At 46.1% G+C, this 72,089-nt stretch overlaps 1 protein-coding gene across 1 annotated transcript; it reads right to left on the bottom strand.

Annotated features, from left to right (window-relative positions):
- Nucleotides 1-19,225: 19,225 nt before the first annotated feature.
- CLBA1 (clathrin binding box of aftiphilin containing 1) lies at nucleotides 19,226-42,233 on the bottom strand. Its single transcript, XM_090034157.1, has 6 exons — nucleotides 42,079-42,233; nucleotides 39,863-40,571; nucleotides 27,845-27,993; nucleotides 25,033-25,162; nucleotides 23,179-23,295; nucleotides 19,226-21,064 (listed from the first exon to the last, which is right to left on the bottom strand). Exons 2-6 carry the CDS (start codon nucleotides 40,334-40,336, stop codon nucleotides 20,897-20,899), a joined length of 1,038 nt encoding a protein of 345 aa, XP_089890283.1. The 5' UTR covers nucleotides 40,337-40,571; nucleotides 42,079-42,233; the 3' UTR covers nucleotides 19,226-20,896.
- Between the last annotated feature and the right edge of the window lie 29,856 nt (nucleotides 42,234-72,089).

Here is a 72,089-nt window from a genome sequence, read left to right as displayed (position 1 = left end):
GGGAATTAGCTGAGGTCATTACGGGACACCTGGCACGGCTGTACGAGCACTCGTGGTGCTCTAGTGTGGTGCCAGAGGACTGGAAGAGGGCCAGTGTGGTTCCCATGTTCAAAAAAGGGAGAAAGGAGGACCGGGGAAACTATAAGCCAGTTAGTTTTACCTCGATCCTGGGTAAGCTTTTTGAGAGAATTATCCTGGCGCGTGTCCGCGAGGGGCCAGCACGGGAGATTATGCTTAGGGGCAACCAACACGGGTTCATTAGAGGCAGGTCCTGTCAGACCAACCTGGTGGTCTTCTACGACCAGGTCACCAAATCCATAGACGCAGGGGTAGCAGTGGACGTAGTCTTTCTGGACTTACGGAAGGCCTTCGACACCGTCTCTCACCCTGTTCTCATTAAAAAACCTAGAAGACTGTGGTGTCGACACCTACGCAGTCATGTGGTTCACCTACTGGCTGGAGGGCCGTACCCAGAGAGTGGTGGTGGACGGGTCATTTTCAACCTGGAGGGATGTGGGCAGTGGGGTCCCCCAGGGCTCGGTCCTCGGGCCCGCACTGTTCAACATCTTCATCAGTGACTTGGACGAGGGGGTAAAAAGCACCCTGTTCAAATTTGCTGATGACACCAAGATGTGGGGAGATGTGGGCATGCTAGAAGGGAGCAATAGGCTACAGTTGGACCTAGACAGGTTACAGGGGTGGGGGGGATGAGAATAGGATGGGATTCAACACTGACAAGTGCAAGGTGATGCACCTCGGGAGGAACAACCGGCACCATACCTACAGGTTAGGGAACTCCCCTCTTGTCAGCACGGAGGCAGAAAAGGATCTTGGAGTCATCACTGATGCCAAGATGAACATGGGCCGGCAGTGTGGGGAGGCAGTCAGGAAGGCCAACCGCACCTTGGCATGCATCCACAGGTGCATCTCGAGCAGGTCCAAAGAGGTGATCCTCCCCCTCTATGCGGCACTGGTCAGGCCGCAGCTGGAGTACTGCGTCCAGTTCTGGGCGCCGCACTTCAGGAGGGATGTGGACAACATGGAGAGGGTCCAGAGGAGGTCACTCGCATGATCAGGGGACAACAGGGCAGGCCCTACGAGGGGAGGCGACGGGACCTGAACCTGTTCAGCCTCCACAAGAGAAGGCTGAGGGGGGATCTGGTGGCCTGGTACAAACTAGTCAGGGGGGATCAGCGGGCACTGGGGGAGTCCCTGTTCCCCAAGCACTGCCAGGAGTGACCAGGAATAACGGTCACAAGCTGGCAGAGGGTAGATTCAGACTAGACATCAGGAGGTGCGACTTCACGGTCAGGGCGGCTAGGGTCTGGAAGCAACTTCCAAGAGAAGTGGTGCTGGCTCCCACCCTGGGGGTCTTTAAGACAAGGCTCGACAATCACCTTGCTGGGGTTGTTTGACCCCAGTACTCTTTCCTGCCACGGCAGGGGGTCAGACTTGATGATCTGCTCAGGTCCCTTCCGACCCTGCTACTAACTATGAAACTATTTGAATTACTTGGAAATTGAAAGATATGTATGTACATGAACACAATGTAATGGTTCTGTTAATACGGAATTTCTGATGCTATCAAATATTCCAAATCACTGGATAAAGGGATTAATTTTAAAAGTGTATAAATACTTATGGAAAAGGTACAACTTCAGAATGTACACAGACTGTGCATTGTGTATAGACTACTCTGGCTTTTTCTCAGTCTCTACTTTTGTATTAATACAAGATATGCCTGAATAAATCTTTGAAATACTAAGGCCTTCTGCACTGTGATGAATTGGAATTGTCGTTAAACATATGTTTAATTTCATGACAGGAATAAAAATGTTGCATCTAATTTCTTGTTTGCATTGCAGATACAGAGTTCTACATGCAGTAAATGTTTTCGCTCAATCTGAGCCTTCAAGAGGCCGAGAAGCGATTACATCCTTTGTTAAGTATTACATCCATGCCAGTAGAAAATAAAATGTTCATTTAATGACACATTTGCATCATATTCACCACCTGGTTGTATAGACATGTAAAGCACTGGGGAATTAAGGTATAGCATAATGTGTCAATGCTATTTTTATACATTTAAGAAACAGGTAAATTGTTGAATATAGTGGATGGTACTTCACTCCTCCTTGTTGGTTATAAAGCTCTTGTCACTGAAAACTCATTCTTAATGGATTCCTTAACATCCCATTGCCAAGAGCTTAACCTGTTGTATTATACAGTTACGGTGGTACACGGTCTGGTATGCAGTGTTATTTTCAATATTTTATTTGTACCTGTGGCACTCAACCTCTGTAGTCCTGGGGTCCAGATGAATGGCTCAGGGCTGGTGCACAGACCAGATCCTGCACATGGGATCGGTCGGTCTGTGCGCTTGATCCAGCATGGAATTGGTCCGTTGATTGGGCATCCTGGGTAGAGCTGAGGCTCTGAGAGCAATTTACACTGCAGCTGCTCCTTGGCCACCAAATTGCTGTACTTGTGGGAAGACCCACAGACCAGATGGCATGGCTTTGTAACCTAAGGCTGAGCATCAGTTGCAAAGTTGGATATGTGTCTTTAAACAGTCAGCCAGGTCTGACTGCTCACGTAGGTTCTTGGCCAGAGTGCAAGACCTCCATCTAACCCAGGAGGTGCACAGCCCCACCAAGGGAGACGCCTTGTTGGACCTAGTGCTGGCCATGGGTGATGACCTGGTGAGGGGGCTGCGAGTGCTCGACCACCTGGGCGACAGCGATCATTGCCTGCTGGAATTCACCATCCAGCGCAGGGTGGCAAAGGCCTGCAGTAAGGCAGCGGCCCTAGATTTTAGAAGGGCATACTTCAATGAGCTAGGGAGGATAGTTGGAGAAGCGCTGAGGTCCCAGAGGGGAGGGGAGCCAGGTGTCCAAGAAGAGTGGTCACTCCTTAAGGAGATGATCCTCCAAGCCCAAAGGAAGGTAATCCCAACGAGGATCAAAGGGAGCAGGAGAGCACACAAGCCTCCATGGCTCACCAAAAGCATCCGGGAATGTCTCCTTGCTAAAAAGGAGGCTTACACCCAATGGAAAGAAGGGGACATCACCAGGGAGGACTATTCTGTAGTTGCTCGGAGATGTAGGGGGGTAGTTAGGAAGCCCTAGGTGGAGATGGAACTGGGACTAGCTTCCCAGATTAAGGACAATAAGAAGTCCTTTTTTAAATACATCGGGGTAAAAAGAAGGTCCCGGGTAATGTGGGGCTCTTGCAGGATGCATTGGGAAACTTGGTTGTCACACTGGATGGCAAAGCTAACATGTTTAATGATTTCTTTGCCTCCATCTTCCTAAGTAGGGATCAGAACAGCCACCTCCCTGCTGGGCCCCCCTCGGGCCCCGGGGGAGACACACCTGGGCCACGGGTTAGCGAGGATTTAGTTAGGGAGCTTCTGGAGGGGTTGGACATATTCAAGTCAGCCGGTCTGGATGATCTCCACCCTAGAGTTCTAAAGGAACTGGCCGAGGTCATTGCAAGTCCCCTGGCACGGCTTTACGAGCACTCATGGCGCTCTGGTGAGGTACCGGAGGACTGGAAGAGGGCCAACATGGTCCCCATCTTCAAAAAAGGCAGGAAGGAGGACCCGGGAAACTATAGGCCGGTTAAGTTAGTCTTACCTCGATCCTAGGCAAGCTGTTCGAGAAAATTATGCTGGCACACATCCAGGAGGGGCCAGCAGGGGACTGCATGCTTAGGGACAACCAACATGGGTTCATCAGTGGCAGGTCCTGTCAGACCAACCTGGTGGCGTTTTACGATCTGATCACCAGATCATTAGATGCAGGGGTAGCAGTGGATATAGTCTTCCTGGACTTCCGGAAGGCTTTTGACACTGTCTTTCACCCAGTTCTCATTAAGAAACTGGGGGGCTGTGGTGTAGGCACCCACACAGTCCAATGGGTCACCAACTGGCTGGAGGGCCGCACCCAGAGGGTGGTGGTGGATGGGTCATTTTCGACTTGGAGGGATGTGGGCAGTGGGGTCCTGCAGGGCTCGGTCCTCGGGCCCGCACTGCTCAACATCTTCATCAGTGATTTGGATGAGGGGGTAAAAAGCACCCTGTTCAAATTTGCTGATGACACTAAGATGTGGGGGGACATGGGCACACTGGAAGGATGCAACAGGCTACAATCAGACCTAGACAGGTTACAAGGGTGGGCAGACGAGAATAGGATGGGATTCAACACTGACAAGTGCAAGGTGCTGCACCTCGGGAGGAACAACCGGCACCATACCTACAGGTTAGGGAACTCCCCTCTTGTCAGCACGGAGGCGGAAAAGGATCTGGGGGTCATCACTGACTCCAAGATGAACATGGGCCGGCAGTGTGGGGAGGCAGTCAGGAAGGCCAACCGCACCTTGGCATGCATCCACAGATGCATCTCGAGCAGGTCCAAAGAGGTGATCCTCCCCCTCTATGCGGCACTGGTCAGGCTGCAGTTGGAGTACTACGTCCAATTCTGGCCGCCGCACTTCAAGAGGGATGTGGACAACATGGAGAGGGTCCAGAGGAGGCCACTCGCGTGATTGGGGGACAACAGGGCAGGCCCTACAAGGAGAGGCTATGGGCCCTGAACCTGTTCAGCTTCCACAAGAGAAGGCTGAGGGGGGATCTAGTGGCCTGTTACAAACTAGTCAGGGGGGACAAGCAGGCACTGGGGGAGTCCCTGTTCCCCGAGCACTGCCAGGAGTGACCAGGAATAACGGTCACAAGCTGGCAGAGGGTAGGTTTAGGCTAGATATCAGGAGGTGCGACTTCACGGTCAGGGCGGCTAGGATCTGGAACCAACTTCCAAGAGAAGTGGTGCTGGCTCCCACCCTGGGGGTGTTTAAGAGGAGGCTGGATGAACACCTTGCTGGGGTCATTTGACCCCAGTGCTCTTTCCTGCCATGGCAGGGGGTTGGACTGAATGATCTGCTCAGGTCCCTTCTGACCCTAGAAACTATGAAACTATAAATACCACCCCAGTCAGGCCTTGCCTTTCCAAAGTTGTATCTTCACCATGTCTGAAACTACCTTTCTGCTGATTCCCTGCCCAATATCCTGGGAAATACTTTCCCACTGGTCTTGCAGGTAGCTGTGTTCAATACCCACTGATCGGCACAGGGGACACAACGGTGGGAGTCTACTACAGACCTCCCACTCAAAGTCCTGAGCTTGACCAGGAGTTCGCCCGGGAACTGACTGAGGCCGCTTGCTCCAGGACCTTGGTTGTCATGGGTGACTTCAATTACCCGGACATCTCGTGGGAAGATCACTCAGCTAAAGCTGAGCGGGCGCAAAGCTTTCTCTCGTGCGTGGATGACCTCTACCTGACTCAAGAAGTCTATGGGCCAACGAGAGGCAAAGCGCTGCTCAACCTGGTACTGGCTACGGGGGACGACCTAATCGGCGACCTAGTGATTGATGGGAAGTTGGGTGACAGCGACCACGAGCTGATCACCTTCACCATCCGCCGTAAAGCTGGCAAGTCAGTCAGCAACACAGAAGTCCTTGACTTCAGAAAAGCCGACTTTGACAAGCTCAAGAGGCTTGTCAGTCAGGCCCTCAGGGACCATGACCCCAGGGAGATGGGAGTTCAAGAAGAGTGGTTGCTTCTCAAGGAAGCGATCCTCAGTGCACAAGCTAAATCTATTCCAACACGGAGGAAAGGCAGCAAGAAGGCACAGCAGCCCCCCTGGCTCTCCAGAGACCTAGCGGACCTCCTATGGCTAAAAAGGAAAGCCTACAAAGGATGGAGGACAGGATTCACCTCCAAGGAGGATTACTCCACCCTGGTCCGGTCCTGCAGGGAGCAAACCAGGAAAGCCAAGGCTGCAACTGAACTCCAACTAGCTTCAGGCATCAAGGACAACAAAAAGTCCTTTTTCAGATATGTGGGGAGCCGGAGGAAAAGCAAGGGCAATGTTGGACCCCTGCTAAACCAGATGGGGCAACTGACAACTGACGCCCAGGAAAAAGCCAACCTATTAAATAGGTACTTTTTGCGTCAGTCTTTCATCAGTCCCATGGGACGCCCATGCCTGCTATGGGACAGGGAAATCTGGGTGAGGGGGATCCCCTACCCTCCAGCAATGCTGACCTCGTGAAGGAACACCTTGAGAAGCTGGATACCTTCAAGTCAGCCGGCCCTGACAACCTGCACCCCAGGGTACTCAAGGAGCTGGCGAGCGTCATAGCCCAGCCCCTAGCACGGGTCTTTGAAAACTCCTGGCGCTCTGGTGTAGTGCCCGAAGACTGGAAGAAGGCCAATGTGGTGCCGATCTTCAAGAAAGGGAGGAGAGTGGATCCGGCTAACTACAGGCCCATTAGCCTGACTTCTATCCTGGGGAAGATCTTAGAAAAGTTTATTAAGGAGGCCATCCTTGATGGACTGGCCCAGGCTAACATCCTAAGGGATAGCCAGCACGGGTTTGTTGCGGGTAGGTCTTGTTTGACCAATCTTATTTCCTTCTATGACCAGGTGACCTATCACCTGGACAAGGGAGAAGAGATTGATGTCATATATCTTGACTTCAAAAAAGCTTTTGATCTGGTATCCCGTGATCACCTCTTGGCCAAACTGCCCAGTTGTGGCCTTGGCTCCACCACGATCCGCTGGCTGGGAAATTGGCTTCGCGGTCGGACCCAGAGGGTTGTGATTGATGGCAGTCACTCATCGTGGTGCCCTGTGACCAGGGGGGTCCCTCAAGGCTCTGTCCTGGGACCCATACTGTTCAACATCTTCATTAACGATGTGGACATTGGAGTCAGGAGTGGACTGGCCAAGTTCGCCGATGACACCAAACTTTGGGGCAAAGCATCCACGCCAGAAGATAGGCGGGTGATCCAGGCTGACCTGGACAAGCTCAGCAAATGGGCAGACGAGAACCTCATGGTGTTTAACACCGAAAAATGCAAGGTTCTCCACCTTGGGAGGAAAAACCTGCAGCACCCATATAGGCTCGGCAGTGCTACGTTGGTTAGCACTACAGAAGAAAGAGACTTGGGGGTCATCATTGACCACAAGATGAACATGAGCGTGCAATGCGATGCTGCGGCTAGTAAAGCGACCAAAATGCTGGCTTGCATCCATAGATGCTTCTCGAGCAAATCCCGGGACGTCATTCTCCCCTTGTACTCGGCCTTGGTGAGGCCACAGCTGGAGTACTGCGTCCAGTTTTGGGCTCCACAATTCAAAAAGGATGTGGAGAAGCTTGAGAGAGTCCAGAGGAGAGCCACGCGCATGATCAGAGGTCAAGAAAACAGATCTTACAATGACAGGCTGAGAGCCATGGGGCTCTTTAGCCTGGAAAAGCGCAGGCTCAGGGGTGATCTGGTGGCCACCTATAAGTTTATCAGGGGTGACCACCAGGATCTGGGGGAACGTCTGTTCACCAGAGCGCCCCAAGGGATGACGAGGTCGAACGGTCACAAACTTCTGCAAGACCGTTTCAGGCTGGACATAAGGAAGAATTTCTTTACTGTCCGAGCCCCCAAGGTCTGGAACAGTCTGCCATCGGAGGTGGTTCAAGCACCTACATTGAACACCTTCAAGAGTAAATTGGATGCTTATCTTGCTGGGATCCTATGACCCCAGCTGACTTCCCGCCCTTTGGGCAGGGGGCTGGACTCGATGATCTCCCAAGGTCCCTTCCAGCCCTAATGTCTATGAAATCTATGAAATCTGCATAATCACAATTGGTATTTAACATTAGTGTTCCATGTCTACACTAAAGAGAGAACAATTTCAGTCTGGCTTGTGAGAAAATAATGAAGTAGGACTGAGACCTGACATGCTTGAAGCACGGTGCGAAAAACTTTCTTTGGTGTACATATAGCTGAAGAGTTGAATCTGTCCTACACCTATCAGCCCCTCAAACTGCTCTGAACTCCAGTGTTAGTGGAAAGTATCCGTGTATCTAATGGGAGAATAGACCACACTGATGATGAAATACAGATGTCTGAATGCACTCAATGTCTAAAAGCATAATCAAAGACATTTTTACCTGGGGAGCTGAGCTTATAGTTGTGTCTTGTGCTGCTTTTCATTGTTGTTTTGTACTCAAAAATCTTATTCACTTTTAAGTTTACTGAGCTGGAATATAATCCTTGTGACAGCAGGGCTTGGAGTACAGCTAGAATTGCTTTCATATAAAACCCAGGCTCCAAATCTCAAGTTTATAGCTGAAACCAGACCATGGAAGAACTACCTACCCAGTGGAATTTAGCTATTTTCCAGCAGCCTTTGCTGTTGTACTAAGACCAGTGCTGTTCTCTATGCTAAGTGTGCTAATTATAGGTTAAAAGAAAGTCTTCGCTGCCAGTGTCACTGCAGATATTTCTTGATCTACATGGTATGTCTACCTTGGCAGGGCAGTTCGTGAGCGTACACTGCCTATTCACGCAAAATCCAGAAATGTGCTGTGATGTTGTGTCAAGGCCATCCCCAGCAGCTGTATGCAGGTCAGCCAAAGACTTGAATCTCAAGAGTGATTGTGGGGGCATCCCCAGAGTGGCTTCTGCAGTGTATTTCCCGGTTTGGTGAGAGTAGATGGACAAGGGAGGGGGATATCGTGGGGTGCCCGCCACTGTTGCGATGTCTGCGTACGCTAAGGGTCAGGCTCTCTGCTCTTTTGAAATCAATAGCTTTTGTCCACTTGGTGTTGGGGCAAGTCTAAGGAATCAAGGCCACAGTGTGAATCTCCTCTTGTGAATCACCAGCACTAACTAGACATGATTATATGAACATGACTCGCCACCAACATTAACACACCAGGCTTTGAGTGCAGCCAGGGACTCAGTAAATGGGTTAAATCTACCTCATTTTTAGCCATATTGCCTCTGCTGTGCTTACTGAAATAAAAATGTTCCAGGAAATACTTAGTACCCACTAATAAAAAAGGTCAGTGCTTGCCAACAGATACCTCATAGTTACTACAGCCTGCTTTTAGTTTTGGATATCTCAGAGGTCAACAGGTGAAGCTTATACCCCAGTGATCTCAAAAACCTGGAAAAACAGGACAACGCTGTTTTAAATGCCAACTGAAAACTATGGTGATGTACGACATCACTTTAAATGCCACTTTTTATGTTTGAGATACTGTTGATTTTTTTTTTTTTTTGTGCATAAAACTTCAAATACAGGCTGAGTTGGGCTCCATGCTATGAAATCAGTGTGGTACTGATTGAAAGGTAACTTTCTATGGCCTATATTTTGCTGGGGGATTCCACCCAAAATCCCACCAGAGGAAGCATGTGGGGACAGTAAGTTAGCACAGGGTTACTTGTGGGATATCACAAAAAATTATTTAGGGAAGGGATATGTGTGTGTGTGTGTGTGTGTGTGTGTGTGTGTGTGTGTGGGGGGTGTTGGGGGGGAGGGGGAGTTATAATATTTTAAAGGAATAATGGCTTTTTGTGCCAGCAAAGATTGTATTACACAGCTTCTGCTCAGTACTCTGAGGCTGATGTTGACTTTTAGAGAAACTGGGAAATCAGATTTTCTACTTGTATCAATAAACTGTGGAGTGTGGAATCTGGGGCCTCAAATATTAATAACAACTTTAAAAGCAGTGAAAATGTACTGTTGCTGATAGATGGGCATTTTAGCATGGCTCAGAGTTGAGGCTTGATCATGTTTGATGGCATGTTTCCTCCCTAAGACGTTTATCAGAAAATATTGTATGCACAGAAACACTTAAGTGTCATGTAATAAATAGTTTCTTGAACCAAAGACAGTACTAGAATTGTTGCTTATTTGTGGACATTAGGGTCAGAAAGAACGTCAAATGCATTGGGCTCGACTCCTTGATTCTCTGGCCCAGGAGCATCAAACTCCTTGGGTTCCCTACGCTGAATCCAGACCATGAGGCTGCTTGCGGGCCAGATCCAGATCTGCTTCCGGTCGTGGGGTGAGAGGCATCAAGGAGCTCTGGAGGTTAACCAGCATCGCTCGCCCTGTCCCTGACCCCAGACTCCAAGAGTCGCATGGGCCAGGTGAAACATCTCTGCAGGCCGTATCTCCTCTAATGTCATACCTTGTGTAGATAGTTCAGTGAAATGGCAGCCAATCGTTTTGACGTCACCGCGTCTGCTATGTTGCCGTAAGAGTTTGACGAGATCTAATTAGAATACAGAATTTTAGTGTTAAAATCAAAGATCCATAAATGACATTATTAAGAATATTGCATTTTCATCAGCCGCTGTCTAAAACTGATGCGTTCAGTGTTAATGAGATGAAATTGTTCGTCCCCCCAGTTCTTTTTTTTCAAAAGGGAACTTTGAAGTCTTTGGGTTTTATTCCTATTTGCAGCTGAGCCAGTTGTCGGTCTCCTGCGAAACAGTATTCCTGTGCACCCTGCAGTTTTGAGTATAATGTTCCAGCAATGTTAGTGAAATATTTTAATTGCCTTGAATCTTTTTTTTTAAACAACTTTTGTTGGGGAAAAATTTTGGAACTCAAATTTCAAAATGTTGTGATTTCTCTCCACAGCTAATTCCACTTTGACCTGTTCAACTGATGATGGACGTAACCAGCTTCATTGTGTTTCCACTTTTTTCCCAGTCGTATGTAAGTTCCAAGAGGCTATGGCATTAATTTTATTTCTATAGACAGAACTTCAGGTTGTAATCTTTGTTGCTATCTGAAACTTCAGATAGCCATGAAATGCTTATATTTCACAGGATGTTTGCAAAGCATCACTTCTCCTGGGAAAAAATTGTGCTTTGGGTGCCAGTTTTGCTGGTGTTAATGACCTGATGTCAGGGAAGGGGAGCAGAAAGCAGATGGCTAAAGGAAACCAATGGCAAGTATTCATGAAAAAGGCTGTCTGAGGGTTTCTTATCTCTATTCCCTGTACCAATGCCTAACACGTGGCTTTTACCTCTAGCCCTACTATTCTATAGAAACTGCATCAGGTTAGGGTAGAGATTCTCCCCTGATACTCTCTACCGTTCAAGTTAAAATGCAGTTTGCCCCTACAGAAGACTCAAAATCCATGGTGTTTGTTCCAAGGCTTTGGAAATTCCTCAACGTGAAAATAGCTAGCTTTGAAATTGTAGTTTTCCTGAAGCTTCTTTTTAAAAGAGGCAGACTGGATCTTCTGCTTCACTCCTATGTACCTTGGCTCAAAACCCTCTATAATGAATTGTCTTCTGGATCTTACGGCTTAGCTGAGGGGACTGAATGCTCTGATCCCCCCCAAGTCAACCAACAGGTTGCATCCTGTTAGCCAAGTTGTGCACACCTCACCACAAAGGCATGGTAGTTGGGACTGCTGCTCTCCCCATTATCCTTAATCCTGGGCAAAGGGTATTAAGCCCCTTGCCACCAGGATAGAGGCTCTATATATTCAGTGCTCCTCTGGGGTTTGTATATTCAGTGCTTCTCTGGGGTGTGAAGCCACACAGCAACTTTACAGGCCATGGTAGAGAGCTGCTCAAATATAGATGTGCAAAGCATGTTGTAGAAAGTGTGGGAAGCTAAAAGCAAGATGGAAGTGTCTGCACTCAAGTGTTGACAGTACTCTGTAGTCATTGTGTCCTTGAACCTATTTGCTGTATATCAGATACCATTTGTAAAGAGGCCCTGGCCCTGACTGCAAATTATCGAGACATATGGTGGAACCTGATGCTGTAAATGCTACAAGCTTCAGACTTGAACCTCCAGCAAAGCACTTAGGGCATTTCTGCATGTGCTCCAACATGTTCTCACCAGCGCAGGCTCAATTAAGCAGGTCTGCTGGACTTGATTAATCAAATCTAGCATGCTGCAGTGTCTCGTGTATTCAGCATCCCTGTGATTCAAAATGGCGATGGGGTGCTTTAACTAAAGTTTGTCAAATGAGCTTTAGTTGAAGCACCCCCACTGCCATTTTGAAACATGCAGTCGCTGAATACATGAGATGCTATGGGTATTTTAATTAGAGCCACACTAATTAAAATCCCTGCCCCCCTGCGGAGTACATGCATAGGTGGCCATAGTTACCATGCAAACAAAGGGGCTGGTTAGATGGAAGATGGGGATTCACAAAAGAGCTGGACGCTGCTTTCCTGAAGATTGTTTGGAATATAAGCACTATGTTTGACCTTGGGGAGTCGCCGCCTGTTCCTACAACAGCCGTTGGGCTTTGATTGGATGAGAGAAACCTCAGTACCACACAATCTGCCCTGATAGTACTGGCATCTTCTTCATGCTCCACTACCAACTCGGCCTTCCTGCCTGGTCTGGTGAGAGGAAGACGATTCTTTGTGCGCTGCCATGAGTTTCACTCTGACATCACAGGTTAGATGGCCAGGGGTTAGCTACAGGGGGCAATGGCGACTACAGTGAAAAATCCATTGCAGCCCACAGCCTGGCAGTACATGATCATGTAGCCATACAGCACTGTTGCAGGCAATCAGTCACCGCTGTTGGAAAAGGCTTTGCTCCAGCCACATTCTAGTTGCCACATCACTCCCTTGTGTCGCCCTTGCACAGTCAGCAGGTGTTCATGATAAATCATATGCAATGGTCCATCTCAGCATCTCCAACAGGCGTGAAAAAGTAATGCAGAAAAAAGCAGAACCCCTGCTGCAGCAGGGCAATGACCATCAAAACAAGACTTCCCCAGGATCCTCATTACTAAATAGTTTGAGGTAAGTGAAGGAAGTTTTTCAGATTAGAAATGCCTTCCAATTCCCTGGTGTCCTTTAAATCTGCCTCAACCTACGACCTACACTCAAAATGACCATTGTTTTTTCATTCCAAGGTCAAGCCAATAGCTGCCTTCAGCTTTTACAGCTCAAACCTTTCTCTCAAATGCATTATGACTAACTCCTTGTCCTTGGAAGGAGGTAAAAGCAAGGTCTCCTTTTTATTCCTTTGCAGACTATTTCCACTCCATCTGACCTACCAGATGGAAGGTATACTAACAACAAAGAATCCTGCTTTCCTAGCAAGAAGACTAACACTTACTATCAATTAAAAATATCTCAAGGCATTTCAATTGAGCCTCCTGCAGGCCTTAAGTAGAAAGACCCAATAGTCCTTTGCCCACTGTCAGCCAACACTCACTAATATGTGGGCAGCTCTAGCTCCTCCACATAAGTGTTTGCTCCCCAGCCTTTGGCTAAGTAGTGAGATCTTTGCTGCAATAGCAAAACTGCTGGTCCTTTGTCTTGTCTTAAGAAGTGTTTGACCTCTTCCTGTTGCAGTTCTTCCTCCTGACCCCTAGGAGGACTGTTGTCTTAAGCTACTCTTGCAAAGAGAGCTGATTGTCTGTACCTAGCTCTTGTGTTCAGTCAAAAAGCCCAAGGCTGAATCGATTCAGTCTTTGCACTTTACTCTAAAATACACAGATTAAATTGAAACAGAAGTGAACAGGCATTTACCTTTGATTCAGGAAATGGAGTGACATGCTTGCAGTGGCTCAAGCCAGGAGGCACTAGAGCACAGTCCTCTGGCTGTGTGTTCACTTCCTCTTCCTGCTGCCCTGGAGGTCTCTGGGATTTGCAGTCCAGAATTACAGCAGCAGGACTCTGCAGCGTTGCTTCTCTTTCTGCTTCCAGGTGCCTCTGGGATTTGTAGCCTACAGTTGCAGCCAGCAGTAAATTTGAGTGGGGCAAGGGGTGTTTAACCTCCCCTCCCTGACCCCAGATCCCAGCCAGGATTTGCCATGGGGGGGGTGCAGTCTCCCCCATAGACTGGGCTGCATCCCCAGCTGGGCTTGCCCCTCCCCCCTTGTCAGCCAGCCCTGCTCTCTAGAGCAGACAGCACAGCACAGCACAGAGCTGGAAAACATGCTGGGATGCTGGGGGACTGCAATTTAACTTGAACCAGGAAGGGGTCTGAGAGAGAAGTTTCATAAACTAGTTTGACCCAAATCAGTTAAGTCTGATGCTACATTCAACCAGGATTATCTTAAACCAGTTTCACCCATTTTGAAACTGGTTTATGTGCACTGAGCTTCTGTTCTGTTACAGGTTTAAAGCAGTTTCTGATCACTTAAACCAGTTTATGTGTAACTTCTGTCTTTAGCCAAGGTCTTACACATTTTTTCATGAGATCTGCCTTATTGTTGTGCCACATGCTTTCAGACTTGCTCCTATTCTGTATACAGATTTTGGCCTGGTTTATCTTTGTCAGCTGAGAGTTTGGGCTTTTAATGAAATTGGTTGCCCCTGTGAAAAAAGAAGGTCCAAGGAGGTGACCCTACTGAATGGGAGCAAGGGTTCAAAATAAGAGTGTTACACTAGTATAAGTTGTTACATCAATGTAAGTAAGTCCAGCCTATCTTCTTCCCACATGTGGCCAGGCCATTGTTAGCAGGACATCATGGAGTTTGTGCATGTGTACTCATGCTGGCCTAAATAAAATAGCCCATTATTTGTGTGTAGATGAGCCCTCAGTAGCCCTAACTGTTGCAGTTAGGGACTGATCATCAGCTTGCACTGTAGCTTTCTTAACAATGCCTGTATTAAAAGGTGGGCAGCCAGTTGTTTTTGTGTTAATGTAACACATTATAAACAACTCTTTCGCTCTTCATTAGTCTCACCTCATCTTCTTGATACAGATATAGTTGTTACTAGCAAGGGCCAAGCCTCTATTCAGCACAGTTGTGTCCATGATGATGATATGCATTATAGGTAGAGGTCTAGGTAATTTGCGGTTTTGCAGTCTTCATAGAAACCATGAAAAATGGCATTGTCCACCATCACCAGGAAATATTGCATTGGCCACAATTTCCCACAAAATCAACCTACCTCTTGCCCAGTGGGAGGGATCTAATACTAACATAGAACATCCCAATACTTGCTGCAATACAAAGACAATGCGACAAGCACGGCAGCCATAGATCACGTGATTGAAAGTTATTGTCTGCTAGTACCATAGACTAAGTGAAGGCGCCAGTCAGTAAAATGAAAATGTTTCAGCACCATCTTTTAAGAAGTTAAATGCAATGCCATAGTCTGAAGATGGGTGAAAATAAATTTAAAAAAAGGAAATATGTTTCAGCTCAGGCTTGTGTAATGCAGTTCCCTGTAGGAACCTTACATTCAGGAGGTGGTAAATTGTTTTGTTCATCTTGCAACAGGACTAGATGTATCGAGGAGAAACGGCATTGATCATTTAGAGGCTGAATTGCATATAAAGCGAAAAAGTTTCTGCAGAGGCTGAAGGTCAGAACAAAAAATAAATGACAGTGTCCTCTATGTTTAATAGACGCACTGAAAGCAGTTTAACAAGCAGAGAAGCTACATTCAAGTTGGTGGAGGCATCCCTGCTGCCAACATACCTTTAGAAAAAATTGATAACCCGGAACTAGGTGAGGAGACTACAGTGAGGATGTATCAGATACTGGCAGTTTCCCATGTGCAAACAACCTTTGCCAAGATTATATACGAGGAGTAATTGCTTTGCGTGTTCAGTCTACAAATTCTGCACTGGCAGAATATGAATCAATTTTGATTGTAGCAGACAAAGCAAGAGATGCACAGGATAACTATGTACTCCACATCTTATTTGTACCTGGGAGCTGGAAAGACCACAACGTGCCTGTTTTTCAAACAAAGCTGGTTCACCTCGTGTCTGTACATTTTTTTTCAAGTGTAGCCCAAACAGCGCAGGTTGTTGTAAACCATGGCTTAGAATTTAGCAGGATCTCAGCATTTCTGTCTGGTAATGCAATGTGCATGTGCAAAGCTTGTGATGTGTGTGCTCCATGGAATAATGCCCAATGCAATTCATGTTACCTGCAACGCACACATCCTTTGTTCAGTAAGTGATATCAAGCACGCACACTTTCCACGCTATGCGGATAGACTGGTTTCCTCTTCAAAAAAAAAAAATTCAAACATTGTCTTAGGCCATAAGCTTCAATACAGGAAGTTGCCAATCAAAGTGGGGATCAAAATGCAACTGTGTCACTTCCACCAGAGCCAGTGCTTAAAAGTGGAATTTGTCGTTTAACACAGTTCATTACTATGCAAAGAATATTAAGTAATATTAAGCTTGAAATCACAGCCAGCACACAGTGCATGCTTAAACTATATGATCTCTTAAAACAGGGCAGCGTTGAAGATCAAGTTAAGTGTGTGGCTGGAAATGTGATCTGGTTCTTGGAGCATCTAATGTGGTTTGAAAGGTGGCAGGTTTTGATTCAATAAGCACACAACAAACGGGTGGGTCGAAGATACGGCATCACAACAACTTTCAGACTGAAAACCAGCACAGGCAAGAACTGTACCAGGCAGTAGGTGCTAAATTAAATCAGTACTACAAGTGCAATCAGTCACTACCACCTCTATTTAAACAACTGGCTGCCTGCTTTTTCTAGTGCTGTTCACTTATTTTGACTCAGATCAGATGCCTTCTCTGAGTTTTGACACGCAGCTAATTAAATCAATCCCTGGATGGCAGAAAGAGCGTATCAACTAATATGCTGCTTATGTGAACTTTGTCTAAGAATGCCAGATGCCTTTGAATGCACCTGAGTTTTGGGGATCTGTTTCTGATCCGTTTCCACATCTCTACAACTTGGCAAAATGCTGCTTACAATTCCAACCAATTCAGTGGACACAGAACGTGCGATCTCAGTTTATGGACGAGTCTTCAAGCCACAGAGAGGGAAGATGTCAGCTGCAACTGCGGATGGCTACTGCATGCTAGGGTTTAACAATTAAAATGAATTGTTTCTATTAAGTTTAGCACTAACCGGTATTTCTACAATTTTGTAGAATGCTACATATATTAATAACAAATGATGATGCAAGTTATAATTAATATTGTATGTTTATATTTTACTAGATTTAAATTTGGATTTAAATGTAATAGATTTATGATATAATTTACTTCCCACAGCATTTGCTATTAAATTATACAGTATATGCCTCTCTAGCAATTGGCAGTGAGGGGCGGGGCTGCCAAGATATGCATGCGAAATCGCCTCTTCGTATCACAACCAAGCCACAAAAATTGCTTTGTCTCACCACGACTTAAGTAGACCCCTAGTTATAGGTTATGCTGCTGCTCTCAGTATAAGCTGCATACTCCAGCATGGTACTATCAGGACCCCAAGTTTGCTTGGCCAAAATACACAGGAGGTTATTCATGGTTGTTGCTCCTGAGCTCTGGACTCCTTTCCACTTGAATCTGAGCCTAGCCATCTTTCAGAGGCAGTGTAAGACCTTTTTATTTGGGCCACCTTTTGGTTGCTGGGCGTTAAACTTTGGATATTCTTTGAAGAATTGTTTAATATTTGTCTTATTGTATTAGCTGTTGTTATGACTTTGTTACCTTAAGCTGTCCTGAGCCTGTTTGGGGAGGGTGGGATAGAAATCAAATAAGCAAACTAAAAAAAATAAGTGGTGATATGTAATAGTTACATTTAGGACCCCCATTATACTAGATACTGCTTAGGTGCATAAAAATCTCTGTCTTCAGTTTGCTCCTTATTTTTAATTAGCACGTGTATGTATCTGAAAAAAGGAGGAAGATGGTAAGCCAGCCTGGTTGAAAAACCCTTTTAAGGCATGGCTTCTCAAACTTTGTGATACCACAACTGTGCTGGATGGGAGTGGCAGGAGATGGGGAGCTCGCACATGGCAGCAGCCACTGCCATTCACCGCTCCAGGGTGCTGCCACGTGTACCCCCTGGGAAGTTTGCAGCCCCCTTTTAAGTTGCTCACAACCCCCCTGGGGGATCACAACCAACAGTTTGAGAACCTGTTTTAAGGGTTTGAACTTTAGGGCTTGGGGCTACTGACAAGACTGTTGTGGCTTCTGCAGAGAGAGGGTCTAAGACCTGGCTTTTCCCCACCATGTCCACTCCCCACTTCTCGTTGTCCACAGCCAAGTGGTTTTAATAGTTTTGCCCTCTCTTGTTAGTCCTTCCCAATACAGCAGCATGTTTTTTTTTTTTTTGCAAGCTCCTGCTACCAAGCCTTGACCGTCCACTTAGGAATTTATTTCCTGCAAATGATTGTCTCACAGGAGGAGTTCAGGCAGGCAGCCAACATTTGTAGTTACCTTAGCTCCCTGGTTTTAAACTTGCATGGCTGGCAGGGGGACTCTGGTAGCTACCTGGCACAGAGCCACTTTCTAAGCAAAGAGTAGAAAATAGCCTCCCTGAAGTTTCAGACAAGTCTGTGGTGTGGTCTTTCCTTCACACTCCCAGGCATTAGTGTTTAAAAGTGTGTATATGTGCAGATGAACGGATGGTCCCCAGCAGCAGCATGTTAGCATCTTGTTGAAGTAGGGTGTTTGTACCTGAAAGCTTACAAAGAATTTTTCCAACTATTTGAGTTGATCTAAGAAAAGATATCAGATTTACCCAAAGAACCTCGTCTCACAAGAGGTAATGTATTTATCTTCAACCCTGAGCAACGTGCCCATGAGGTGTACACTCAATGGAGAGATGGAAATGGTCTCCTGGATCCCACCCTGTTCCCCCTAAGACTAGATCAAGCTTCTTTTTCAGAATGCCAGAGATATTACTGTGTTTTACAACCTGTTTTTGATGTATAGAAAGATTTCTGATTCTTCCCTCCCTCTTCCCTCCAAAATGCATCCTGACCTCTTCCCAGCAATTATTCTCAATGTACTTTTCTTCTGAATGTTCCTGATATGGTGAGACTGGGAATATAAGCTTTCTTCCTCTTTGTTACCTTCTTTAAATAGATTTTAGAAAAGCTACAAATTGTCTCTCTGCATCTCTAAATCACCTTTGCCTTCCCCTCCTCTCTGATCTTTTTTTAATCTCAAATTACTCAATAGGGTTTCAACCTGATAACTTTTTGATTGTATAAGCTTGTAGTGATAGATACCATCTCTCATAATAAAAATCCAGGAGTTTTTCATAAATTCTCTGCTTGTAAGTTTATGATCAATGCCTCTACTTTTAAAGCACTCCTTCTACTGATTAATGCGGTGGGAGAATCAGTCCGGGGAAATTCAAAAGGTAGTCCTACTGTAAATCTTCAGTCAGAAACAGTTGTTTGGATACGACTGATATTTCTGTCTCTCCTGTGGCAGAACCCCGCTGTTTCACTCTGATAAACGAGTATATTTTAAAACAAATTTGAATAGACAAACAAAATAATAACAAAGTCAGGCCACAAATCAGGAAGGTCCTTGAGGACCCCTGTCTATCTTTAATTATTGGTTTAATATGTTCAAGTACCCTGCTCAATCAGCATTTTAATGCTGTTCCCAGGTAGGTGAAAAATAAATCGAAAACTGGCTGCATGTGGAACATTTTATTAAACAGAACATTACAAAAATCAGTGCAGACTTGTTAGCTCTTGCCAACTTTTTACTACGAGAACATTCTTGAAGATAGGAAATTCAGTGTTTCTTTAAATATATAAGTGTTTAGGCCCTGATCAGACACCCATTCACATGGAACTTTGGGTTTAACCCTGTGGAGTTCAGAGAAGGATTGAAGCCCAAGACTGCTGAGCCACTTTAAACTGGCACGTATTCAAACAGAAGGCTAAAGGTTGTTTGTTAGATTGCTGCTGTTAACTGAGCAATCAGCTCACAAACAGCTCCTCCTCAATGAATAAGACATAGGCATTGCGAAAGCTACTACTGTTTGTAAATGTATAACTCAGCTCTGATTTTACTGCTGATCAGAGTTTACATCACATCTTGAACCACAAGTGCCAGCCCTTATGGACTTTCTTAGTTTTCAGCACAGAGTGCTCACATCCTCAAATTAAGCAACTAACTGCTAGCAACGGCTTAGAGGCATTCTCAGTTACATATAGGTCCTAAAGTAGTAAGTGAATTATTGTAGCGCTTACAGTGGTTAAAAGTTTAAATGGTTTAATTTCAGGGTATTCAGTTTTGTCACAACTTTAACTCAACTATGTACAACATACGTTAACATGTACAAAATTGTGTTGTCACGCTGTAAACTTAGTGTCATAAAGCCACTGGAAAAGCTCATCTATGCCTTTTCAGAATAAAAACAATCATACAAAGATTTCACATTCAGAAGGGACAAAATAGAAAAGAGGTTGCTATATCTTGCATATAAGTTTCTTGCTAATGAATAATGTCATTTGTGCAGTAGTGAAGTTAAGCCATGGATTCTGTGGCTGGTAGGAGATTGCCTGATTTGGTACTTGAGTGTGTGGGCACACCAATCAGCTGTTAATATGAATGTTAAAGGTCTTAAAACAGCAACCTACAGCACTGCACAGTATAAGACCTTGACTGACTACACAACTGGCTCTATGCATGGTTTCATATGATTGGCAGCTAACGGAATAAACCTCTCTTTTATAACTAGGTTCAAAAGGTGCAATTTATTCCAAGTAGAGAAACAATGTTTCAGCGCTGGTAACAGTGACTCCCAAGCTATGTCAGAAAACAACCCCCTTGAATGCCACTGAGTCAGAGAGTTCAGAGGCTTGGTCATGAATGGAAAGTGGGTGACCCAGAGCAGGAAGCAAGGAAGTACCAGACTGATGGGTGGCTTGGGAAACCTGCTAAGGAAAAATGAGACTGTGACAAGGCACATGTCACACAACACCTAGAAAGGGTGTAGATTTTTGTGGGGGAGGGACTGTTGGGATCAAAAAGGGTAATTTGGTCCTGAAGTAGCCAGGAGTTTAAAAAGTCACAAACTGTCCATCAAAAATACCTGTAAATATAAAGCTTAGTTGAATTACTATAGTAGATATGACTTTGTAATTTGCCACCCAGACTTACTAGGACAAAACTATTTCCTCACCTCTAAAACTAAGTGGTATTAAGTACCCTTAATATGAAAATTGCTTTACGTGCCACATCTATAGAAAAAGTAATTTTCTTCCACAAAAGCCATTTCTAGTTCAGTACCAGTCTAGTAATAAAATGAAGGTACACTGCACTTTAAGAGAAGGAAAGGTAAAAGTGCTTGTGCATTAGCAAATATCACTATTGAAAATTTTCATTTTTAGACTATGTGTTGTGAAAATTCTCCTCTTCTTCGGGACTGTTATGTATTGCATATTTCCACTTGATGGTGTCCTCTTCAAAAACAGATTGTAGGTAAAGAGCTGACCACGCCTGGAATCTGGTGACACAGAGAGCTGTGTCAAGAGGGAAAAACATTAGTTTTTAAAAAAATATTGATTAACACCTCAATTTAAATCTTTACACAGGTTTTGTGAAAAGTATTAATCTTACTTACATATCAAAAGAATTAAAATCAGGGAGATAAAAAGAAAAGATCCTATGATATCCTTTATACCATGCTCAAATTAAGGATGGATTATTCACAAGTCATTTCCTAATACACGTTCCTGAAATACCTAGCAATGGGACTTCCTCTATTTCCCCTAACAGAATCCTCCAGGCTAAGTACAGTCAAAAAGGTTAAATTGATTCAGTCTTTGCAGGTTGTCTACACTGCACAGAATGAACTGAAAAGCAAGTGAATGGACATTCGCTTTTGCTTCTGAAAATGCAGCTGCATGCCTGCAGTTGGCGGGTCCAGAACCTGGGGACTTGCTAGAGCATGACTCCCTGCTTGGCTGGAGCAGACAGCTGGGGCAAAAGCTAGTCCATCCACCCCGGGGGGGTGGGGGGGATTGCTGAGGGAAGTACAAAGCATCCTGGGATGCTGGGGAACTGTGAGTTATTTGAATCTGAAGGGGATCTGGGACAGAAGTTCAATAAACCAATTTAACCTAAATCAGTTAAGTCTCATGCCACATCCATCCAGGATCTTAAACTAGTTTTGTACATTTTGAAAATGGTTTATGTGCACTGAACTTCTGTTGTGTTACATATTTGAACTGGTTTCTAATTGCTTATACCAATTTATGTGTCATTTCTGTCCCTAGCCCCAAAGTCCATTTGAGTTCGACAAGACTGTTTTTTCAGTTGGTTTTTCTTTAATTTCATTCTGTCTCCCCAGTTTTTACCTCTTGATTCATCCTAACTAAAAGAAATACGCTTCCTTAGGATTTTACAAAAGCTCAAATTATGAGGCCAGCTAAGATCTCCCAACCTTTACTGATTAATTGAATAGCTAGTTTAATCCTTTCTAAGTCAGTCCTTCCAGTTTATCTACTGGTACCAAGGTACCCAGAATTAAATGCAGTTCAACATTCAGTGTGACAAGTGGACTAAAACCTGGCATGCATGCGCACACATCTGCATTACCACAGCAACAAAATGGTTTATTCTCCACTCCAGAAAAGGAGACTCTTGTTTGGGACATCAGCTGAAATACTGGCATGCTTCATTTCAGAATGGGTTCCTTTTTTCCAAAAGCAATTTTGAACTGAACAGTTTAGCTATATTTATTTCTAAACGTTAATTTTCCCTTCACAATGAAGGAACTCTTTATCGGGAACCTGACCGACTCAAAGCTCACTAGCTCTTGGCCTCTGGCACATGGAAGTGCTGATGTGAATTAGAATTTACATTCTAGGGTAAAGTATGTTGACATGAAAAAACAGGGGATTTAAATTAGTAAGGAAAGGAAGTGTGTGATTAAAGCAGCTCAGACTCTCTAACCTTGAAGAATTTCCAAATGCATTCCTCAGCACTCTTCATGCAATGCACTAAACCCCAGCAAAATCCTCATGTTATGCTTCAAAATCCCTATCATTTTAATGTCAGTCCTCTTCTCCGTTTCAAACAGGTCCCCACTGAGTCCCCTCTTCTGAGGAATTCTCATTGTACTTTGTTTTCTCGTTTCTTTTCCTGGGCTAAGCAAGTTTAATCTCTGATTCATTCTGAATACCAGAAATACCAGTTGGAGCACAACTAGAAACTCTTTGCTTCTACTGTCTTCCCTGACTGTATTTTTTAAGAGTTAGTCATTGTCCCTATCTGTTCACATGTGCCTTCAACACACTAAGCCTGCTGTATGGTAACTAATCCTTCTCAGTCATCAAGTGTCACTGAAGAGTCTCACGTGTTCACTGCTCTCACAGGACAGAACCCATGCTAATTGTGCAACTCAAATGCCTTAAATAACAAACGACTTGAAGTTCTTTACCCCCAGTCTCAAATCAGTTTGCACTTGTTACATTTGAAAAAGCAAACTAGAGTTGAAGAACTGCCTGGCCACACTATAAGTCTGTCTAGAAAGATGGAAAGAGAGATTTCTTTCTACTCTGTATTGTCACACGTACTGATATGCAAAATTAACTGTATGTTTTGAATGTGTTTGCCTAAGCCCTCCTCTTACCTTGGTTTGAATTAATGCTTTACAGTTACTTAAACTGAATCCATCTACTTTTAAGTCTTCATTTTCTTTAACATTTGAATCTTCAAAAACATCATCCTTACTGCCTTCTGAATGGTCCTAAGAAATAGAAAGTCATTTAAACATGTGCTCAGTGTTTATTTAATGTTAGAAATGTTTTATTCATGAATGGGTACTTGCCCCCCAAAAAGGTTCTCCTTTCAGAATAACTAAGCAAGAACTATTTATTTTAGGAAGTTGCGGTCCATAATATGAGGTTTGTAATGTGGATTCCGTGTATCCATATACTTCCACTAAACTCAGGGCAGCAATATATTGAGCCAAAAGACTACATGCTTTGATCAGACTGCTGAACTGGGAACTGAAAGTTCACTAGATTACTTGCACTGTCTCCCTGGGGGTTTTGGTCAGACCTCGTCTACACTAGAGTTGAAACTCTTTAACAATATCAGTATATTCAAAACAGCACCACCACCCTACCTCTCTTATCGTGATGTAACTGTATCCATGGTAAATTACTGCTCAACATTTGTATATGGTAACAGAATTACCTATGCCAACATAAGCTGCCTTTATACTGGAATAGGGGCAGCCACACTTTTGAGGGGAAGGAGGGTTGTAATAGTATAGTTATAAAAAAAAAGTCCACTCCCCTCCCATAAAAACAATTACAACTTTAAAGTGTTGGCATAATTAATTATCCAAATAAAGGTATAGTGATAAACTTGTACAAAAGGTTGATCAGTCCAGGTAACACTGAGCTTTCCAGCTGCTGGTCTATTTGCAATCTGAACAGAAGGAATCATTAAGAAAGACTCTGTTGCTCCTGAAAAGCAGGGTGAAACATTTTAGGGCATGGGCATATGAACCAAGTTGCTTACTGTAAGGTAAAAGCAGGGGCAAGGATTTACCATCCATCAGCTGCTCCATGGTAACCATCTCTATGCACATTCTTTCCTCATGGTAACAGATATTATTCTGTGGTAGATTAACCCTACTTTACTGCATGCAAAGTTGCAATAGTTTAGCTTCCATTTACTGGTGGGGAATGCAGTTACCAGAGGACTCTTAATCCCTGCCTGTCCCCTTGCCTCCCAGTAATTTGTTTGTGTTCCCATGGCCTACATTTATGCCACCTAAAAACTGATTATTATCATGATAACACTTTGGGGAGTTTTTAAAATCTAAAATCTTGATCTTTCAACTTAGTTAAAAAGATGCTTTCTTATTTTTTTCATCTGGAATGAGGACACGATTCAAGGGGAGACAAACTGAACATCATTCTAACTTGTAAAGTTAAGTCTTACACAAGGTACTTAAGTCAGCCCAACTGATTCCACTTTTTCCAGGGACCAAATTCATTTCTATATAAGTCAGTGGAAAGATCCTCACCAATACAAGGGGAATTGGACTGAACTTGTATAAATTGTTAACTACAAATTTTCAAGGAGGACAAAAAGTACCCAACTAGTTTGTATTTGAGAAACTTTAGTTGGCAAAGTATATCTGGGGTTGACCCAATCATCTGGCAAATGTCATGTACTGCTGTTATAATGTAGGCTATAACACAATCTCTGTTACGGACTGGGAAGGTGAAAATTTGATCCCAGCATCATTTTAGTAGCTAGTTTGAACATCTTAATTGAGAACCTTCAAAGCTATCATAATTATAAGTGCCTTAGTTGAAAAAAACTTTTGTTTGTCACCCAACAAACTATAGTTCCAAATGCTCATGAATAACTGGGATGCGATTCGCTCAGCCTTGATGATGTAAATGAATAGGAGTTTAAAAAGAGAGTTACACAGGTATTCTAGCAAGCTTTTATTTCAAATTACCTTTTCAGATGCATCTATTCCAAGAACAGACAAGAAAATTTCTTGGCAGTGGGATGTATTCCAGGAATATCTTAAACTGGGAGTGTTATCGGTGCTTCTAAAAGTTCTCCATATGTTCCCAGAGTCAATACTAGAAAAAAAAATGCAACTTGAAATAGTTCAGAGAATATTTCCATACCAGTACTTCACAAAAAAGTCATTATCTTTCATTTCAGTCTCGCTGCAAAAAACTGCATATGGATATATTGAACCACCAGTTATAGAATTGAACTGATTTGAAATTATTTCTACGTTTCTCCATACCATCAAGGTGGTCTACCATCAAGAGGTTCCATTTTGCCCTCACTAAAACAGCCATGCAGCAATGGCATATTTGAGAGCTCTGTTTACGTGCCTGCATATCTCCAGAGTGAGGGCAGAAGCAGGAAGAAAATATGGTTTAGTAAAGTTCATGATCTAGAGCCTGGATTGTACAGTCTTGTTGTGGAAATATGGCAGGTGAAAAGCTGAGCTCTTCAAAGGCAATTAACTCTGCAGTTTAGTTAATCTGCCTCATCCCCCTTTCCTTGATTTCAGCTTTAGTATTGCATTGAACCAGGCTGCTATTCATGTTGCTCACCTTTCAGCTGTGAACTAAGTGATGTGACTAACTTCTGTTACAGGTAATGTACCTAATGTATCTGGGTTCTCATATTATACATATTACTATCATATCAGTCTATTTCAAGATTTTAAAATAATGTGCTCTCTCTTTTCCCAGCATGTTAGAGTTACCTGAAGACTGAGTGCCAGATCCTAATCAACTTCTACTAAGATTTAGGCACCTTTCCCCAGAAGGGTTGCCCTTATTGGCAGAATCAGGACTCTTATGACTGCAAATGAGGTGTTTCTGTTACATTGGGATCCAGGATGTCAGAAAGGAGACACCTACCTAAACCATTATGTCTACTTGACTTCAGTAAAAACTTCTTCAGCATGCACAGTGCCTACATTTTAGCCAATGGTGTAGTGTCAAGAACACTTGCCTTAGAAGTGGGAGACCAAAGTTACAGGCACCAGTCATTTCAGGTATGGACACATGTACATTTGGATTATGTTCCAATCCAGGGGTTTTCAACCCCAAGGCCACAGGCCAGATCTGGCTCATGGAGCTGGGTCATCTCGCCTGTGAAGCTCCCCACTGGTTCGGAAATGTGGTGGCACAGAAGTGGTGGCAGCAATTGCTGGTCCCCTCCTGCCAAATTTCCCAACCCAGAGGGAGCCCTGTGGGCCAGATAACATGGCCCTGCATGCTATATCTGGTGTGCAGGACCTGGCAGAGGCAATGAAGAGCCCAGTCCCAGCACACTGGGTTGGGCAGAGGTGGCAGGGCCTGATCCCAGCATACTGAGTTGAACGGAGGTGGTGTAGGACTGATTAGGGCACACAGGGTTCAATTTAGGTACCCAGGGACTGGGGAGGCAGCACAAGGGTGGGCAGAGGTGGTTTTGGGCCCAATCTGGCCTACAGACTGGTTCCACATCATTCATCTAGCCCACAGGACCCAAAGGTAGAGCACCACTGTTCTAATCTTTGCATGGACAATGCAAGAATGAGAAACATGCAGAAAAACTGCCCCAAGCGCAATATTGCTTCATATGGTGTTAAAGTTGGAGCAGTTTTGCTACGTTTGTACAGTACCCACACTGTCCACAAGTAATGATAAGTGCTGCTGCCCTTTTGTGACATAGGTACCTAAATCCTGTTTAAAAGCCTATGAGGTTAATTAGGCTCTGGCTCTGTGTGTGTTTGACAGGAGCCCGTTGATAGGAAATGCAAAGTAGAACCATATTTTATTATAAACTATAATACTTGGAGTGTCAGTAATGTAAGGCAGAGGCCTGGGCAGCCAGCACAGTGGCAGATAGGGCAGGGACCAGAAAGCAGAGCAGCAGATGAGGCAGGAGGAGGAGACTGGAGTGGCACTCCACTCCAACCAGGAAGGGTACAGGACAAATTATTGGCACACTTGCCAAACAGGTTGGCCCCCACTGATATAAGACATGAATAAGCCTAGTGTTCAGTTAAAAAGCTCCTGATATATGCAGAAAGAACCATGGCCGCTAGTTTGAAAGCTCCCGATCTTTCAAAAAACAAGTAGATCGACATTCCAGCAGCCTTCACAGACAGTGCGTTAACCATTTTGACTGCTATTAACATTCCTGAGTGAGGGAATCACCTACACAACTGATTCAGAAGAATCTCTAGCCTAACATGAGGGGAGCCTAACATAATCATGAAGGGAATTAGGAGGATGTGGTTAGAGGAACAGTAGTTGTGATAGGGTGAGAAGGACTTTTGTTGCTGCTCTGGCTAACAGGCACATGGGAAAGAGAAGGAAAGCAGATAACCAGAAGGACACAGGAAGGGGTGTTTAAACATTCCAGGAGCGTAGTCATTAGATATGCTACCAAAACCAGTAACAGCTCTAATGATACTTAATATTTGTGATATATAAGTGCAGCTTTTATCGTGCTTTTGAGCTGCTAGAATTGCAACCCATTTCTTTTAAAAACTCAGTATGCAGGCTATTAAAATGCACAGGCTTTGAGAATGAACAACTACATCTACAACATGTCTTAGCATTGCTGCACCTATCTTTCAGATGGCTAGCTCCAAGCACAAACCTGTGTTAGGCACCTAAATTCCCTACAGAATGAATGAGGAGCATTAGAAGTCTAGGAATGGAGCCCTCAGGAGGCACTGAGCGACAGATACCTATGCCAGAAAACAGGAAACATCTGAATCTTTATTATTCATTTAAAGTTGTTACCAAAGTTGTTTCTTCAGAAGCTCAGGAAGCCCAGCATCTTCATCCTTTGTGTTAATCACTTGATCTAAGCTTCTGATGCTCTCTGTGGACTGTGGTACGGGGATTTCTGGAAAGCCCAACTTAAAAATATCCTCATAGCAATGTTTGGCCTAGAAAAATCAGAGTTATTATGCACATTAGGCTAATCTTGCAGTTCATACAGGAGTTGGACCAGAGATTATAGATGTCAATGGGAGTTTTTGCATCAACTCGAAGCCTGACCTAAATGCAAAACAGGCAAATCTATAGGCAATTTGTATGTACACAGGACCAGGGCAATAGTACAGGAAAGATACAGTTTAGAGCACTTTTCCTTTCCTGTAAAAGTTCAGTATTTCAGAATTGCTTTTGCTCTTCATCTTTCAGAAAGGTAGAGATAGATGGTGGTGGAGGGGAGGATATCCAGATCAGCCAAACACCCAGAGCTTACAGCATTCACCTAGGATGTTGTAACAGAGCTTGGTCTTCACATCCCAGCTGAGCACCCTACCTACTGGGGTGCTATGAATTAGTCTGCAATGGAAGGGTGGGCATTCATCTTTTCAAAACTGGTATATACTTTCCTGCAAGCAGGTTTTGGTGATAATGTGGTATACAAATGTTTAGTCCAGGGGTGGGCAATATCCAGCCCGTGGGCTGGATATGGCCCGCGAGGCCATTCTATCCGGCCCACAGGGCCCCTAAAAAATGTAGAAAATTAATATTTCTCCGCCCTTGGTTCCTGTCAAAAATGAGAAGAACCAAGGGTAGTAGGACCCAGGGGAAGCCCAGAGGGCTCCAACAACAGTGGGGCCCGCCTGGCCCTGCCCCCCTGCCAGGGCTTCTGGCTTGGGAGCATGTGACGGCCCTGCACTGGGATCACAGGTAAATGCGGTGGGGAGAAGGGCGGGGGGGACCCTGGGTAGGAAAGGAATGCGGTGATGGGGAAGCGGCCCCTTTTCCGTCCTGTGGCCAGCGCCCCATGCTGCAGCTGCTCACAGCCCATGTGGGTCTGCCTGTGCCTGCTCTGGACAGCTCTGTGGGCTGCAAACGGTTGCAGCAGGGAGTGCCGGCCATGGAGCGGGGCCGCTTTTCCCCGGGCTCCTTCCCTGCGCAGAGAAAAGTGGCTACCATGGGGCTAGGGGCACTGGGTGTGAGTGGGTGGGGAGCCAGTGGGAGCTCTATGGAACTGGGTCAGCTACCCTCTCTCCCTGCTGGTGCAGCCCAGCCTGGCTCCACAGACCCCTGCCAGCCTGTGTCCCGCTTTGGGCTCCACTGGTGCTGGCCCTGGGATATTGGTCCCAAAATGGTGACCAGGGGGCGGGGCTACCCATGCGGCCCTCCACAGCCTGCCAAAACTGGATAAGTGGCCCTCCGCCCAAAATAATTACCCTCCCCTGTGCTTATATGACTTCTTTATGTTAAATGAAAACGCTAAATGACACTTTATAACTAAACAAAGTTAATTCTTTGCACAAAGTACTTTATATTTTTGCAGGGTTTCCCAGGAAGCTTAAGAGGACACATTTGTTCATTTCCTTGTCAATGCACCAGACAACTCTGCATTTCTTTACCTGTCATTAGAGAATCAGAAGGGAAAGCATACACTTTTGTTCCCTTATGACCATGATGACTGAGGATTTCAGGGCTCAGATCCTTATTCACATGAGTAACATTTACTCATGGAAGTGTGGAATTAATGGAATTATTTGCAGGAGCTAGGATTACTCATGTGCATAAGGGTATGTTGAATCATGTCCTTTCTGGAGTGTTGCTCTCATGTCATCTGTTCCAAAAGCTAGATCAACTTTTTATTCTTTTTTGTAGAAAGAACAAAATTAACATGATGATTTTTTTTAGACATATTAATGAAAGCAATATTTGTTTGGACATTGACTTCCCTTTATGTGTTTGTAACCCCAAACCTGCAGTGTTGTGTGAGAACTAGAAAGTAAAAAGGACCATTCTGTCTTACTTGTCTAGTGAAGAAGTGTTAAACACCCAGCTTGCAAGCCTACAGAGATCAGAGGGGCTGGGAATTCAAGGCAGTGAGGAGCTGGGTCTGCATCTGAATTCCCAGTGAAGAAGCCCCATTTACCCCCGCCCTGCCACTGCTGCTGTGTGTCCCACCACTGCCAACTCTGGATCTGGCCCAAGAGGCTCTTTGTCTCCAGAGTGGATCTGAACAGCAGTGATGAGTTTGACAGCCCAGTTCTAGTGCAAGTAAAGTTGGAACCAAAAAAAAATTAAAGAAACATTAAGCAAAAATGGGGAAACATACACTTTAAACATTCGGCAGTAAGTTACATAAATGCTACAGAAGGGATTTCTTTAGATTATTTCATAGCCAGTATCCTTTTTATGTATTATTGTGTTTAATTTTTAATTAAAATTACTTAAACCTACATCTTGTTTTCTACCAAATTGTAAGAATCTTAAAGTTAGTTTAATTTTGAGCCTAAGCTATTCAATTGTGTCCCCTTAGAACACAGGTGGGCAAAATCTGCCCCGCGGGCCATATCTGGCCTGCCAGGCACTTTCATCTGGCCTGCGGCGCACCCCCAACGAATTGTGCCCAGCCCTTCCACCCATGAGGGTGGGAGCGAGGTACCTATACCAGCCCCCAACCTATCCTATTATGACGGCTCCACTGTGGGCGGAAAAGCCAGCCCCACTATCATGGGACAGGCTGCTGCTGCAGGCTTCCCCCACATCCTGCTCCCTCTAGGCAGCAGATAAGGAAGTGGGGGGGGGGGGGGCTGGGCTGCAGCTGGGCAGGAGCATGGAGTGTGGGACTGGTGCTGGCTGCAGTGTGGAGCCCTTGCTCAGGGGATGGCAGCAGCACAGAGCTTGGGTGGGCAGGTCTGGGTGGGTGGGGGAGGGGCATGGGGACCCTCCCACACTCCTCCCATGCTGGGCAGCTCTGGCAGGCAGGGCGGGGAAGGGCAGCAGCAACAGCAGCAGGGGTGGGGTGTGCTCTGTTTGGTAGGCGTGTCTGGATCCTGACTCCAGCCAGCACTGCGAGAAGTGCAGGCCCTGCTGGGCCATTTGTTTCTCCAGCGCTTGCAGGGCACAGGAGGGAAGCCCCAGGCACTGGAGGGGCTGGGGCGGGGAAAGCAGCTAACTCCAATGTGTGGGGCTTCCCTCCTATGACCTGCCAGTGCAGGAGGAGTGCCAGGGAAACAAATGGCCTGGCAGGGGCTGCGCTCCTGCTGTAATGTGCAGCGCTGGTCAGAGCCAGGCACCAGCGCCCCACCTGCTGCTGCACCATGGGGGCAGTGTGGGTGGGGTCCCCACATCCCTCCCTCACACCTCACAAACCACACACAGGCGCACACACCCCTCCCCCCAGTGTTGCCTGCAGTTACTGCAGGAGAGGACAGTGTTCCAGAGCCACATACCCACAACCCCCAACATAACCTATCCCCCCCACACCCCACAACTGCCACAACCCCCCAATATACCCTATGCCCCCCACACCCACCACAACCCCCAACATACCCTATGCCCCCCACAGCCACACCCCACAACTGCCACAACCCCCCAACATACCTTATGCCCCCCCACACAGCCACACAACCCCTCAACATAACCTATACCCGCCACACAGCCACACCCCACCACACACGCACATACCCACAGCCCACCATACACCCCCCTACTATGCACCCCTCCCCCACCCCACACAGTATAGAAGACTAAGATTGTTGAGTTATTATGCAATCACCTCTATATGTATGCAAACACAAATCATGAAAAAATATTTTTTTGAATAAAATTAAAATATATGTTACAGTAGGTGTTTGATTTGTACTGCATGATTTTTTTTCTGGTTCTAAGATGGCAACACTCCCCTCCCGAAAGGAGTATTTCCAGGAGGCAAGGGGAGGGACTTCTGGTGGCAAAGGTCAGGAGAAGAGGTGGGACTTCCGGTCCCAAGATTGCAGCCAGAGGGCAGGGCACCTGTCAAGGGGTGGGGCTACCCATGTTGGCCCTTGACAGCTCACCAAACCTCGTTAAGTGGCCCTCCACCCAAAATAATTGTCTGCCCCGCCTTAGAAATTACCTCTGTATGCAAGAGGCAGGGAAGAGGAATTTCTTAAATCGTTCTCTATGAAAGCAGACTGCCTCCAGACCTGGTGTCAAGTCCTAAGTTTCAAGCACTCATGTGATTCCTTCACAATGAATATGAATTCCTAAAGCAGAGGCCAACCTGAGCTAGCCTTCCTTAAGATGACTGTTGGGATATCCAAACCAACTGTCAAAAGAAAAATGTAACTGGAGAAATTCTCTCCATGGTAACGCTTATGTAACGTAACAGCAATAATGGCTGGATGTGCATAAGCCAGCAACCACTTCCATGGCTCTGGCTGAACAAAAGCAGTAGAAAATCTGCTCAATCAGGGAGACAGGCTGGATCAAGAAACACCTGGGAAGAGTTCTCTGTGCTAGCCAGTGGAGTAATATAGCTGTAAAGGGAAGGCATAGTGAGGAGAGGATTTAGGAATGCCAGGCAGCAACTCCTGGTTTCTGGAAAGAATAAGCTACGTCACCACGGTAAACTTACTTTGCCCAGCAGCAGCACCCTCAAAACGCATTGCACTGCTCTGTGAAGGCTGGTTCCTTAACCAGCAGTGCGGCCAAATCCAGACTTTACTCGGGAAAAATAATTAGAATTAAAAAGGGCCAATTAGCTTGACCTATTTAGCCTGTTTGCAACACCACTGTTACTGGTTTAGCACATGCTGAGCAGTGCAGTATGTGGCGGGTGCTGGTGCAAGGTGCAGCAAGTTTACTGTAGAGAAGAGCCCAAAGAGGCTATAAAATATGTGTATGGTGGGAATCCTGAACTGGTTTGATTTTTAGTGTATTTTTTGAACCTAGAATTTTGTAGCAATAGGGAGCTTTATTTGACAGATTGGACACTAAATTGCCTCACTGGCTTATAGTATAGCTCAGTCAAATATAGATAAGATAATACTAATACTTCATATGCCTGTTTTGCTCTCTTTCTTCTTTCACCTCATGGTTTCATCTTATTAATAATGAATGTCTTAATGTTAATTAGAGTTCATATCAGTTACCCTGTTATAGCTGGGTACAAAGGATTACTGTCTGGGATTAGCCCAATGGTCTTACAAATACTTTATTTTGTTTGTTACAGTGGCCAATACCAGATGTTTCTGTTTTTGTGCTGCCCTGGTCATTCCTCCTCAGCTACACTATTGTTGAGGAGATTAGTCTAAGGAACAGGGTCAGCACCCCATGGCCCTTTGGCTAGATTTTCATCGAACCATAGAAAATGAGGGTTGGAAGGGACCTCAGGAGGTCGTCTAGTCCAACCCCCCGCTCAAGGCAGGACCAGCCTCATCTAGATTATCCCAGCCAAGGTTTTGTCTAGCTGGGTATTTCACCACCTCTCTGGGTAACCTGTTCCTGTATTTTACTACCCTCCTAGCGAGAAAATTCATCCTAATATCTAACCTAAACTTCCGTTGCTGAAACTTGGGACTCTTGCTCCTTGTTCTGTCATCTGCCACCACTGAGAACAGTCCAGCTCCATCCTCTTTCGACCCCTGCTTCAGATAGTTGAAGGCTGCTATTAAGTCCTCTCTCAGTCTCCTCTTCTCTAGACTTAATAAGCCCACTTCCCTCAGTCTTCCCTCATAAATCATGTCCCCCAGTCCCAACATTTGTCACCCTCTGCTGGACTCTCTCCAATTTGTCCACATCCTTTCTGTTGTGGGGGGCCCAAAACTGAACACAGTACTCCAGATGTGGCCATCAGCCTTCTTGGCAACAAGGGCACACTGTTGGCTCATATTCAGCTTATTGTCCACTGTAACTCCTAGGTCCATTTCTGCAGAGCTGCTGCCCAGCCAGTCAGCGCCCAGCCTGCACCAGTGCATGGGATTGTTCCGGCCTAAGTGCACTTGTCTTTGTTGAACCTCATGAGATTCCCTTTAGCCCAATGCTCCAATGTAGCTAGGTCACTTTGAATCCTAGCTCTATCCTCCAGTGTATCAACTACTCCCCACAGCGTGGTGTCATCTGCAAACTTGCTGAGGGTGCACTCTGTGCCATCTTCCAGGTTGTTGATGAAGACATTGAACAGAAATGGCCCCAGGACTGACCCTGGAGCACTCCACTTGATACCACTTGCCAACTAGACATTGAGCCATTGATTACTACTCTTTGAGCCCGATGCTCCAGCCAGTTTTCTATGCACCTTACAGTCTATTCATCCAGCCCATACTTCCTTAGCTTGCCTGTGAGGATGTTGTGGGAGACTGTATCAAAAACCTTGCTAAAATGGAACACCACATGCACTCGTCTCCCTGCATCCACAGAGCCAGTCATCTCATCATAGAAGGCAATCAGGTTGGTCAGGCATGACTTGTTCCTGGTGAATCCATGCTAACTGTTTCTAATCACCTCCTTCTCCTCCAGGTGCTTAGAAATGGATTCCTTGAGGATCTGCTCCACGATTTTTCCAGGGACTGAAGTCAGGCTGACTGGTCTGTAGTTCCCAGGATCCTCCTTTTCCCTTTCTTAAGTATGGGCTCTATGTTTGTCCCTTTCCAATCACCCGGGACCTTTCCTGATCACTATGAGTTTTCAAAGATGATGGCCAATGGCTCTGCAATTACATCAGCCAACTCCTTCAGCATCCTTGGATGCATCCCATCTGGCCCCATGAACTTGTACACGTCCAGCTTTTCTAGGTATTAAACCGCCCCTCAGTCTTCTCTTCACCAGACTAAATAAGCCCAGTTCCCCCAGCCTCTCATAAGTCATGTCCTCCACCCCACTCACCATTTTTGTTGCCGTCCACTGGACTCTCTCCAATTTGTCTACAAATTGTAGGTCTTTGCCTGTGCTATGCTGCAGCTGGGCGGCAAGGGCTTTGGTGAAGGGGGTGCTCTGCAATGCCATGCTCCAGCTCATTAGAAGTAGGGACCTACCAAACTGATGGCAAAAAAGGGTTTCCCTATGCCCCTTCCCTGCCCTCCTGCTGATTGGTGGAGGGGCCCTGCTTGCAACTCACTCTTGATCAGTAGGGAGGTGAAAACTGAGGTTTTAAATATAGTGCTGTTTTTGCCTCCTGCCACTGGTTGGCTGAGGGGCCCCAGACAGCCCTTCTGTTTGCTGGTGACTTGCTAGTAACTGGTGGGGAAGCAAAAATGGTGCCACTTTTAAAACCACGGTTTTAGCTCCCCTGCTGTCAGGAGGGAGTGGTGGGGTCCTCCGCTAATCAGCAGGAGGTGGGGACAAGGTGTGAGGTGCGCACATAGGAACATAGAAGATTAAAGGAGCTGCTGCGCCTTCTACCTCCCCTGTGACTTCACTAGATCCCTCAGTGAGAAGTGATTGAGGCAGCTGGGTCTTTGTGCCAGCCTTCCTCAGACCTGAGCTGGGTCATTCTGGCCCACCACCAAAAAACACTGCCAACCCCGGTCTAAGATTATGGACAAACATATATTTTTAGTAGTTTCAAATGTGATGGGGGAGTTGTTGCTTGGCAGCGCGCAGCAACTTTTGTGCTGTAACTGTACTCTGTGCCTGATCCTGTGGAAGCACAAGTGAGACTCTGACCCTGGATGAACCAGGGTCCTAGACTGCAACTATCCCTCCGCTTTTGAAGCCACTATTAAGCGTACATTTATCCATACCCTAAGACAAATCACCAAGATACATTTATCTAACAGGTAAAAGAAAGGGTTAGATTAAAACAGGGTTTTAATACATGTTATCTATGCCAGCATCTCCAACAATGCCTTTCACTGCCCTGAGACAGGGTAAAGAAAACTCAACATAATATTATTCAAATGAAGGAGTGTCAATGAAGTAATAGGTATCAGATGCATCCATTTGTCTTGAATAACCACAGATTAAACTGAAGCTTTGGTAACAACATAAAGAGATTCTGCTTTTAAAGAGAAATTCAGTGACTTGTTATGGTCTGCTTCGGCCAGGAGTTGCAAGGAACGCGTCTGTCCCTGGAGAAACTCTCCCACAAACAAAAAATTCTTGACTTAATCTTCAAAGCCCTCAATAATTTAGATCCTCTTTACCTATGAATGCTGGTTACCTTATCACAAAGGCAGTTCCCATTTTTGTCTTGCTTCGGATTCCAAACGTTTCTCTTACCAGCACTTTCCTCCTTTCTCCCATGATACCCTTTGCAATGGGTAAAACTCCCATGCAGAATCCACAAAGCTTCCACCTTATGGTTCTGGCCTTCAAAAAACTCAGTCATTAATCATTATCCTTACAGGGAAAACTACAGTCTAACAGGTGAACAGCAGGTTATGATTAGTGTTACATGCAATTCTTAGCCAAGCTCACTGAGGCTAAAAGGAAGATCCCTTTTGTTCTGGGTGGGTTGCTTTAAACCAAAGGTTTTTCAAAAAGGCTTCTAGCTTTGTTGTAATAATTTATTTACATTTTAATTTGCATTTCTAGGTTTTATTTTCCTGCAAAAAGGATGATTCTCAGGCTGGTAATCATTAATACAGGTTGATTTGCAATTAGCCATTACACTCTTTATAGCCTTTACATTAAATCTGACACATTTTGCTAACTAGAGTATGATTGAGACATATATATTTTCAGCAATTATATAAATTTTAGATTCAAATGGTTAATGTTTCTATGCTATGTTAGACACTGGAGAACAGCATTTCTTATTTGTGTAGTTAATTTTACTCACGGTTTGATTCGAGCTATTTTTGAACGGAAACTGGCATTTGATTAAAATGCAGAAAACCCATATTTATCCATTGTCCATTGGTTAAATAAAACTACATTAAACATGCTGGCTGTATAAGAAAATGTGTTGCTTTTAATACTAAATGATGTACTAAACAAACAAAGCCTTATCTGTTGATAGTGAAATGAACTGATTATTGCTGGTCACCAAGCAAGTTAGTAGATCTGTGCTTCTCATACCTACTTGATCTTTATAGACTGGAAAAGGGAAACAAGTTTTCCTGCTTTTTCAGCTCTGAATAAGGTAGTAATTACACTGAGCGTATGGACAAACCCATGTCTGGCATGGCTTGAAAAGGCCAGAGCAAGGAGGCAGTGGGAGTGGAGGTGGGGGTGGGGATCAAGTTGAAGGAGCTGTTACTCTGTAAGCCGCTGGGGCTGCATATGTAGCAAAATTGCTCCAGCTTTAACCCTGCGTCATCTGGGGTCAAAGTTTGGGTGATTAGCTCACCTGTACGGCTACATGCTTATACCCAGATACCACTTTAGCATAACAGTTGCTGTGGGCTCTTGAGTAGCAGCTCTCTCAACCCTTTGCAAACCTCTCCACTCTATGTTTGTCCATAATAGTGAATAAACTAAAATGAAGAAAATATTCTCTGCACTTGCAGAACAGGCTACAGCTGTCAGAAGTTTCTAAGAACTGTCCTGGTGACCTTGTCCAGTTCAGTAGTCTGACATTCCTTATATTTTTTGGTAAACATTTCCTGCTAGAATATTTACTAAATTTAAATAATTAACAAATTGTATATCATAGAATCATAGAAATTAAGGACTGGAAGGGCCCTTGAAAGATCATTGAATTGAACCCCTGTGCTCTGGGCAGGAATACAGCTGAGATCAAATGATCCCAGCAAGGTGTCTGTCCAGTCTCATCTTGGACTTCCAAGGTTGGGACTGTACCACCGCCTTTGGAAGTTTGTTCCAGACTCTAGTCACCCTTATGGTAAAGAAGTTCTTCCTTGCATCCAGCCTGAAACCATCCTCTAACAGTTTATGGCCATTGCTCTTTGTCCTCCTCTGGGATGCCCTAATGAACAATTTTTCTCCCAGGTCCCAATATTTCCTCCGTTATATACTTATAGCTGGCCACCAAGTCCCACCTCAGTCTTGTCTTCCCCAGCTTAGACAGTCTCAGACCCCTTAGTCTTTCCTCATAAGGTTTGTACTCCAGGCCCTTAATCATTCTTGTGGCCCTTCCTTGGACCCTTTCAAGATTCTCCATGTCTTTTTTGAAGTGCGGCACCAAGAACTGGACACAGTACTCCACCTGGGGTCTCACCAGTGCCAAGTAGAGAGGAAGCATCACTTCCTTAGCCCTGCTCAACGCATCGGCTAATGCATCCCAGTATGCTGTAGTCAGCATCGCATTGGCAGCTCATGTTCGTCCTGTGATCAATCATAACCCCAAGGTCCCTTTCAGCCATCATGATGGCCAGGACATCTCCTCCTAACCTATATTCATGTCACTGGTTATTTCTCCCCAGATGAAGCACTCTGCATTTATCCTTATTGAATTGCATCTGGTTCCACTCTGCCCACCTTTCCAGCTTGTCCAGGTCTGCTTAGATCTGAATCCTATCCCCTAGTGTGACCACTTTCCCCCATAACTTAGAATCATCTGCAAACTTGGCCAGCGCGCTTTCCACATCCTCATCTAAATCATTGATAGGCCTTACGAGGAGACTCTGGGAACTGGGTTTGTTCAGTCTGCATAGAAGAAGACTGACAGGTGACTTGATAGCTGCCTACAGGTATGTCAGGGGTGAACATTAAGATCTAGGGGAGCAACTCTTAAGAAAGGCACCCCTTGGGAGTACGAGGACCAATGGGCACAAGTTAATTGAGGAAAAATTTAGGTTAGACATAAAGAAAAACTTATTTTCCTTTAGGGTATCTAGAATCTGAAACACATTCCCAGCAGAGGTGGTGAAGCCACCATCCCTGGAGGTGTTCAAGAGGAGGTTGAACAAGTACCTCGTTGAGCTCGATTGAGCCCAATAACCTCCTGTCCATGCCAGGGGACTGGACTTGATGATTTTACAGGTCCCTTCTGGTCCTTCTAGTCTATGATTCTATGTTGAACAGCACGGGGCCAAGAACTGAACCCTGCGGGACACCACTGGCCACCTCCCGTCAAGACGATACAGACTCACATCCACTGTTCCCAACCAGCCTGATCATGGACTCTGCCAGCCCACAATCACCCTTTTTTTTTTTTTATAAGAGCATCATGGGAGACCATATTGAAGGCCTTTTCAAAATCCAAGTATGACATCAACCGTGTCTCCCACATCTAAGCAGTTCGTTACTTGATCATAGAAGGAGATGAAATTGGTCAGATACAACCTGCCCACGACGAAATCACGTTGGCTATCCTTCAGCATCATGCCTTCTGCCAGCCTCTCACAAAATGGACTTACCGTTTTTTCCAAAATTTTACCAAAACACAGTAGGTTACAGCTTTAATATAGGTTACCATGCTTTCAAATTTCATTTTATATGGGCTCATTTTTTAAATAAAACGTATTTAAACAATTTAAATTTTAAAATATCAAATTTTAGTCTTCTAAATGTTAAATGGTCTAGGGCAGTGGTTGACAACCTTTTGCCCCCGTGGGCCAGAGCTTGTGACCTAGGCCCCTGGGAGAGGCCACAAATCTCTACCCTTCACCTGTGCTTACCCTCACTGGAGAAACCCAGCCTCTCTGCAGTGAGTACAAGCATCAGTATGAGAAACAAGAAGGGTTAGAGGAGGATGCTGTGGAGGAGGTAGGCAGCTTTCCACAGCTGTAGGCCGCCCAGTGCCCCAGCCTGAGTTAGACTTCCCTGGACCAAACACAGGCTGAAGGGTGTACGTTGCTGACCCCTGACTTAAGACAAGATAGTTGCTTACTACAGTTTATACAATGCCTACCTCAGAAAAATGTGGTTGTAGCTGCTAACATACTACAATGTTATACATATATCAAACAATAATAAAACGGAACATAATGTTCTATAGTATATCACTGAAAATAATTTTAAAATTTAAAACTATTTTAAATAATTTAATTGTAATAATACTTTTACTAATTTTTAAATTAAAAGCAAAATTATTGATTTTTTTTCTTCCTTAAACCATATCCTCTGAGTACAACATTTGGAAAATTTTCTGGTGTCCCAAAGGGAACTGTATTGCAAACACTACTAATTTTTTTTGCAGAAAATTTAACTATCAATACATACCTCATTTAGAGAACTGGAAGGAGCCTCTCTTTGGTTGTGTACAGACAGCTTGGAGCAGGGATGTCCCAGAGAAGAGCTGCAATATTCTTCACTTAAATCCACATCAGTTTTAGTAGTTTCTGTTGACTTCACCAGAACTTCAAGAGTGTGGTTGAAGCTGTCTGACTTGCATAAGGTTTTGCTGAAACCTTCAAAGTCACCCCAACTACCACTGAGTTCTAATGTGCAATTTGTGCTCCCAGAAAATTCTTCACAAGGCTTCCCTCTATTATTTCCTCTGCAGAGGCTTTGCTGCATCACTTGAAAATCCACCGTTTCTTCCTTATGTCTGCTTTCATTTACATTATGGTCACCATTTCCCTCACTGTTTTCACTGAGGGACATATTACCCAATTCAGCAGTAAGATCCTTCAAAGTTGTCTGGCGTATCAGGTCCGTGGTGTTAGGTTTTTCCATCAGTTGCTGGTTCTGCATTTTTGAGTTACTATAAGGAATTATTAGTGAATTTTTTAGTGGAGAAAACAGCAAATGAGGTGTAGATGCCTAAAAAGTTCTAGTACTTCCAGAACACGATGAAAGTCCTGCCTTCCATATCAAGGCAGTTGGGTAATGTTGCTGGACAAGAACAGTGTGTCCTTCAGTCTCTCCCCCAGACATCAGCACTCTGCTTGTTATTCAGTGCGACTTTCTTCCCATCCAGGATTTTAGTCTGCAAAGGAAGGATTGTAAATAAAGAGCTCTGTGATAACGGCTGTGTAGAGTTAAGAAAAGATAACAGACAAGGCAAGAACAAATGTTCACAAATGTCATGGTGACAACTATTACATTCCACTGTTAAATTCAGGTCTCTATCTGACATTTGCTATGTAGTCAGTCTCACTGTGTTTCCTGTTGCACAGCCAGTTTGCCCCTTTTTGGTTTGCATGGATTGTTCAAGATTTTTTAAAAGAAGAATGACATTACAGAAGTGCAAACATTGGCAGGAGTATATATTTAATTTCTATTTTTAGCCTCTTTTTAAATTGCTTAGAGCTCAGTTTGACCAGCTATTGCACACGCAAGGCCTAATTTATCATTTTGCACATTAAGAACCAAACGCACAATTTTTTCCCAACGTGTTTGGGAACTCGCGTGTTTTAAACGCAATGAAGAGTACAGGTTTCCCTTGCCAACTACCAGGGTTCAGCTCCTGAAAGTTCCCATGGTTAACCAGACAAAAGACTTATGGGGAAAACGGCAGGTGGCAGCGGGCTGATGCGCAGCCACGGAAAACTGTGGTTACTCAAAATCATATACTGTGGTAGCCAAAATGGTATGCAGAGTATTAAGCGCAGATATTCACAACCGTGGCTGGCCTGATGAAAACCTGTACTAGGACAGCGATTAGCAGAAACTGGTTTACTGACATCAATCCATTGGGTTCAATCTCCTCAACCCATTGCGATTTGGCCAGCGCTGGGGCAGGAGATGCATAACCCAGGCGCGGTGCAGACAACACTGCTATCAGGCTAAAAACGGATGACAAGAAAGCCTTGCAGCTTGGGATCCTGGGCTAAAAACAAACAGGTCTGTCCTGAGCGTGATTCTCCCAGGCTGCGATTCCCATCCAAACAGGTGGGGCCAGCTGTTTACACAGGCGGCTAGAAGGGCTATAATAAACTCAAATTAGTCTGTGTAAGAGAAAGAGTCATCTCCATCATTCGGGGCAGTAAAAGTGGGGCAACAGGCCTGTAGGTCGGCAGGATCCTGGAATAAAAGGCTTTATCTTGGGGAGAAATCGGAGTCCGTTTCCAGCTGGAAATCATGCTGCTTCCCTGGGCTGACTGGGGCCCCTTGCTACCTGTCCCGGCTGTCCCAGCCTGTGGCGCCAGGTGACATCCCCAGGAGAAACCCAGGGTGCTTTTATCACCCGGTGACAAGCCGTGGGCTCTGCTGCTCCAGGGCCCCTCACAACTGCCGCAAAGGCCAGGCCTGGTCTAGCCTCAGCCCTAGGGCAGGTGTCCCCTAATGAGGGAGGCCGGGGCCGGGGCCGGGGCCGGGGCCTGTCAGTCACAGCCTGGGATCACCTGCACTTGGTGGGGGCGGGGCCCTGCCTCAGTTTCCCCCCTCCATGCAGGCGGAGTGTAGCCTGTGCCCCTCCTCGCTCCCCGCGGCAGCGCAGGACTCGGACCGTTACAGCCGTTGGGCCCGGTTCGGGGGGGGAGGGGCGGCCTTACCCGCATGGCAGCGGCTCCGCAGGTGCCGGGACCGCCGGGCCGAGCACAGCGCGCCGGGGGCGGGGCCACGGGCCGGGTGGAAGCGGCAGGTTGCTAGGGGCGGGGTCGAGGAGCGTGGCCTCGCGGTGGGGGCGGGACTTAGCGGGTTCCACCGCACTATGGCAGGGCTTGTGGGAGGGGCAGGGCTCCAAGCGCTGGAATTACCCCGCCCCCGCCCCGGGGGTGTGGCCACGCGCCGGGGGCGGGGCTTAGTGAGTTTCACCGCCTTATAGGAGCGCTTGTGGGAGGGGGCGGAGTTCCAAGCGCAGGGGTTACTCCCCCCCCAGGGGATCGGCGGAGCCAATCGGAGCGAGGCCCCGCCCCCTTTTTCCTACTGCTCCCGCGCAGAATGCCCGCAGGCCCCGCCCCCCCGCGTTCTGGTCCAGGCAGCCAGCGCCGAGCGCCGGCGGGGGGACTGAGGAGGCCGGGCCCGCAGGGTTGGGAGACTGCTAAATGGGAAGAGAGCGGCCGTAGGGGTTTATTGTGGACCCGCACACTTCAAGAAGCGGGGTCCCAGCATGAAGCAGTTTAAAAGGCCGCGTGTCCAACTCCTTAGCATCCAATGAGGCACAGCTTTACTAGGGACAGACGGGACGGGAAAATGGCAGCGGTCACCGCTGCCGTTGACAGGCCGGTTTGCACAGGATGAGCCTGCCTCGGGCAGGGGCCCCTCCAGCCCTGCCCTGCTGCTCTGGGGGTGTCGGTGGAGGCGCTGGGAGGCTGCTCCCAGGCGCTGTCGTTACAGTGCGCCTCATGGAGTCCGCCGGAGCGCGGTAATTGCTGCGCTGCCGCCAGCCTCAGCATCCCTGCACTTGAAACCATGGTGGCTGGGTAAAGCACCTCCGCTGGCCTTTTGAGGTGCGGGGACGCTGATACGTGGCGCACACACAGAGGGCACTGATTCACGAGGTGGGGGGCACATAGTGAGCACTGGCCAGGGGTCGGCGACCACCCACAGGCGCCGCCAGCAGCATCGGTGGCAGCCAGCGGTGACTGCGGGCTGCCCGCAGATGCTGTTGTCGGTGGGGTGGCGATTGGCGACCACCTGCAGGTGTTGCTGACAGTGTCGGCTGCACTTTTTTGCAGGGGGTGCACGGGCACCCGCGTGCACCCCCCCATGCCTCATCCCTGGCCAGGCATTATTGTGGTAGGGTTGTTCCCAGAGTTTTAAGATGAGGTTTGATAAGCCCTTGTCTTAGTGTCTAATGTGTTCACTAATGGGACAACAGTGATCTTCCCCTTGAGTAGGGAGCTGGGTTAGATGTGACCTACTGGAGCCCATCTTTTCTAGGATTCCTGTTCTTAAAAGCCATTGGCTTTCCTCACCTCTCTGCTGTGCCCCCTTGTTGGGGATAGACTTGCCAAATTGCCAGGGATCTCAGCCATTTAATCTAGCCCTGCTGCAAGCTGCACTGTTCCCAAACCAGCCACACCAGGTGCCTCTTCCCAAAACCCTCTCATAAAAGATGTGCCACAGCTGCCCCAGACAGCTTATTTAATTGTCTGCCCATTCTCATTGCGAGGAAATTTTCCCTTAGATTTAATCTAAATCTGCTTTGTTGCAGTTTAAGCCCTTTGCCACGTGGCCTCCCCTCTCTGGCAGGAAGGAGCTATTTGTCTCCCTTTATGGCAGCCTTTCAAATATTTGAAAACTGCTCTTGCATCCCTCTTTAATCTCCTTTCTTCAAATTAAACAGACCTAGTTCCTTCAGCCTTGCCTTGTCTTCCCTATGCTTGCCTTGCCATTATATTCTGGCTCACTATTGCCTCCCCCCTGAAACACTACGAGACTGAGTTAAAAAATCTTTATATTTCCCCCTCCAAAAGGCAGGTTCTTTTTATGTGTTCTTCTTCAGCTTTTCTCCACAGCCTGGAGGGTTAGCTGCATGCTATTTTTTTTCAAGGCCAGCTGAGATTCTCACATAATCACAAGATTTGAAGAGACGAACCTTTAAAAAAAAACCCATGATTAAATCCGGAGAACTAGCAACACTGTTTGCTCACTCCTGCTCTCCCATTTTCTCTCTCTCTTCTTCTTTCTCTGGGTCCTTTCAGCCTCCTAAGAGTATCCCTGTCTTGTTTCCCTTTTCTGTCCCTCTTACCCTCTTTGTCTCTCTTCCTTCGTCCACGCAGGGCAAGAGATTGATTTCACCCACTGTGCCAGCTGGGACTGGGAGGTGCTGCTCCAGCTGCTGTGCAGAACAGGCTGTCAGGCAGCCTCCCAGTCCCTCTTCGCTGTCTCTCTTGTGTTTTGAGTACAGAGAAGATGAAGCCCAGGGAAGGACAGGGGCACTGTTCCCATGGCTGCTGTTGGCTGACTGCTCTCATGCTCGTCTGGCTGAAAGCAGCACACAAAGAAGCCTCAGTTGTGCCTTTCCTTACGATTCTGGCTGGGATCCACTGCCTTTTGGCCTGTGTTTAAATATCTGCGTCTGCCCCAGCCAACCTAGGATCAGTGTGCATGTGAAGGACAAGGTTTCCCAGAACAATGCCTAGAGAAAGGAGACTCCCTACCGTTATGCCCCATCCCAGCCAGAGTCGCACACATTCATACCCCCATACTTCCTACTTCTGATCTGGAAGGACGCTCTACTTAGGGGTGAGAGACCAAATGTCCCAGCTGCAGGGCTAGCGTCGAGCTCTAGAATTAATGAGTGGGCTTCCAAACCAATTTCTTGTTCCCTGACGCCTTGTAGCCATTTCCATCAGGGCACCACTACTGATGATCTGGAGCAGGATCAATGAGGTTATTGTCTGGGAAACACCCTAAACTCATCTGAGCCATACTGTGGTGCATTAGTCATCCAGCCCTGACGTGCATGTGCGCAGGACCTCTTCATGTCTCCAACTTCGCATCTGGTCTTGAACTATGCACAGGATGGGGGTGATGGGGGAAGGCCAGCTGCTCAATCCGCGCGATTCTTTGAAACGGGTTTGTACTGCAGTGCTTTGTATTTTGGCTGCCTTCCCAAGGCAGAAGGCTAGGAGCCTATGAAACAAAGGCTGAGATTCTCCTTTGCATTTCAGGCTCCCCAAGTCTGAGTGGCCCATGTACGTTTCAGGACCCCAAAGTCTGGCTCTGACCCCTCTGGGATCTGATGTACAATGAAGGCTGCTATCGCCAGCAAGAATTGGAGTGTCAGCCTTTGGCCTGAAGTTTTGAAAACCTGACTGCGGGGGAGACAGCGGTGCCCTTCTTCCTACAGGAACAACAGGAACCTCCCTCAGCAGACTCCAGAACACACTGGTAACAATGTTCTTTATTTATCTCTCCAAACCATGGCACATAATAACCCGCTGTGGGAAAAGCAGCTGCAGGCTGAGTCATGACTGAGGCTGCAGTTTCACACAAATAAGCTTCGCTCCAGATATGCTAACCTGCAAAACCAGCTGCTGTGCCACCTAGTGGCATAACTACTTAAACCTGGAATAGAAAAGCCCTGAAAGATTACTGGAAGAATAATCTCTGCTGGTACAGATTACAAAACCAGAAGGGGCTGTGATGGGGTATGTCTTCACTGCAGAGTCAAGGCCAGTTATCTACTCTTTAGAGTTTGCCTAGCTAAAGAGAGCAGGGAGAAGACAGGGTAGATTTGCCCCTTGCAGATTAACTCAGAGATGCATAGCATAAGCTTTAGTAAGCAATGGGTTTACTTTGTCAGCTTCAGAACAACTCAGCTATAGAGCAATTGTAATAGCAGCTGATGAGTTGTGCTAAGGGGAGTGTTAGCCCTCAACCCATTTCTGAATTTCTCAGCTCACATTAAAAAACTACTCCACTTGAATTAGGGGTTGGTTTTTTTTGGTGTGTCTGGGACTTGGGTTAGAAGCAACCCTCAAGTGAACCTAATTCCCACATTGAGTCCCCTAGTTTTTGTTGGAGCCCTAACACAACTTTTAGAAAGAAAGCCAACTTGGATTTCACAATTTAATACGCCATTTTTTAAAACCCTCCATGTAGACACTTACACAGCCATATCTGGAAAAACAAATGCGAGGCTGGAATTCTACAAATTCCCAAATAAAAATCATTTTTAGGTAATTATAACCAAACATTTTTCACTCAATCTTGCTGAAGCAATAAAAAAAACCCAAAAGACATTCACTTTGGGTTAAACGTGTTTTGTTTGACCCAAAATTAAATATTCTGGGTTTATAGTTTTCAACGTTATATTAGCTAGAGCAGGAAATGGCCAACCTGCAGCATGTGTACCACAAGTGGCACAGGCAGCCTCTGTGGCTAGGGACAGAAGTTACACATAAACCAGTTTAAGTGATCAGAAGCTGGTTTAAACCTGTAACAGAATAGAATCCCAGTGCACATAAACCAGTTTCAAAATGGCCCAAATTGGTTAGAGATAAACCTGGTTGAATGTAGCATTAGACTGAACTGATTTGGGGCAAACCGGTTTACGAATCTTCTGCCCCAAACCCTTTCCTGATTCATGTTAAATCACAGTCCCCCAGCATCCCCGCATGCTTTCCAGCCCTGGGCTAATGTGTGCTGTCTGCTCCAGAGAGCAGGGCTGGCCCCACCCCTCTACTCGCTAGCTGGAGCAGTGAGCGCTGCCAGTGTGGGGAGGGGGTGAGAGCAAGCCCAGCTATGGAGGCAGCTCAGTCTGGGGGTGGGGTGGGAGCAGGGATTACCCGCCTCCTCCTCCCCAAGCAAACCCCAGCTGGGGTATGGGGACACGGAGAGGGTTAAACATCCCTTTTCCCCTGCTCAAATTTACCGGTGGCTACGAATGTACTGTGGACTACAAAATCCTAATCTCCAACCTTTTTAAGGTGAAGAGCACTTTCTAAAGTAAAGGGGCAATCCAGGATCTACCTCACCCCCCCCGCCCAGCAGGCCACTTCATGGGGGACGGAAAGGGTGGGAGGGCCGATTGAGGCCCCCCATGGTAAAGGAGAGAAAGGGGCAGGGGTAAGTGGCGCCCTGGCCTGGCTGAGTGGTGGAGGGTTGGAGTCCAGATGGTTCACCCAGGTGTGCAGGGGGGCTCCCACTGCTGCATGCACCTCAGCAGAGGTCTGGGGGGCACGCGCCCCTTTGATCTGTGCACAGGGTGGAGGCAGCTTTAGGTTGAGAGTGTGAGGCACCGGCAGGGCTGTGGCAGGACGGGGCTGTGGGTCTGGAGTGCAGGGTGGGCACTGAAAGGGCTGGGGGCAGGGGCTGTGGATCCAGAATGAGAGGCACTGGCAGAGGTAGTGGGGGCAGAGGCTTGCAAGTGAGGGGCAGAGGCAGGTCACTAGCATATCACTGCCTCCCCTAATCTACCGTTCCCCCACGACCCCTGACCACCAGGCGGTAGGACACATGTAGCACTGGACCGATTGGCCCGTTCAGGGCCGCACGGGGTGGGGAGGGGGGTTCTAGTGGTCCATGTGGCCCCGGACAAGCCAATCATCCCAGCACCTGGTGCAGGAGTGGTTTGACACTGCACCCGCCCCACTGCCACCACTCTCCTGCTGCCAAATTTCTGGAGCCAAAGGGAGCCCTGTGGGCTGGACAGTCCAACCTTGGGTGTGGGATAAGGTATACAGGTTCTTATTCTGATGGGCAGGGGTGGTGAGGGGTCTTGTGGGGCCCAGTGCATGGAGCTGGGCGGGGTGGTGTGGGGCCCTAGGGCCTGATCCTGGCAGGTAGGGTCAGGTGGAAGCAGTGAGGTACACATTCTGGCCTGTGGACCTGCCCCTGCACCACTCATGTAGCCCACAGGGCCAAAAGATTGAGCACCACTGCCTTAGAGCTGTTAGGCTTGCTGAGAAATACCCTTGCTCATATGCTATTTCTCCAGAGAAAAGCCTCAAGCATTCCCCCCATGGTTTGAAAAATACCTGGGGTACACACAAGGGTATAAATGTGAGTGGATATATTTTATATAAGAGAGAGCTGTGCTTTCTGAATAATAGTACAGCTGAAGGATTGAAGTAGAGTTGATGATATAAATTACTGGCCCAGTATGGCTTGCAGAGAAAACTGACTTGGTTATAGTAAATCACATTAAACAGAGCAGTTCTTGGTCTTCTGTGCTAAAGTTTTAGCTGATGTGAATATAGATGTGAGACAGTTGTGGATTGAGCAACGTCTTCAGAAGTTTTATATGAGGTTTTGGCATACCAGTAACAAGGATCTTCTGACCAGCATGTGGCAGTCCTCCCATGGCTCTCTGCTGTCTGTAAATGTATTGTTATGCACTATTTGCACTTTTCAAAAAACCCAGGTATGAGTGGATGCATGTCCAGCTATAAATATGGACAGGTAGAGGTAGGAGTCACAAAGGCAGAGTGCAAAGGACTTGGCTATCATATAATTGTCCCTCATGTAAAAGGTGAATAAACAGGTATCTCCATCATGACATCAGAGGGCCAAAATGGAGGAATGAGAGAGGGCCGATCACCAGAACATCCCTGGTAGCATCAGCTGGCCCTCGGAGAAATCCACGGAGCCAGCAGGCACCAGGCAGAGGGATTCTCTCTCAGGGTGACACAAGAAGGGCCTTACAGTCACAGAGCACAGCCTGACCTTCAAACTTCTTCCTCCTAGTGTTGTGGATGGCCAGCTTGACCAGGACCAAGAGGAGGCTGACAAGCAGTTTTCCCTGGATAGGGTGCACGTACACGAACGGGTCCAGCCTTCTGCTGAAGTTCTGGAGGAGCTGACACAGGAGAAACAGTCTGATATGTCCCACAGAGGTACACCAGTCTCCCTGTGACAGCAAGAGAGGTAAGAGTCAGGAGACCCTCTGAACTGCAACATCAACCTGCCCATATTTATTCGAGACAGGTCCTGTCAGAACAACCTGGTGGCCTTCTATGACCAGGTCACAAAATCCTTAGATGCAGGTGTCGCAGTGGACGTAGTTTTTCTGGACTTTAGGAAGGCCGTCGACACTGTCTCTCACCCCATTCTCCTTAAGAAATTAGTCGACTGTGGTGTTGACGCCTACACAGTCAGATGGGTTGCAAATTGGCTGGAGGGCCACACCCGGAGAGTGGTGGTGGACGGGTCATTTTCGACCTGGAGGGATGTGGGCAGTGGGGTCCCCCAGGGCTTGGTCCTTGGGCCTGCACTGTTCAATATCTTCATCAGCGACTTGGACAAGGGGGTGAAAAGCACCCTGCTCAAATTTGCTGATGACACTAAGATGTAGGGGGACGTAGGAGGGATATGGAGAGCATCGAGAGGGTCCAGACAAGGGCCACTTGCATGATCGGGGGCAGCAGGGCAGGCCCTACGAGGAGAGGCTACGGGACCTGAACCTGTTCAGCCTCCACAAGAGAAGGCTGAAAGGGAATCTGGTGGCCATCTCTACAAACTGGCCAAGGAGCACCAGCAGGGAATAGGAGAGTCCCTGTTCCCCCGAGCACTACCAGGAGTAATGAGGAATAATGGCCATAAACTGACCAAGAGTAGATTTAGGCTAGACATCAGGAGGCGCTACTTCACTGTCAGGGCAGCTAGAATCTGGAACCAGCTTCCAAGGGAAGTGGTGCTCACTCCTACCCCGGGAGTCTTAAAAAGGAGGCTAGATAATCATCTAGCCGGGGTCGTTTGACCCCAGCATCCTTTCCTGCCTATGGCAGGGGGTCGGACTTGTTGATCTGCTCAGATCCCTTCCAACCCTACCAACTATGAAACTATGCCCACAAGTCTGGTAGGATGTGGGACCAGGGTAGATTAGGGAATGGTCTAGCAAGCTTTTCCCTTCCACAGGTGGTAGAAGTTTCCACCATTTGGTGAACTGAGATACGAGAGCAAAGAAGTGAATGGTATGACCACCCTGTACGCCAGAGGTGGGTAAAATACGGCCTGTGGGTGAGATCCAGTCTACCAAAGGACTCTATCTGGCCCACAGTGGGTTTCTCAGCCCTGCCCAGGCCAGGTGCAGAGGGCAGCCTGGGCTGTGGTGTATGCAGCCAGTCCTGTTGTCCTCAGGGGCATGGTGGTGCCGGGATGCTATGGCAGCTGGATTCAGCTTCCCAGCAGCTGCTGCTGCCAGTATCTTCACTGATGCCAGACGTGGCCCCAGCCCATCTACCCCACACCCACCATCAGAGGCATTGGATGGAGTGGGTGGGTGGGGTCTCAAAGATCAACTGGGGGCCAGGGCCTGAGGTAGAGCTGCTTTCTGCTCCATGCACATCCCTGCCCATGGAACTGGCATTTATCACAGACATGCAGCGAGTGGATTGCGGCTCTGCCCCAGCCCTACACTGTCACTGCCCCACAATCCTGGCCCCACTGCCTGTCCTGGCAGCACTCAGTTCCAGTGGCTCCCCAAGTCTGAGCGGCCCATGTATGTTTCAGGACCCCAAAGTCTGGTTCTGACCCCTTTGGGATCTGATGTACAATGAAGGCTCCTATTGCCAGCGAGAATTGGAGTATCAGCCTTTGGCGTGAAGTTTTGAAAACCTGACTGCGGAGGAGACAGCGGTGCCCTTCCTCCTACAGACAGCGTGCAGTGCCCTGCCAAGCCATGCTGCACCCATGCCGTGGGGAAGCTGCCATGCAGGTGCCAGGTGGGCAGGGTGATCCCCGCTGATCCCCACTGCCCCACACTGCACGGCAGGGCTCTGCTAGAAGTGCCCAGAGACCCCAATCACTGCTTCTGCAACTGGTGAGTGCAGGGCTTTTTTTTCTTTTCTTTTTTTAAGTGCCAGGACTAGGCTGGGGAAGAAGAGGGGATAGGGCCAGGCAGGGCAGCTGTGGGGGCTTCTCCCACAGCTCCCCCCACCCGGGGAGAGGCAGGCACAGCTGGAGGAGCTGAGGGAGAACCTGCAGCCACCCAACTGTGCCTGCCTTTACCCAGCGGATCCAAATCACCAAATCTCTCCAAATCAGCACCGAATCTTCTGAAGCTGATTCAGTGGAATCGATTCAGGACTGTGATCCGAATCTCCAAATCAAATCACTGTCCTGCAATCGGCCAAATCTGAATCTGAATCAAATACTTCCCTATTTGCAATGGCCTACTGTATGGTTTCTTTTTGTACTGGGAGAAAGGCTTTTCTCTTGGCATGAACGTAATGCCTGTGCATAGTCAGGCTCACTGCTCTAAAGACCTTCCTGCTTCACTTAGAGTGTATTACCTCTTTCCTCCCTGTCCATCACTACTGATGTGTACTGCATATAGTAGGCCTGCAAGTCCAGTAGCCTTTGCTGCACACGGGGATTTTTCTGGTACCTAAGCATCTACTTGTTGAAACATTTAACCTTGTAGCTTCATCAAATCCAATGCCTACCCAAACAAATGAGTTAAGAGCTCTGCTGTTTGCAAGATGCTAATCCTCTGGTTTAATGCTTGATTAGGTCTGAAATCCATTATTGCTAATGAGACTATGGGGGTGGAGGGCAGAGGAGCTTTCTTCACAAGAGCTCAGAAATAAGCTTCCTGATCTCTGCTGAGCTTTGCACGATACAGTGAACAGTAAATTGCTTGCCCTGCTATTAGAACAGCATTGTTAGACAGTGTTACTGAAATGTCTGAGACTTAATTAGTTATGCTTGTGTCACACCAACTTAAGAATAGGCCCTTTTCATTTAAGAAACTCAGTCAAATAATTAAAAAAAAAAACTTTAATATATTAAAAGTGAGTCATCCTAATGATTAACTATTAGTACTGTCATTGCTTCCTCAGCCCAAAGATTTCAGCTATGCATTAGTTAAGCATCAGAAAGACGTGCTAGTGATTATTTCCCCTGTCTTGTACTTGGGGAAACTGAGACACAGACAGCTTAAGTTACATGCTCAAAGGAAGAGGACAGGTCACTGTGTTTCATCCATCCCAGTCCTCCACTGCCCCAAAGTAAAATTAAGCAATCAATCAGTCACCAGTAAGCATGGTCACATTGTTTAGCATCTTATAGTTTAGAATGAATGAAAAGTATTTTTCTATCTTTTTTTTTAAAAAGCATGGATTTAAGTGGCACAAAGTGCCATGCTCTGAGTGTAAGCAGGGCAGTCATCTGCCCTAAGTTCTGCATGGGCACAGCATTCAAGGTGAAATGATCGTGCAGGTCAACTCGGCCCTTACAGGTATGAAACACAAGGACAAAAGTCAGAAGAGGGCTTCTCGCCTAGACCCTGTGGGACTGATTTTGCAGGTCTGTAGCTTGGACAGTGAGATGCAAGGTAAAGATGACCAGAGTGTCCCACAGAGGCACTAAAAGCCTGCACAGGGGAGCCATGCTCTGGTACAGGCACTGTGGATGACAGTCCTGGTAAAGACCCCTGGAAAGCCAGGGCACAGGAGGTGTGACAGGGCAGAACCACATCGCACAGCACGGGAGAGATTCTGTTCAGTGCTGCGTAGGGCAAGGGAGGCTGCCGTGCCCTAGGTCATGTCTGTGCTTGGAAGGGTATGCCAGCAGAGCTGTACTGACAAAACCATCTAGTGCAATTGTGGCTGCTGCCATTTCCCTAAATGGAATAAATTAAACTGAGGTAAAGGGCAGTTTTCTGATGCATCTGAGACTCCCTTACGGTTTTGCCAGTGTTGTCAGCCAGGGCGTGACTTTTCTCAAACTCCCTAACTATGCCAGCAAAACTTTGACATTTACTCTAAGCCCGGGGTTCCCAAACTCTGACAGATTGCTCACCGCCAATTTTAAAATGATACAACCTTAAATATCACCAGTAAATATTTGTCATATAAAGTAATTTTAATAAATCTGATAATGCGTACCACTGACAGGTTGTCTGCATATCACTAGGGGTATGCGTACCACAGATTCAGAACCTCTGATCTAAGCTTTGGACAAGTCCTTGGTTTTGCCTAAGCTGGGGCTAGCCCCTGGAGCAGGCCAAACTTGGGGGGCAGAAATGGGCTTTGTGCCAACTTAGCATCTGAGTTATGATTTTTGTGCTGTAGCTCTCAGGCCTGGCTTCCTTCGATATTGGGCTAATACAGCCATTTGGGATGGGGGCATGATTTAATTTTCCCAGTATGATTATTTCAGTACAACCTATACTGCTAGAAAAGTGTCACGTGCCACTGTAGCTTTTTCCCCTTCCTGTAGCTTCAGAGTGATATACTGGTATACCCAGATCCACACTAGAAGGGTTATACCTCTTATAATTTACCAGTAGAATTAAAACCACACAAGTTCCTTTCTTACCAACCTCTGTGTGTGTAACATATCTGTGTGGTCAGATGGTGACTTCCCTTCCTTCTTCTACCATAGACCAGGCTGCAGTATCTGAAAGAGACAGAACATTTTTGAGAATGGCACCCAGGCGACAAGTGCAAATATCTCTCAACCATGGCTAACATAATTCAGCTCTTCAGTCAGAATTTCCTTAAACTTTTTTGCAGCATAACAGCAGTTAATATTAGGCCAGTCCTACTAATGCAAAGTTGCAAATGGTAAATTTAAGATTGCTAAATGCACCATCCTGCTTTAAATATGAAACGTTAAAGCTAAATAACATCCAGACCTGGGCTAGTAGACAGACACGAAACAGCCGGGCACAGATCTCATATTTGCTGATCATAAGTAACATCATAAATTTAAAATCTAGGCAGTTCCACAATGGAGATCAGAAGAGGGCAGCAGAGTACATGAGGAACTATCCATGGGTTAGGAACGCTATCTCACCCCAGACTGAAAGAGGGCGGCGTGGATCTTGCTTAATTGTTCATTGCTGCATTGCTGATATCATGCTTCTGAGACCAAAACAAAATTGCTCATAAAATCAGTGAACCAATAGTTCGGCTGGAACTGGACAGGAGTTTGAAGTTTGGATTTAGATCCTGACTTCCCCAAATACCAAAGTGTTTGGATTCTGGGACTTAGTTTGGGCTGATTTCTATTTATGGTAAAAAACAGAAAAGGCTTAGCACATGTTTTCTAGCAGCTGGACTAAGCTTCTAATGGTATTGCAAAAGAGGTCAGCAGAATAGTGGAGTAGCAGCATAAGGCTACAATTATAAACCAGAACAAAGCCATGTGTATTTGAGTCAAATTAAACAATTTGTTGTGAAAACGGTGAAATGATTCCCGTTCAGACATTATCAAAATGGGCAGTGCTTATGAATTAATAATATGACAGTGTGTCATCAGCAATGGTCCTGGTTTTCTGTATTTAAAAATCACAAATGCTCTGATTAAAACCCCCCAAATCCATGTTTTTCCGTGATTAAAATGAAAGACCACTATATCTATAAGTATCAGTTGAACACAATGTTTTATTGATATATTTACAATTTTAAAGCAAGTTGGAAGCCTACTAGTGCCTTAATCACTATAATAAAATAAATTCTAAATACCTATAATTCTAAATACCTATAAATTTTGGTGTTTGATTTTGGGTTTTTTATCATGGAAAATCAGTGCTCCCCCTGCCTCCTTCACTTACCAGGACGCGGGTACAGCTGCATCTGCCCCCCCTCCCCCTACTGCTTTGTGGCACTGTATAGCCCTGATATACCAGCTCCCTGCTCATGCCATTGCCCCTTACTCCCACTTACAGCCCCCCCCACCCCTGCTGGTGCCCCTCACTCCCCCACCCCCCAGCCCTGCTGGAGGGGGCCCCTAGCTGCCAGGGCAAAGCGCCCCCTGCCCGCCCGATAGTAGCAGGGATGGTGGCATAGGGTTGTGCCTTTCACTGCTGCTGGGCAGGCATGGGGTGCCTCACTGTGGCAGTGCGGGGCTCGCAGCAGTGGCACCGAGCTTCCCCACCTGGTCCTGATCTGGCCTGCTGTGCCAGGCCCCACCCACTGGGCCATGGAGGCCCCGGGGGGAGGGCAGCAGGGTGGAGAGCCCGAGCCCGCAGGAGGCCGCCCCCACCACCGGCATAAATCTAGATGTCACGCGCCCCCATGTCTCCCCCCAGTAATGCACACAGTGGCAAGGAACCAGGCCCCCTTCCCACCTCCAGACAAGCTGCCCGTGGCTCTGTCCCCCCAGGGCCCTGTGACCGGACATAGCCCAGCTCCCTTCTTCCCTCACTATAAGGACCTCAATCCCCACCCCCACTCCCTGCCAGACTTACCTGCAGGAAGCTGTTCTCCACACTGCCTGGCGGTCATGTGCATGTGTACTTGCACACATGCACATGGCATTTCCTGCCTGACCGCCTTCCTCCCAGCCCTTTGCAGGCTGGAACTATGCAGCCTGTTTCGTTTCCCTGTTTTTCTCCTTTAAAGGAGAAAATCCAGGTTTTTCTCTTTAAAATGAGAAAATCCAGGTTTTACCGTGTTTTTCCATCGCAAACAGAAAACGGAGATCCCTGGTCATCAGTAATATATATGCACGGAGGCATCAAAAGTTTCACTGTTTATTTAAAACATAAACTCTTGCTTAGAGGAAGTCTGGCTTCCCACTATATTAAGGTTCCTTTTAAAGGCCTATAAATGATTATTAACCTAATTATAGACATGAATAGTATAGTTGCAAGCCCATCACTGGAAGGCTTTATAACTGGGTAAAAGCCCTGGTTATAAGTAGCCTATTTAGAGTCTATAACAGGTGATTAATTGTGTATGAACCTATCTGAACATCTGTTTATAGCTAGCTCCTAAGCATCTATCAGTTCTTTGTAAATGGAGCCTCCAATGCGATGCTGCGGCTAGTAAAGCGCCCAAAACGCTGGCTTGCATCCATAGATGCTTCTTGAGCAAATCCCGGGACGTCATTCTCCCCTTGTACTCGGCCTTGGTGAGGCTGCAGCTGGAGTACTGCGTCCAGTTTTGGGCTCCACAATTCAAAAAGGATGTGGAGAAGCTTGAGAGAGTCCAGGAGAGCCACGCGCATGATCAGAGGTCAGGAAAACAGATCTTACGATGACAGGCTGAGAGCCATGGGACTCTTTAGCCTGGAAAAGCGCAGGCTCAGGAGTGATCTGATGGCCACCTATAAGTTTATCAGGGGTGACCACCAGGATCTGGGGGAACGTCTGTTCACCAGAGCGCCCCAAGGGATGACGAGGTCGAACGGTCACAAACTCCTGCAAGACCGTTTCAGGCTGGACATAAGGAAGAATTTCTTTACTGTCCGAGCCCCCAAGGTCTGGAACAGTCTGCCATCAGGGGTGGTTCAAGCACTTACATTGAACACCTTCAAGAGTAAATTGGATGCTTATCTTGCTGGGATCCTATGACCCCAGCTGACTTCCTGCCCTTTGGGCAGGGGGCTGGACTCGGTGATCTCCTGAGGTCCCTTCCAGCCCTAATGTCTATGAAATCTATGAAATCTATGAAATATTGTAAAGTGTGACACAGAAAACTTCTGGAAGCCTAAAAATTGCTGAGCTAATAATTCAGGGGTGTATGTGTAGCCATGTTGGTGTAAGGACATAGGCAGACGAGGTTTTTTGGGTGAATCTGGTATCTTTTAGTAGACCAACGCAAAAAGTTGGAAAAATTTCTCTTTGCAAGTTTTGGGTACAGTTACTCAGTGTCAGCCTAATACAGCTTCTGCCAGGTAACCCAGGATTAGACGTTCTGGGGGCAGACACTTCCTCCACAGTTGTAGCAATACAAGCTGCCCCTTGCCAGCAATTATAGATGTAAGAGTTGGTGAAGAGCTGGCTGGGGACTGGGCAAGGTCATGGCATCATCACAGTATCAACTGGAGTGCTCCAGGGGTTGGTCCTGGGACTGGTTTTGTTCAATATCTTCATCGACGACCGGGAAGATGGGATGGCGTGAACACTCAGCAAGTTTGCAGATGACACTAAGCTGGGGGGAGCAGTAGATACACTGGAGGATAGGGCTAAGATTCAGAGAGACCAAGACAAATTGGAGGATTGGCCCAAAAGAAATCTCCTGAGGTTCAACAAGGACAAGTGCCAAGTCCTGAACTTAGAACGGAACAATCCCATGCACCAGTACAGGCTGGGGGCTGACTGGCTGGGCAGCAGCTCTGCCGAGAAGGACCCAGGGGTTACAGTAGACAATGAGATAGATATGAGCCAACAGTGTGCCCTTATCGTAAAGAAGTCTGACAGCATAGTGGGCTGCAGTAGTAGGAGTGAAGTAGTAGGGAAGTCATTCTTTCCCCCTATTTGGCACTGGTGAGGCCACATTTGGAGTACTAGGCCCAGTTTTGGACCCCCCACTACAGAAAGGATGTGGACAAATTGGAGAGAGTTCATCAGAGGGCAACAAAAATGGTTAGTGGGTTGGGGCACTTAACTTATGAAGGTGAGGCTGGGGGAACTGGGCTGATTAGGCATTTTTACACATGTATGCCTTGCAGCACCGTGCGCTTTGAAAAGCACCCAGTGCTGTGATGCATGCAGTTGCGTAAGTGGCGAAATGCTAATCAGTGCTAAGAAAATGGCAGCAGCTCGCTTTTGAACTAAAACGCCTCTTTAGTTCAGGTGCTTTAGTTCAAAAGCGCACCGCTGCCATTTTCTGCGTGCTGATGCGCATTTTGCTACTTACAGAACTGCACACGGTGCAGAGCAGTTCACTTCAGCTCGCATGCAGAGCAGACTCGATTAATCAAGTCTGCTCTGAAGCGACAGATCTCTGGTGCATCCCGGGAAAAAAAATATGTGTATAAATACCCATGTAGTGTGGAGACTGAAGGGGAATTTAATAACAACCTTTAACTACCTGAAGCAGGGTTCAAAAGAAGACAGAGCTGGATTGTTCTCAGCAGTGGTAGATGGCAGGACAAGGAGAAATTGTTTCAAGTTGTGGCAAGGGAAGTTTAGGTTGGATATTAGGAAAAAGTTTCTCATGAGGAGGGTGGTGAAGCACTGGAACAGGTTATCCAGAGATGTTGTGGCATCTCCATCTTCGGAGGTTTTTAAGACTAGGCTAGACAAAGGCTTGGCTGGGATGATCTAGTTGGGGATGGTCCTGCTTTGAGCAGGGGCTTGGACTAGATGCGACCTCCTGAGGTCCCTTCCAACCCTCATTTTCTATGTCTATGATCAAGAAGGTGCACTGGCTTAATACATATTGTGAGGTTTTTGTCACAGTCATAAATTAAATCTGCCCCTTCCCTGGCAGAAGCCCTGGCAGCACAGTCATTGCCTGACAGCCTCCAGGAGCAATTGTTGTTGGCCCTGCTGATGCACTGAAGTTGAAGTGACCTCTCCCTACTGTGAACTAGTGGAGACGTAACTACCAGGCTCTGCACCCTGCATGGCAGCAGGGGTGGCCATTCTCGTGCCATTTAGATGCCTCCCCGTAAGTGGGGACCATGGGACTGGTGCTCCAGTCACCCTAGGTCCACCCCAAGTTCAGTGCAGCCAGGCTCTGGCACATGCTCAGCTGAAATGGTTGCTGTAAGTACGTGTATCCGCACGGCCACCTTTCTCACAGCAACTGTGTGAATGCTCTGGGCCGGGCCCACCCTGTGCTGTGTTTGTATCAACTGCATCCATGCAAATCCAGCAAATCTAGATGCCTCAGGTGGTAGTGCCAGGGGCAGAGGGCTGTCACCCACCGAGCAGCATGCATGGAGATGCCTAAGGAGACTTGAGAACACTGCAGACAGATGACCAGGGTCCCACCCACACAGCAGAGCATCTGCAGGAGAACCTGGTTACAAGTGACCACCTGGCACAGGTGTTACAGTCCCATTCCTGAGGAGGATACAGTGCTTTTAAGGTTGTGAGCATGACACATTTAATTGGTTTGTACATGGCCATTAGCTACATAGGTGTTTGGGGACACAAGTTACAAAAGACACTGCATTCTGAAATGTCTGTACCTGACACCTCATACAATGAGGGGTCAGATTTTCACCATTTGTTGATTCGGATCACTGTCCCTGATTCAATTTGACCGAATCTGAATCTGGAGATTTGATGCTGATTCAGAGAATCAGCAATCTGGCCACAGAGACAGCTTTAAATGTTTTTTCTACATACCTCAAAGTACCGGGTATGGCTTATGATCACTGTGATGCTGAGGCAGATGGAGCATCCCACAGGAGTGCAGGGAGGCCCCCTGCATGCTCCCCAGTGGACCTGAAAGTGGACTGGGAGTACTTCTGGTCCACTGCCAGGTCCACTGCCAAGAGCACTGGGGAGCCCCCTGCACCACTGTGGGATGCTCCATCTGCCCCAGCATCACAGCCATCACAAGCTGCTTGCTACCTAGAGGTATGTAGAAAAAACATTTAAAGCTGTCTCTGTGTCCGAATTGCTGAATCTCTCTGAACTGATTGGGAGGGTTCTGGTTTGATTCAGAGTTAAAGAGTTCTCTGATTCGATTCAGGTTCAGAGATTTGTCCACCAAATCAGGCCGAATCTCCGCCAAATCGAATCAGGGACCAAAACTTCACACAGTCCTACTGTTCAGCATATATAGGGTGCTTTTCAGCCACCAAAGAGCTATCAAGTTTGGCTTGTGTCACAAAAATCTTTTTGTTTGTACTATTAACTCTACCACACATATAACATTGGTGGCACTAGCTTGGCAGCATGGCTGATAAAGCATTCAAGGCTAATAAAGCATTTGCCCGAGAGCAGGTATAGCCAACAACTCCCTCCCTCATTTGCTCCCTGCCCACTGCAGGCATTTTTATATGAATCACTGCAGATGATGCAACTGAGTTACAGCAAGATGTTCTATTTTTACCTTATGCTTGTTGATGGCAACCAAACATTTTGGCTGAGATTTGGTAGAATAAATGCTTAACGTTAATATTTCACAGACATTAGGACTGGAAGGGACCTCAGAAGATCACTGAATCTAGTTCCCCATCCGATGGGCAGGAAGTCAGCTGGGGTCATAGGATCCCAGCAAGATAAGCATCCAGTTTGCTCTTGAAGGTGTTCAGTGTAGGTGCTTGAATCACCTCTGGCGGCAGGCTGTTCCAGACCTTGGGGGCTTGGACAGTAAAGAAATTCTTCCTTATGTCCAGCCTGAAACGGTCTTGCAGGAGTTTATAACCATTCGACCTCGTCATCCCTTGGGGCGCTCTGGTGAACAAATGTTCCCCCAGATCCTGGTGATCACCCCTGATAAACTTATAGGTGGTCATCAGATCACCCCTGAGCCTGCGCTTTTCCAGGCTAAAGACCCCCATTGTAAGGTCTGTTTTCCTGACCTCTGATCATGCGCGTGGCTCTTCTCTGGACTCTCTCAAGGTTTTCCACATCCTTTTTGAATTGTGGGGCCCACAATTGGACTCAGTACTCGAGCTGCAGCCTCACCAAGGCCAAGTACAAGGGGAGAATGATGTCTTGGGATTTGCTCGAGAAGCATCTATGGATGCAAGCCAGCATTTTGGTCGCTTTACTAGCCGCAGCATCTCATTGCAGGCTCATGTTCATCTTGTGGTCAGTGATGACCCCCCCAAGTCTCTTTTGTCCATAGTGCTAGCCAGCGTAGCGCTGCTGAGCCTATAAGCAAGCTGCAGGTTTTTCCTCCCAAGGTGGAGAACCTTGCATTTTACGATGTTAAACACCATCAGGTTCTCGTCTGCCCATTTGCTGAGCTTGTCCAGGTCAGCCTGGATCACCCGCCTGTCTTCTGGTGTGGATGCTTTGCCCCAAAGTTTGGTGTCATCGGCAAACTTGGCCAGTCTGCTTCTGACTCCAACGTCCACATCATTAATGAAGATGTTGAACAATATGGGTCCAAGGACAGAGCCTAGGGGGACCCCACTGGTCACAGGGAACCATGATGATTGATTTAAGTCAACCACCATCCTCTGGGTCTGACCATGGAGCCAATTTTCCAGCCAGCAGATCATGGTGGACGCAAGGCCCAATTGGCCAGTTTCACCAAGAGGTGATCATGGGACTCCAGATCGAAGGCTTTTTTGAAGTCAAGATATATGACATCAATCTCTTCTCCCTTGTCCAGGTGATACGTCACCTGGTCGTAGAAGGAAATTAAATTGGTCAAGCAAGACCTACCCACAACAAACCCATGCTGGCTATCCCTTAGGATGTTGGCATCGGCCAGTCCATTAAGGATGGCCTCTTTAATAAACTTTTCTAAGACCTTCCCTGGGATAGAGGTCAGGCTGATGGGCCTGTAGTTAGCTGGATCCACTTTCCTCCCTTTCTTGAAGATCGGCACCACATTGGCCTTCTTCCAGTCTTTGGGCACTTCACCAGAGCGCCAGGAGTTCTCAAAGATCCGTGCCAGGGGCTGGGCTATGATGCTCGCCAGCTCCTTGAGTACCCTTGGGTATGGATTGTCAGGGCCGGTTGACTTGATAGTATCCAGCCTCTCAAGGTGTTCCTTCATGAGGTCAGAATTGATGGAGGGCAGGGGATCTCTCTCACCTGGACCTCCCTGTCCCATAGTGGGGAGGGGGATCTGGATTTTTGGAAGTGTTTATCACCCACAAATCCAAAGGGGCACAACAACTTGGGAAAATGAGGACCCAAATCCATGTGTAGGCATCTAAGTAGTCAGCCTGATTTTCTCAAAGGCTGAGCACGCAGCAGCCCCTAGTGAAGTAACCGGTCAGAACCAGAACTTTGAAGCATTATAGATTTCATAGATTTCTAGGGTTGGAAGGGACCTTGTAGATCATCTAGTCCAACCCTGTCTAATCTTTTCTTGAACACCTCCAAGATAGGGGGAAGGACCACCTCCCTTGGAAGCCCATTCCGTGTTTTGGCAGCCCTCACCATAATGAATTTCTTCCTGATATCCAGTCTAAATCTACTCTCCTTTAGTTTGCAGCCATTATTTCTAGTAACCTGAGGACCACCCTGGTAAACAGAGTGTCCCCTATTCCCTGCTGACCCCTCTGATGAGTAGACAGCCACAAGATCGCCCCTCAGCCTTCTCCTGCAGAGAGTCTGAAGAAATTCAGATCCCTCAGTCTGTCTTCATAGGATCTTACCTGCAGGCCCTCAACCATACGAGTAGCCCTCCTCTGGATCCTCTCAAGGTTATCCACATTTCTCTTGAAGAGTGGCACCCAAAACTGGCACAGTACTCCATCTGCAGCCTGACCAATGGTGCATAGAGGGGAAGTATCACATCCCTAGACCTGCTTATGATGCACCTACTAATGCAAGAAAGAGTGTGGTTAGCCTTTCTTATTACCTCGTCACATTGGTGCTACTTGTATTTATAGTTAGCAAATTTATTCAGGATTAGAGCCAGTGACTGCACAGTAAGTGTCTGCATGTGTAGTCAGTGATGCTTACTGCACGGTAATTAGCTCTAATCTTGAGTAAAGCATTTCATATAGGCAGACCCATACAGTCATAGAGAAGTCATAGAAAAGTAGGGCTGGAAGGGACCTGCAGAGGTCATCTAATCCAACCCCATGTCTGAGGCAGGATCATCCATAGCCAAACCATCCCATACAACCATAATATAAACTCTATATAAGACTACACTCAACCTTGACCCAACAAAGACCTAACATCCTAACCTGCCACAGGTAAAGCAGGGAAGCTATGGCAACCATAAAACATTGTCAATATACGCTCAAGAGATCAATGCCCATCCACTACAGAGGAAGGCAAAAATCCCCACAGCCCATACCAATGGGACTATGGGGTTAAATTTCTTCCTGACTCCAAATATTGTGATCAGTCTGACCCTGAACAAAGCAACAAAACCATCTAGCCAGGAACCTTTAGTGTTGGCACACTTCAGTCAAAGTGTGCCCAGCCTTGGTGTAGCCAATACCCAGTGCCTCTGGGAAGGCTTAAAAACACCCTGACACACGTAGCAGAAAAAGAAGGGGTGGGGCAGGATCCACCATCAAAGCCCAGAAGCATGGGAAATACCCATGGTAGAAAATTGACATAGATATGCCTAGATCCTCCCTGATCAGTGGCTGTCCACCCTCTCCTTGAGTACTACCAGTGATGGAGAGTCCACAAGCTCCCTAGGCAGTCTCATCCACTGCCTCACTCTTCTCACAGGCCGCATCTACACTAGAGACTGATTGAACAGTAGACTGTGACTACTATGCAGTAGCATTGCATGGCAGAAAGCATGATGCAATGCTGCTGCACAGTAGTCTTGGGCTACTGCGTAGTCAGCATCATGAAAAAGCCATTCAGCAATGCTACTGCACAGTAACTCCAGTTACTGTGCAGTTATTTAGTACTTCTTTATACAAGTACTAAATGACTGCGCAGTAACGACTACACAGTCAGTGTCCTGTGTAGACACAGCCACAGTGAAGAAGTTTAACCAGGACATCCAATCTAAATTCCTCCCATCAGCCCTCCAGCCCCCCATGCCTCAGTTTCCCCCAAGCCCTCCAGCCCCTGTTCCACAGTTTCCCAAAGAGCCTTCTAGCCCCTTGAGTCTGCATGAAGTAGCATTCAGGAGGTGCTACGTCACTGTCAGGGGGACTAGGATCCGGAACCGACTTCCAAGATAAGTGGTGCTGGCTCCTACCCTGGGGGGTCTTTAAGAGGAGGCTGGATGTACACCTTGCTGGGGTCGTTTGACCCTTTCCTGCCATGGCAGGGGGTTGGACTCGAGGATCTGCTCAGGTCCCTTCTGACCCTAGAAATTATGAAACTATGAAATGTAATTTGCTGCAGCTTCATACCATGGGTCCGCATCCTCCTGTCTGCAGCAAGAGAGAAAAGGTACTTTTCCTCTCCTTTATCAGCTGGACTTCTACACATAGCCCCTTGGGGAAAGTACTGGAAGGTGGCTTGGCTCCAAACAAGTTGAGTGGCCAAAAGGTTTGATACTGTGCTCTCTATATCCCCAAATATCCATAAAAATTTATGGTCATTTTGGTTTTATGTGGAATCCAGGAACAGTCCCTGTGAGAACATGCCTCACTGCCATTTTGGATTCATTCTCTCAGTGGATTTTGAGATTTTTCATTTGCCAAAATCAATCTTGAAAGTTTCCAGACCTAAGTCTTTATATCTGAGTCATAGCTACACTCGACAAGGTTTATAAGAGGTTTATCCTGTAGAAATATATTGATCTAGACCTTGATCCTACAGTCAACTCAGTCTGAGCAGACTCTCATGCTACCTGGTGTCCCTGAAAGCCATGGGCCCCCCCACAAGTCCAGAGACACCGTACCCCCCACCCCCAATGCACTATTCGTAATAGGAATAGGGCCTAAAGTTTTTAATATCCAAATCTGACAAAAATGAAACAGATAGGGGATAGGTGTGGGGTGGAGGAGAAGCGCTGGATAGAGTTGGGTTGGTCTTTCTCCCCTTCAAAACACCCCTGCAAAATTGGGACCCAAATCATGTAATTGATTTTTGAATGAAATTATGCTTAGATGTGAATTGATCATATACTTTATTCCAGTGCAAACAATGAAATACATGTGCTGGCTACAGGCACAAAGCTTAAATCTTTTTTTTTTTTTTTTTAAGGGAGAGATTCAACCCATAAATTACACCAAGGACTTAAAGGCCTATTTCTTACTTAAAGGTCTATAGAAGAATTGATGTTGATTATCTTGCTGTGAAATTAATGGTTGAATTGCTTTTTTTTCTTCTCACCAACAAGTTCCAGCAGGATTTCAAACACCGAGGAATTTTGGAAACCACCCATGTTTTGGCAATAGAGCCATGGGCAGAGTACACACAAATGAATTCCTAAGCAAGCCTGAATTTAGGAGGGGTGTGTGTGTGTGTGTGTTGGGGGGGAGGGGGTTACAAGATAAGTTAAAGGAATGAATTTCACTGGTGACAGCACAGAATGGTTTGACTGTTGGGCACCTTGTTACACACAAGCATGGTCTATTTGCTACCAATCAGTCAGAGCCATAGAGAAATAGGACCTGAAGGGACCTTGAGAGGTCATCTAGACCAACCTCCCTGGCTGAGGCAGAATCATTCCTATCCAAACCATGCCATACCAATGCATTGTCTAACCTCTTAGCAAAGCTACACAGTCAACTCTGACGCTAGACATGACACCCTAAACTGGCACAAGTAAAGCAGGGCACCATGACAGCCCCCAGCCTGTGGCCTCCTCCCTCACCCATCTGTGCCAATTTGACCCTGGGGTAAAACTCCTTCCTGACTCCAAATGCAGTGGTTGGTCTGACCCTGGGCAAGATGCTCTAGCCAGGAACCACTAGCTTTAAGTCCCAGCAGGAGCACTGGCACATTCCAGGCACAATTCCCAGTGATTGTGTGGAAGGCTTAACCCCCCCACACCCCCATACATGGGCCCCATATGGCAACAAGCAAGGCCCAGAAACATTGAAATACTCATAGGAAAACGTAGGCATAGCTATGCCTAGAACACCCCTGACCAATGCCTGACCAACCTCCTCTTGAACGCTTCCAGTGATGGAGAGTCTACAACTTCCCTAGGCAGTCTGTCTCATTGCCTCATTGATCAAACAGTGAGGAAGTTTTTCCTGATATCCAATCTAAACCCAAGTTGCTGCAACTTCAAGGCATTAGTCTATGTCCTACTCTCTGCAGCAAGAGAGATACCATGTCCCCTTGTTAAGTACCTTTTCCACATGCTGAACAACATCCCTAGCTCTTTCAACCCCTCTTCGCATGGCTTACCTTTCAAGCCCTTTATCATTTTTGTTACCCACTTCTAACTACTCCACATCCTTTTTTAAAATACAGTGATCAAAACAGTACACAATACTCTAGATGAGGCCTAACCAGTGCCAAGCACAGAGGCACTGTCACCTCCTGTATCTTGCACCTCATGCTTCTGTTGATGCTCCCCAAAACCACATTTGCCTTTTGTGAGGCTGCACCGTGCTACAGACTCATACTGAGTCTGTGATATGCTGAGGCTCTCAGATCCTTCTCCATCATGCTGCCATCCAGTCAGGCGTCACCCACTTTGTATTTGCGTTTTGACTGTTCCTCCCAAGGTGTAGCACTTTGCATTTGTCAGCACTGAACTTCACTCTGTTAGCTCCAGCACAGCCAATCCAATCTGTTAAGATCCTTCTAAATGGTGCTCCCATCCTTCACTGTGCTCTCAGTCCTTCCCAGTTTTGTGTCATCTGCAGATTTGCTCAAGAAACTCTCAATGCCAGCATCCAGATCTTTAATAAATATGTTGAACAGCACTGGACCCAGGACAGACCCCTGAGGGACTCTGTTCAAAACCTCTTGCCATTCTGACATGGATCCATTTATAACTACCCTTTGCTTGCATCTGCTGAGCCACTTGTCTGTCCACTTTTGTCTTCAAAGACATTCTCAAAGACGTTTATGTGGGTAAGATTCTGTGCCCTCAAATAACTTCCCCTGTATTTCAGATGGATTTTCTATTTTTGGCTATTTGCACCAGTTCAACACAGGTGCAAATAGCCAAAAACAGACAACCTGTTCACACACATGGCATTTTTTTCCCATAGCGGGAAGAGATGGTAACGGACTACCACATGGCAGATGCCAGTGTAATGGGTCCCTTTGGGTCTGACACACTGTGAATTGAACTGGGCACTTTGATAGCTAAAAAAGCAAACTAGGTACTTTAGGTACAATTTAGGTACTTGTATTTTAAAAGGCAATCCGGAATATCTTTTGCTCAAGCAGCCACAAAACCCCTGAGGCAGACAAATTCATTCACCACCTACATTTTGGACTGCAAAGACCCTCCAGGCCCTTAAACTTAGGTTACTGAATATATATATAGACTCTGCCCCACCCCACTCCCAATCTGAGGAGCTGGCACTGAGCTCCTACCTAATCTCCATTGTGGTCTGGATTTGAGATGGAGCAGCACCTCAACTCTTCCTAAGAGGTGAGCTGTGCTCAAGGCATGCCTAGCACCCACCAACAGCACAGTATATAGATTAAGCTGTTTTTTAGGTAATAGTACAGGTGCTAGAGCACTAGCCCAGGAAATAGGAGACCTGGGCACCAGGCTACTTCATCCTGAGAGGGTTCAAACCCACTCTCCCACTTCCCAGAGTGTGTCCTAACTGCTCAGCTGTACAATAGGCTAGGGTCACAGTGGCTGTCTACATACTCCCCCTGGAAGACAGGCCACCAAGTAGCCAAAAATGCAAGTCAGGGCACCAAACAAGCAGCAAGCAAGATGAGTTATGTCTCTATATCCTAGTGGCTAGGGCACTCAGATGGGAAAATGAAACTATGGCAGGGCCACAGCCTCTGCTCTCTGGATTGTTTCTGGTTTTTATCCAATAACTGTCTAATACAAACTGCATAAGCATATTGGGAACAGGCAAGAAAAATAACAACTTTAGAGGCTGCAGCCGCCAAAAGTTTGCAATCAAAATTAAGCTGTTGTAATTAATTCTTGGTTTATAAAGTGTTCTAGGAGCAGTAAGAACTAATAATCATATTTTTAGTACTATGTATCACAATCACCATGTTTCTTTGGCTAATTAGTGGTAACTATGTTTACAATCAAACTGCCTATACATGGATGACTTAATAAATCCTTCTGAACACTGAGCAGTATCCTCCTCCATGAGTCACCTCACCAAAGTCCATGGGGGCTCCTCATGGAACAAATGAAGTGGAATAAGGCTGTCACAATCTGGCCCTTCACACACACAACCACTCCTGTTGTGCTCCTCCACCAGTGCACACCTACCCTGGGCATGTTGGACAGATGGCTTTGCCATATGCCACTTGCAGTGCATGTGTACTGGCTGCTACACACATGCCCAGCCATGTGCTATTGCTTGGAGCCATGCTACCTTGCTGTAAATCTGTATGATTGAAAGGGTGAGGTAATGGCATTTCAGAAGGAAGCTGGCTTCCCAAATACCAGCAATAATAATAACAATTATGAATAGCTTACACTTCTATAGCATTTATCATTTAAGGATTTCCAGGCAGTTTGCAAACACCAGGTGCAAATCATACCAGCTTTACTCCCATGTGTTGTACAATGGGAATACCTGTGTGAATAAAATGAATGGGTTTATTTTTCCATAATCTAATTAAGCGGCATTCCTTTCTGGTAAGAAGGGATAACATGAGGGAATCCTCTATAGTTCTTTTCCATAAAGGGCTTTACCATCTTTGCTTGGTCAGGCATATTAAGGGCATTTACGGTCCTCTTTCTCTCCTTCTAATTTCTATGTTCAAAGGTTTAGCTTCTCTGAGCTGTGTTACATCACTTGAGATTTTTGATCATCAGGTTTGTTAGAGAGAGAAAGGCCCATTCAAGATGCTACCCTACATGTGGCAGAGGTGTCCTGTAATCTTTAGCAGCAAGACCTACAGGTCTATAGAAATGAGACACATACGCAAGTGCCATTTATTCAACCATCCCAGTGTATTTTTGTATGTTTTGCTTCCTGTCTTTTTTCCTGTCTGTCTACATAACCCCCATATGTAGAGTATCTTTCTGTAGCCTTTGTGTCTGAGCATTAGTCATTAAGATTCATGAACTGTTGGAAAGCCACTGAGACAAGGAGGTCATCAATAGATACACTCTTTCATACACCCTTATGAAGGTGCAAGAATGAATATTCTTCAGGGAATAATCAAGAACTCAAACCTTTGTTAATTAGTACACCCTACTTGTAACTGCCAACACTTTTCTCTCTGATGCAGGCATTAGGGTACATGAAAGGGATATGTCATGCTTCCCCTTCAGCACCTAACTGGGACAACACCTGAGACATCTGACCAGAAAATTAAATTTCCTTTCTTGTACTTATTAAATTCAACAGGCATAAGTAGATATTTATAGGCATAACCAAGGAAAATTGTGGCTTGAAAACTCAAATTCTGTCTTGTCATGACCAGGTAGGTGAAACTCCATTGAGGTCACTGGAGTTGTGCCTATTTGCATCAGAATTATATTTGGTGCAACAAGTTTTAAAACAGTCATTTTAAAATTCACCTGCACCTGGAGCAAAAGCAGTTATGTTCCAGTTTCAGTGAATAGGTGTTCTTCATTTTTATTCAAAGCAATTATGTGACTGCTACTGCAGAAGCATTGTTGGCTGTAAACGTGTCTGCTGGTATATTTGCAGGGTGGCTGTTTCATTTTCCACAGGCATGGGTGTGGACAAGCTAGGTGTTCAAAGAGAACTGAAACAGTGAGGATAAAGAAGGGGAAAGATCTCAAGAAAGGAAGATTTTTAAGGGTATTTTGGGAAGCTCTTTAAACAGATATAAATATATATAGGGTGGGTATGGGGGAAAATAATGCTATTTTATGTATGAAGTGATATATAGGGAAAACATCCAAAATAACTGAAAAAAATGCATTCTAACAAAGTTCCTGAGTTAGGATAACAACAAGTGTTGCTATCACAGTTAATCCCCTTCAAGAGACAAAGGGGATTGATACCTTCCAAAATGATAATATCATGTTAAAACAAGATTCAGTTTAGTTCCAGTGCTTCAGATCAGTGTCAATGGATAAAATACATTTCTAAAGATTCTTGTTTTAGTTTTCTGTGAACAAAACTATTTTGATCCGTTGCAGACGTAATCAGTGAATGTACATCAACATCATTCAAAATAATACATCGTATCAAATGGCTGAAGAAAGACCAATAAGTATCTTTCCCCCCACTTAAAATTCAACATGCCCTTCCAATCTAGGTGCCTGTTACTATTTTAGATTAAAGGAAACAACAAACAAAGGATATATCTAAAGCCTTCATGAAGGAGCACAGCATGCAAGATGCACTCTGTAACAGATGCTGCATTTTAGACTACAAGCATGGCTTTTGTTTCTGCACAGATGGAAACTTGAAGGTTTATTACTTGAAAAACAGACACATTTGAGTTTCATACACTACATAGGTGTACCATAAGGAGCAGCATTCATGAAGCAGACATTTAAAAAAATACGAGCACTAACCTGTCACGAGACATCTGGAGATGATGCAGATGTGTGTTTCTAGGTTTTGTGTAGTCCTTGATGTTCCAGTGATTTACACAGGGTGTTTTTGTTTTGACTACTTGGCCAACAGCATTAACAGTATGTAAATAAATAGACTTTGTAGTTAACAAGTAGTAAAGGGGAGTCGGGGGAGCTCATGCCTCCTTATACTAGAGTTTCAATCAGCACTGGCAGCCAAGAGACCTCAGTTTACCTTCTGAAGGAAATCACCATTACATCTGGAGAAGACAAAAGCTTCACTGAAACAGCAACATGACTGTGTATTCTAGTGAACAGAGATTTTCTTCACCCAGGTATTCCAAAATTGGCTAGAGTTAATATGTGGTCACCAAATGGCTTGTCCATATTATCGTGTGTTTAATTTAAATCTCTGTGATGAGGGATGAGGAAGTACACCCCTAGAGACATTTCTGCCAAGATAACATCTGTTTAAACATAACTGCTTGAGGGTATAAAAATTAGTGTAATTATTGTGCGGATTTCCACTCTCCTAAAAGGAACAGCCTGAAAAGAAAGTGCATGAGATGGGTGTTTTTGAAGGATTTTTCACCTTTGTTGAGAGAGAGGAGTAAACTTTCACCTAACCCAATGCATCTTAATCTGTCCTCTTCAATGGCCAGTTCTAAATCCTTGTATGAACATTTAACAGATGATCCATTCTAGTTAGCACTGGTGAGACCTCACTGCTTTCCATTTTTAGTATCGCATTTCAAGAAAGATGTAGCCAAATTAAAAAGAGGTCCATAGTAGAGCAACACAAAGAAGTAGCAGTCTTCAAAATACAACCGATCAGGGTAGGTTGGAAGAACTGAAATTTAGCCTGGCGAAGAGAAGACTAGGAAGGGATATCATAATGGCCTTCAAATACAAAATGTATTGTTATAAAGAGGGTGGCAATCAATTATTATACATCCGATGAAGGCAGTACTTGAAGTTATGGCCTAATTGTAACAAGGACAATTTAGGTTAGACATTAGGAAGAACATTTCTAATGATGATGGTGATTTAACACTGGAACGTATTATCTACAGACAGGGGCAGATTCAGGAGCGTGCAGTGGTGCAGTTGCACCCTCTTTTGATTCGTACTCTACCCAAAGTTTAAAAGAAACTGTCGGGAAGTGGCAGCAGCATTTCTATTCAGGCAGCAGTGAAGGAGTCACTTGATTTCATGGCTCATTATAATCTACCTGATTGCTTTTAAACTCTTCATTCCACAGGTGCTAAGGACCCTGTCAACTTTTTAATTATATTAATATTCCACTAATCAAGCTATTCTTTCTTCTTTGCTGTGTCTCAGGGCCTCCTCCTAATGTAGCTCCTATTTCACAGCCCCACACACAGACTGTTTGTAACTTTGGTTTAAAGCATTAGCTCAGGTGTGGAAATAACTTTCAGTGAAGTATTGGGTGTATTGTCAAAGTGCTCAAGAAGGTCTGATTTTGTTTTATGAATCTGAAAGAAATGTACATTTAATTATGATGACCACAGGACTGAAGAAACACCTTGTAATATTTTTTCTGAGTTTCTTTTGTTTTTTAATACAAAATGTATGATATAGCAAATTAGTACACATTCCAGTCATGTTTGGTTTTGGTTTGATCTTAAACAGAATAATATAGCCCTGGGCCCCTAGCATATTAGCAATGCTTCTAGTTTCTTTTTTACATGGAGAAAAAAATGTATTGTGTTATATATGATGAGGCACCATACTATCAGCAACCCCCACTTTTCAAAATCCTAAATTCAACCCTGCCTTGAGAAGTTGTGGAATCTCCATTACTAGAAGTTTTTCACACACATTAGACAGATACCTTATGTGGGATGATTTAGTCAGGGATGATCTTGCCTTGAGTAGGGGATTGTATTAGATGAGCTGAGGTCACTTCCAGCCTTATGGTCTAGAAATGATGTGAGAGGCAAGGTTGCCTTAGGGTAATATCTTTTATTGGATCAACTATGTATTTGGGATAGAGTTAGACAAGTTTTTGAATCCAAGATATTCTCACTCAGATCTGATCACAAAGAGCCAGGCAAAGCACAGTAAAGAGCAACAAAGTGGATAGATACCCCTTTCCTTTCCATCATGCCAGGTATCTAGTGGCTGATGATTAAAGGTTGGTTAATGGTGAGTGATACAATTAATTTACTATTTTTTAAAGATCTGGGCACCGTAATATTGTCCAACAACAGGCAGATGCAGCTTGTCTGTATGTTGACACCCTTTATATTTTTAGGGACAAAGAGGAAGAGGGCAGCTGT

The sequence above is a fragment of the Crocodylus siamensis genome, chromosome 2 (assembly GCF_052110815.1).
Source record: "Crocodylus siamensis isolate JL-2025a chromosome 2, ASM5211081v1, whole genome shotgun sequence".
Lineage (NCBI taxonomy): Eukaryota > Metazoa > Chordata > Crocodylia > Crocodylidae > Crocodylus > Crocodylus siamensis.
Note: the sequence above shows the minus strand (reverse complement) of the source record. Positions and strands in the feature narration are given on the sequence as shown.

What these genes read in the sequence shown, in the direction of transcription:
- CLBA1 (XM_090034157.1), bottom strand. Translation starts at nt 40,336, where the DNA reads ATGCAGAACCAGCAACTGATGGAAAAACCTAACACCACGGACCTGATA. An exon ending in CTTCCAGTTCTCTAAATGAG is followed by an intron (nt 27,994 to 39,862) that starts GTATGTATTGAT and finishes TGATTTTTCTAG; the next exon opens with GCCAAACATTGCTATGAGGA. An exon ending in CTTCTGAAGAAACAACTTTG is followed by an intron (nt 25,163 to 27,844) that starts GTAACAACTTTA and finishes TTTTTTTTCTAG; the next exon opens with TATTGACTCTGGGAACATAT.